This window comes from Zingiber officinale, chromosome 3B (genome assembly GCF_018446385.1).
Source record: "Zingiber officinale cultivar Zhangliang chromosome 3B, Zo_v1.1, whole genome shotgun sequence".
Classification (NCBI taxonomy): Eukaryota; Viridiplantae; Streptophyta; class Magnoliopsida; order Zingiberales; family Zingiberaceae; genus Zingiber; species Zingiber officinale.
In genome coordinates, this window is record NC_055991.1 from 104,549,743 (window position 1) to 104,621,831 (window position 72,089).

At 37.2% G+C, this 72,089-nt stretch overlaps 4 protein-coding genes across 5 annotated transcripts; 2 read left to right on the forward strand and 2 right to left on the reverse strand.

Annotated features, from left to right (window-relative positions):
* Positions 1-2,830: 2,830 nt before the first annotated feature.
* On the forward strand, positions 2,831-11,089 carry LOC122055084 (succinate-semialdehyde dehydrogenase, mitochondrial-like; the record flags this gene model as incomplete). The annotated part of the gene is made up of 9 exons (XM_042616476.1): positions 2,831-3,019; positions 3,299-3,331; positions 3,433-3,465; positions 7,284-7,384; positions 7,607-7,692; positions 10,242-10,348; positions 10,423-10,500; positions 10,586-10,686; positions 10,774-11,089. Coding segments are annotated over 8 exons (666 nt in total), but the record flags the coding sequence as incomplete, so codon positions are not given.
* Positions 11,090-14,041: 2,952 nt separating this feature from the next.
* Positions 14,042-15,720, reverse strand: LOC121967204 (phosphoglycerate mutase-like protein AT74). Its single transcript, XM_042517282.1, has 2 exons — positions 14,740-15,720; positions 14,042-14,664 (listed from the first exon to the last, which is right to left on the reverse strand). The coding sequence occupies exons 1-2, from the start codon at positions 15,200-15,202 to the stop codon at positions 14,264-14,266; spliced, it is 864 nt and encodes a 287-aa protein (XP_042373216.1). The 5' UTR covers positions 15,203-15,720; the 3' UTR covers positions 14,042-14,263.
* A 3,307-nt stretch (positions 15,721-19,027) lies between these two features.
* LOC121967206 (succinate-semialdehyde dehydrogenase, mitochondrial-like) lies at positions 19,028-22,884 on the forward strand. Its single transcript, XM_042517286.1, has 6 exons — positions 19,028-19,178; positions 19,401-19,486; positions 22,037-22,143; positions 22,218-22,295; positions 22,381-22,481; positions 22,569-22,884. Exons 1-5 carry the CDS (start codon positions 19,165-19,167, stop codon positions 22,417-22,419), a joined length of 324 nt encoding a protein of 107 aa, XP_042373220.1. The 5' UTR covers positions 19,028-19,164; the 3' UTR covers positions 22,420-22,481; positions 22,569-22,884.
* Positions 22,885-25,871: 2,987 nt separating this feature from the next.
* LOC121967205 (phosphoglycerate mutase-like protein AT74) lies at positions 25,872-37,287 on the reverse strand. Of its 2 annotated transcripts, XM_042517284.1 has the most exons (4): positions 37,190-37,281; positions 33,174-33,301; positions 26,570-27,194; positions 25,872-26,494 (listed from the first exon to the last, which is right to left on the reverse strand). In XM_042517284.1, the coding sequence occupies exons 3-4, from the start codon at positions 27,030-27,032 to the stop codon at positions 26,094-26,096; spliced, it is 864 nt and encodes a 287-aa protein (XP_042373218.1). In that variant the 5' UTR covers positions 27,033-27,194; positions 33,174-33,301; positions 37,190-37,281; the 3' UTR covers positions 25,872-26,093. The 2 variants fall into 2 exon arrangements, with proteins under 2 accessions (XP_042373218.1, XP_042373217.1); XM_042517283.1 differs by lacking the exon at positions 33,174-33,301 and having other exon boundaries at positions 37,190-37,287.
* Between the last annotated feature and the right edge of the window lie 34,802 nt (positions 37,288-72,089).

Consider the following 72,089-nt stretch of genomic DNA (forward strand, 5'->3'; position numbering starts at 1 on the left):
TTAGATGGGCCGAACACGTTTATTCTCCTTCAGTTGGAGATCGTAGACGCTGTTGGGTGCCTAGAGGTGATTTCCCTAATGGAGAGGAGGGTTGTAGCACACCAAGTGTTCGATAAAAGGTTAGTTTAGCTAATTACCACTTCAGTTATGTTTATTAGCTCAGTTAAATGCATTAGTAGCATTTAAAATAGCAAATCAGTTTATTACAGCTTATATGGGACTATGGTCCAATGGGTGGGCTCCCACAGTCGCCTCTAGGTTCAGATAACCTAGCTCTAGGTTTAGATAACCTAGCTCTAGGTTTAGATAACCTAGAAATTTCAGTATAAGCAAGTATTAGCTATTCAGTATTTTATTTTTCAGTTGGCACTGTACTGGATCAGATATCCATTGGGTTGGACTCCCACAGTCGTCCCTAGGTTTAGATAACCTAGTTAACCCTACTAAATTCGGAACTTGCAAACCCGGGTCTAGTTAGGGATGCGCGCACAGCAAAGTACAGTTGCCGGGCCCAAACAGTATGATTATGTATTTTCACCTATTATGTATTAGTTTTCAAAACTCAAAAATAGTTATGCTAGTTGAGTTTGATTGCAGCTTCAGTTTAGTTTATCTTAGTTCAGCATTATGCTTCAGTATTAGCCCTATGTTCAGTTTATGTTATCATGCTTAGATCACAGTATGCCATGATTAGTTTTTGATTGCTATGTAGTATGCCATGTTTAGCTTAACCTGTTCATATCTTTAAAGGGGAATGATTTATGCCGCGACTTCTCTCCGCGACACACCCTCCGCGACCCAGTTGGCAGCTCACGTGTCCAACTCCACGTCCTCCGCGACCCACCTCGGCCTCGACCTTTCTCTCCGCTTCATACGCGGTTAAACTCTTCTCCTCGGCGTGCCCTAACTCCCTTCCCCTTGGAATCTCTCGCTGCCTCCTTCTCTCCGCGACGGCTATACTTGTGTTGTGTGATATATATACCTTCTTTTAGACAAGCAATTTCTCCGCCGAGAAAGTATACCCAAGTGTTTAATTTAGAAATGATGGTAAGATTGTCCACACAAACAAAGAAAGCAATATGTTTTCCTGACTATGAAATGAAGTAGAACACTGAGTGATTTATAATAATCTTGTCATGTCCTACTATAGAAGAGCTGAGTTGAATTTTCTAAACCAAGCTCTCAGAGATCACTTTAATCCATGTACACACTTCCTCAATTTACACATCAGACCCATCTTCCCTTGAGCAACAAACCTTGGAGGGTGCTCCACATAGACGTCCTCTAAAAGATCACTGTGAAGAAAATATTCTTTTATGTCAAATTGATGAATGGCCAATGAAAGAAAGCAACTAAGGAGAGGAAGAGGCGAATTAAAGTGAGTTTGTCCATTGGAAAGAATGTATCACGGTAGTCAACAACATAAAGCTAGGTGGAAACTTTAACCACCAAGTAAGCTTTAATAAGTCTATCAAGTTGGTGAACAATTAACTTTGAAAAACTTTTAACATTCTATAATGGACTTCCTAGGAGGAAGAGAAAATAGCTCCTAAGATGAGTTGGTGATGATTGTTAAACAAGGCGCCTACTGTGATGGAAAAGATAGTCTTAATTGCATGGGAGTTCATGACAACAAGAGCAAAGGGTTAGCATGGATGAAATCTAGTTTGGTCATATATTGATTGGTTGATCTAGAATTTATCACTCTTGTGTAGAAGATAAGCAATGGAAGGGAGGCGGCGAGCAGTGGGAAGCTTGGACACTACTAAGTTGATGAGCCCTCCACAATGAAGATAACTACTTGACACAATGATAACAAAAATTTGTAAAAGTGCAAACTGAGGTTCAAAATCTCTAACTGCGTTAGAGTTTTAGTCTTTGACTAAAATGATAGCTTTTTGATATTGTGTTAACGTTTTGATGTATGGTGCTAGTGGCAAATTGGAGGTGGAAGGAGGAAGGAGACGAAAAAAAATAATAATAATAACACAACTATATATTTAAATTCAAATTTTGTTCTCCACTTGGAATAATACAATTTTAACATTACCTTGTATGGATACATGCTAAAAAAACATTATCTCAATTCATCTTCACCAGTATGGTAGCATGCCAAGAGGTGCCAAGTGTTGGTATGAAATAATACACACCGACATAATTGACACAACAATACATGAGACATTGTCGGTGCCTAATAGCATCGAGTTTTGTTAATCTATTAGAACAATACGTTCGACCAATTCACTTGGTAGGTACGAGATTTTAAACCATGAGGTGGAGTTTCTGTGTTGTTTGAAGAGAGGGCAAATAGGAGGGCATTTCACTCTGAAATTTCACAATTTGATAAATATGAAACCCCTTTGTGTGGTTTTATAAAATGCTGAAAATAATTTAAAAAATCATATAGATGTTGGTTTACTGATATAGGAAGTTTGGAAAAATAAATGTAGTTTTACCTTACAAAGAAGTAACAATTTAATATGCAAATCCAATTTTTCATGAATCAATAAATCACACAATGATTTTCTATTGAATTTTCATTGATCCTTTCTTAAAGATATTACACTTTCACTCTATTTTTCTACAATTTTAATGTGACACAATAATATCATATTAATTTAAACTCAGTGGTTGTTAAAAGACATCTAATGTTGAGCTAATGCTATAGGAATATTCTTATATCTTTTTATATCTTCATTTGATTTTGTTTATTTCTTGTCTTAATTTAATGAATTAGGTTTTATACTAACTTTTTTGCCCATACAAGTGAAATATGCCTAATGAAATTGAAATGGAGAGATTAGGGCTAGTTTATATTGGCCCCAGTTAATTTTGTGTCAATCTGTACTGGTTTGTACCAGTATGTACCTACCTCTCTGACTCCTTTTTGTTTCATTTCTATCATCTCTGTGTTATACTCCACTTTTGTCTAGGTATATATGATAAATTCGCTAGTGCTTTTGCAAAGGCTGTTCAAGCTCTGGAAGTTGGCAATGGCCTTATTGAAACTACTGTTCAGGTATTAACTTCTATTTTGAAGCAAATTCAATCCTTCAATATTCATGTACCTGGAAATACTTTATCTTCAGCAATTGGTTGATGTAAAAAGGCCAGTAACTTCAAGTTTTTTCACTCCTTGAGAAAATACGTTTCTTCAATTTTAATCATCTCAAAGTTAACTTATTTTGTAGATCAGTTTTGTGTTTTTACTTAGTATTTCTAATTAACATGAGTATTTCTAAACTTTTTGTACTTGTGTGAAACTTTAGATCTTTAAACTTGTATCTTCTTATTGCAGGGTCCATTGATCAATGAAGCCGCTTTAGAAAAGGTGATTAATTTTCTTCACCTAAATATGAATTCTATTTCCTTAAAAAATCTCCCTTGGGAATATTTAGTGACATGGTTCTTTCTGACTTTTTGCTTCTTCAGGTTGAATCATTAGTCAAAGATGCTACTGGAAAGGTAATCTTCATTACTACTATGGATAGTCATTGCTTTCCTGATTGGAGCCATTATTATTATTATTATTATTGATGCGTTCAAACCTAAATTATAGTCTTTTATATTTAAAACTTTCGTCTGTATAAAATTATTGGGATTCAAGTCTCTATAGGACTATTACAGAAGTAGTTTGTCTAGGAGTTCATGAAGTCTCTGTTCGTTGATTCATAGAAACACAGTAAGGGATAAGTGATGTATATCATGCATGGACTGAAAGTTTGAACCACGTGAACCGGCACGATCCCAATGTCTCATTCTGTTCCCCATAACAATGTCGTATGGCCAGATGATACCAATTGCTGCTTAGGCCGACATGGAAGGAGACAACAAGAATCATTCATAATTGCTTACATGATACTTAGAATAATTTTGTTGGTCACAAGGAGGGGAAGAGGAGAGGAAGAAGGGCTATAAATTGGGATGAAATAGAGAATGGAAAACATAAGAGCAATAATGAAGGATCGAGGAGGTGGATGACCGAGGAGGTGGATGCAAAACTTCTAAGAAGCAATGTTGATTATGTAGGAGATATGTAAGGTTTTTGGAAGGGGTTTCACCTCATTACCGACCTTTATTGGGTTGTGATTTGTTGATCGCGAGTTGAGATTATGGTAGAGTCGCAATTGACACTACAACTGAGAAGATGAGTTTGTGTTTTTTCCTATTGTGCTCCACTAATTAAAATTTTAATCAACCTAATTAATTTTAGGGCATATTATAATTTGACACTGCAGTTATAGATAAATGCCATTTAACTCTGAATTTTAGGTTTAAAATGGCATTTAAGATAAATTTCATTTGAAACCTTATTTTTTAGGTTAATTTCATTAATTAATTTTAGGATAAAATTAATTTACTCTATGATTTTAGGATAAATTTCATTTACTCATACATTTTATGGTAAAATTTATTTAAACCTTTGATTTTAGATAAATTTCATTTTAACTCTTATTTTTTAGGTAAATTTGAGTTTAACTATGGACTTTAGGGATTTATCAAAATTAAAACTCTATTAGTTGAGTGTATTAAATCAATTAATTGATTAACTTATTGTAATCAATTAACAAAGTGAATTAATTCCAATCAGCTAATTACCGATAAGATTATATCTATTTACGAGCAGAATGTGTTCAGTTGACTTCCGAGTGGACTCAACTACTCAGTTGATTGCAGCCTACAAATACCTTATTTTTTAGTCAAGTACGCACCTATGTAAAAATTCTCAAAAAACTAAGAATACAAGTTCTCTTGTAACCTCTCACAACTCACATACTAGGAATCCTTGCCTTAAGTTTTCTTCTGCCTGTCAGGAGTCCCTTCTATAAGACTTCTTCAATCTGCTAGGTATGTCATCAACCTTGAGGACTTCTTGTCTGCCAACTAATGTTGAACTTCTCCATCTACTAAGTATCCGATCAACTTGACACTTCTCCATCTGTCTGCTCCTATTGGACTTCTCTATCTGCCAAGTATTTAATCAATTTGACCTACTTAGATTTTTCCAATCACTGCACCTGACAGAACTTATAAGCAAATGCAACATTAACCAAACTTAAATCTTTTTCCCAACCTCTCAAGATCACTTGCACACTTGACAGAACTTATAAGCAAATACAACATTAACCAAACTTAAATCTTTTTCCCAACCTCTCAAGATCACTTGCACACTTGACAGAACTTATAAGCAAATACAACATTAACCAAACTTAAATCTTTTTCCCAACCTCTCAAGATCACTTGCACACTTGACAGAACTTATAAGCAAATACAACATTAACCAAACTTAAATCTTTTTGCCAAATACATCAATACCATTTAGAACTCACCACTTAGGGTAAGATTGCACCAACAAATTTTTGACAACTAATTATAGAATTTATCTTTGAATGTTTACATAGCATCTCAACCCTATTTCTCTCATATTATCATGTATTGAGATTGCACCTAATGTTTTGTAGATGTATACTATGTTATGCAAATATTATTTGTTAACCTCTGTCACATGGACAACCATGATACCTCTAATAATGAGGCTCTTAGCCTCATTATTTTGATCACAAGTCTCTTTGTTAATTCCTTCTGTAGGAATTTCCTCATAGATGGGTTCTTTATCTTAACATAGTATTCTCCAAGTAGATTAAGTCAAGATTTTTTCTTAAGACATTCATGATATCATGGTCATTTTCTCTGCACATGGAACATCTTGTCAGTATGAACGTACCCTTATCTTGATTTTTCTTTCCCATCAGGTGGCTTTGATTGATTCTAGTTGAAATCTCTTAGGATCGTGAAATTGTTGTCTTTTGCCAAGTGAGATCCTCCACCTTTCTTGTAACTCACTGATTTTCTCTAGTCTCCCACTGTAAATGTCATCTGATAACCTTCTTCAACAATTGCATTGAATGTGTGGCAAGTTTCAATTTCTAGGTTATATTTCACTAAGCTGATTATCATTCTTATCCAATGAAACATTGCTCTTTACTGCTTAGTGCTTACTATACTCAGATATATATCAGCTGTTATCTTGCTTTAATCAGTGGAACTATATATTCATAGTCTTAATTCTATTCAAATTTCCTTCTTAATAGAAGGCAAACTACAAAATTTTGGTCAGACTGCTTAAGATCTCATCAAGTCCTCCATTCCCATTGATTACCAACCTTATTTGTTGAAATTTTAGTGAACCTTGAAGAATCAGCTCATCCTCATTGGAATTTCAATATTTCCAGATAATTGCTTATTTGGCTTCTAGGTGCAGATGTTGGTAGCCTATGTTATGAAGATTGCCAAAGTTTAGCCACCTTGGCAATCAGGTTATCATTCCACAAAATTAATGAAACAATGATCTCGGATGTTTGACAACTTGACCTCTAATGTTTCAAGATTCAATTTCTTTACAAAAAATTAAATCACATTCACTCTTTCCTCTTGAGAGTAGAAAGATAATTCATATTGTAGAGTACGTAGACGAAAGTTCCATGCTGGTATAGGTTTAGCAAGAAATGACTGATTCTTGAATTGAACCTCTGTATGCAAAACCTCAATAACTTTTTCTTAGAGTTGCAATCTTTATCCTTCTTCCTTGAAACTAGACACGAAGATTTTTTAAATGGTATATTGATTCTTGGATGCAGGCCTCCATATAGCAGGAAAATTGATTGATTTCATGAAATGAATAGCTGAGTGATAAGCCTTAGCTCTTAATTGAGGCAGTTCAAAAACTTGTAGAACAAAGTTGAAATAAATTCAGAAGAGATAACCAAGATGCCACTTGAGTTAGGGTGATAAAGAGAACTTGATACCATTCCAGCCTCTTAGGTGTGAGAACACCTCAAGAGCTGGCTTTACCTAGATCAGTGAACCACGCCTCATCTATAAAATAGTGAGTGAGTAGGCAATCCACATTTCAAGTTTTGAAACTGATGTTGATCATAAACCTAGAGATATTGTATATATGATAGTTAATTGCACCAAACTGAGACTTGGAAGATTTGTGAGGTATGATACAGCATGGAAAGACTTACAAACACATTCATACTTAATTGAGTAACCTAATTGAATGAAATAAAGGAACTTTCACATTTATTTGACTTATATGATTTTTATATAAATATATTTTGTTTTTTTAATATTATTCCATGAATAAACTTGTAATCAATCTAGGCATACTCCTTATTTTGTACATCGTGAATCTTAATAAAAATATTTTTTCTCACTTGAATCTTAGAAGTAAATTCACCTTACTTATTGACCACCAAATAATTATACTCCTTTTACAGGGAGCAGATGTACTAGTTGGGGGAAGGAGACACAGCCTAGGCAGGACATTCTATGAGCCTACTGTACTTGGAAATGTCAATAATGAGATGCTAATATCTAGGTACAATCTATGGCCTTTAGCTTTTCTGGCTTGTACTCTGATGTGATGCTGTTCAATGACAACTTAATTGTAGTGAATGGCGATAACTATGATCAAGTGCTATTTTACCTTTTAGTGACTATTGAATTCATTAGCTCTTAGACACTATCGCAACTGGATTTTGTTAGACTTAATGTTATTTTAATTCTCTACTACTATAATATTTGACTAAAATCTGTGCAGTCAAGAAGTATTTGGCCCAGTTGCACCACTTTTACGCTTTAAAACTGAAGAAGAGGCTATACAAATAGCTAATGATACAAATGCAGGTTATTTCCTAAATTCACTGCATATATGTTTTTTTTTAGGTTGTTGTTACCAAGTAGTTTTTTTTGTAGTTCAATATAATTGAGAACATTTTGCTTTGATTAAATTTTAGTTTTGATATGCATCAACTGTGTACTTGTGGGTCTGAAAGGTTAGTTCATCATGATAGGAATCAAAATGGAGCTTAGACACTGGTGGACATATATAGATAGTTGTATGCTTGTGAATATATAACCACTTGTCAAAGCAGTCACATTGCTGAAACAATTGAAGTTGGTGACAATCATACTGGATTTATTACTCCTGTGTTCGTTAATTGATCAAATTTGTGCTCTTCATTATTTCTTTTCAGATTTATTTGTGTTAATAATATAAATATTTAAATTTGTCCTTTTCCTAATAACTTGGGTTTTTAGAGTAATGGTTATCAATCCACTTTTACATGTTATCAAAGGAAGTTCAAAGTCATGTGTTGGCTTTGAACCAATCAAGTATAGCCACCTACATATGAAGGAGAAGTGTTAAGAATATAAATAAAAAACCTTTTCTAAGAGCTTGAGATTTTGGGTTAAGCGCTATCAACTATAATATTTTTCAATAGAAGATCATGTTGATGAAGCTTTCTTTATCAATGGTCATTGAAGTTTTTTTCATCATGAAGTATATTTTCAGTGTTAAATAGGGTTCAAGGAACCAATAGAATTAATAGTAAGAAGAAAGCTACAAGCGCTTGGAAATGGATTAACAATGCAGAGTTTCAACATTGCTAGTGGATCATATAATTTTGCAACGTTAACTTGTTTGTAATTCATCGAGGTAGATGTTGTGTTGGTGATGATGACAAGATAATTTGTACTTCACAATCCAACTTGAATGATGCAGGTAGATAGATCTACACATGCTAGAGGGAACGTCGTATGGCGCCAAAGTTATCTGACAAAGCTCCTATGATGCTTAAGTCAGTACAATGCTTGTGGAAGCAAAAGTATGATAGAAATTGCGAGAGAGAGAGATTGTGAACCTATCTACGTTGAATATACCTCACTACTTATAGATGTGTGGGAAGTGTGGAATCTGTAGAGATTATGGCCATGATGTCCAAGAAAGTAGAGGGGTTGTTCTGATTATTTCAGTCATTTTTGGTTGTTAATCTCACCTCAATTACTATTTGATTATACAGGCTTCAATTGTTCGGTCATAGCTACCCTAGAGATGGTGATTGTGGAGTGGCGGTTATTAGAATTGTGGGCCACTTCAATTGTTCGATTGGGGAACTGAGTTGTATCAAGGGCTGTAAACAAGCCAAGCTGAGCCAAACTTTGTGGTGTTCAAGCTTGTTTGATAAGGTAATCAAGCCAAGCCAAGTCTAAAATGAATCAAGCTGTTAAAATGATTGTTCAAGCTTGGTTTGGTTTCTTTTTCATGAGCTTAAACTCGGTTCGTTTAAATGATTTCGAGCTCTCAATTCAAGCTTGTTTGATTGTTTGAAATTTTTACTTTTTAAGCTTGTTAGGTTGGTTATTGAGCTTGATAATACATACTTATTTCTTCATTTTGAAACTTTTTTTGTTTATTTAGCATGTTCAAAAAAGTTTTATTGATGAACATAGTTCACAAATATTATTCACCAATATTATTCACGAACATTGTTCATAAATATTGTTCACGAATGTTATTCACAAACATTAACGAGTTGAACACGTGTTCAAGCTTGTTTATTTGGTTTAACGAGTTGTTCAAACTTGTTCATTAATTGATCTTATGTGTATTGAACAAACATAAATAAGCTCAACACCAAGCTTGTTCACGAATGTTCGGTTCATTTACAACCCTAGTTGTATGTGCTCAATGGGCCGAGTTGCATGGAGAGTTTGGGTGACCAAGCTGTATAAAAAGCTTGAGAGATTGAGCTATATGGAGAGCTCAAGAGATCAAGCTCTATGGAGAGCTTGGAAGACCGAGCTGTAAGTGGGAAGCTTAACTGATCTTGCTCTTAATTATGATTAGGAACTTCCTGTACATCTTTATAAATGCTAACATTGTCAACATGGGACGAGATCACATAAGCACATTATGCTGACTTGGAGTGGGATTAGTATCTTTTTAGCTGCAAGGAACTTTCTTGCAGCTAAATCCACCAGTTAAAAGCTAAGGGTGCGTTTGGTTTGCCCCATTTTCATTTTCATTTTCTGAAAAACGTGCATTTTTCGTTTTTCAGAAAATGACTTTTCCGCGTTTTTCGTTTTCTTAGAAAACGCTCTATCATTTTCTTAAAAATGAACGTGAAAAACGCAAACCAAACACGTTTTCCATTTTCTCAGAAAATGAAAACAAAAAACAGCGTGGAAAACGCAAACCAAACGCCCCCTAATTGTTGCTAGAAATATAGTGTTGTATCAGCTATGATCATTGTTTTATTTTCTTAATTGATGTCATTTTATGATGCACATTTTAGACTCTCCGTCAACTAAGATAGTCAACAAATGACAAGAATTTGTACATCCGCCTTCCATTTTTTTTTATTGATTATGTGGAACTGTCATTTGTGCAGGTTTAGCTGCTTACATATTCACTAGAAGCATGCCTCGTTCTTGGCGTGTGTCAGAAGCTCTTGAGTATGGACTTGTTGGAGTTAATGAAGGATTAATATCCACTGAGGTTGGCTCCATAAGTTTATCTATTTTACTAGATGTGCAAAACAAGTTTGATACATTGGTATTTTGTCTTGTAAGGTTGCACCATTCGGAGGATTTAAGCAGTCAGGTCTTGGAAGGGAAGGTTCCAAGTATGGGATTGATGAATACTTGGAAGTAAGTGAATGTGATTCCAATATTTACATTGAATAATAACTTTTGTCAAAGTGACATATATGTTCCCGTGTGGATATCTTTGCAGATTAAGTATGTATGCTTAGGAAACTTGAAGGAGGTATAGATTGATGCAAGAGCACAGCAGAAACTCTACTGAAGCTAATAATGACCCAGTCGCCTCTGTAGGTGGGTAGGAGTTTTCACATTATTGTTCCCTATCCAATATTTAGTACTTTGGAAAAACTTCACAACAATGTTTAATGCTCTTGGCAGGATGAGAACGCAAACTTCTGCTCAGGCGTTTCCACTTTTCGTAGTTAATGAATCAGGACAAAAGATCACTCTGTTTCAGTGTTAACAATTAGCTTCTTGTTTAATAAAAGATGTTTTTTAAATTATTGAATGGGCCTCGAATTGTTGATGTGGTAGCAGAGAAGTCCATCTATCTTGTCCTCTATACCTTTGTCGGGCCATGGTTTTGTTGAGGGGCTTATGCTCATCCAAAACACAGTTTGATTTGGTCAAAAATATGATCTGCAGATGTGTGGAACTGGTAAGAAGCATTTAGCTTTATGGTTTCTTCTAAATATTAGACATTTTTAATTTTATTTTCTTTTAGTCTTTTATATTTTTGTGAAGAAAGGGATTGTGACTGACAAATATTACAAAGCTACTTTAGGAAAGTTCTCACCAGCCAATTGAGAAAATTCAAATGGGGGTACCCATAATACAACATCCCTACTACAATGTTCTTGTCAACATTGGATTAGCATTTGCCATTCCCTTAAACGCCAAACTCCAATGTTCTCCACAATTGTCACTTGACAATCCAGACTTTGCAACACTATGTTTTGGAGAAGACACCAAGAATGCCCAAAATAGCTCCCATTTGGACTTCTGATGCCTCTGCAAAATGAACAAGATCATCGGTGGGGGGAAAAAAAGAAAAGAAAAATAGACGCCCGAACAACCGGACTGAAGTTCCGGCCACTTAATTTGCTTCTCCTCTTGGATAAGATGATAACAATCTATCCATGCGGCTAAAGGAATTTGTAGTCTGCGTTCCCTGAATCTATAGAGATTGAGGGAAAAAATCCATTGCCATCTGCATCAAAGTCTATTGTGGTTAACATATGAAAACACTTTAAAATTTCCTATTGAAAAAGGATTATATCCAGTTCTTCCCTTAACTTGGAGTTCAGATCCTGCAAAAGGGTTAGTATTCTGCATCATGGCTTCCTGGATTCCTCCAATGCGATTTCTTTAGGAAAATATTTCCGAATACAATGTGATTTCATTCCTCCAGCACCTCCTCTAACTGATCCAGATTTTGTTCTCAAGGAACATCCTCCCTTCAAGATTTCCAAATGTAGACCAGAAATCTGCTTGATACATCCAAGCAGCTAGGGAGACGAAATGGTCTTCGTCCCTTATCGACCACCCTATCTGGAGCCGAAGAAAGAAGAACGGGACTATGATCAGACTTAAATCGAAGAAGAACCCTTGCGGAAGCACAAGATACCACCCAATCCTTGTAGTAGATGACACTTACAAATTGATTACTCCAAATTAGTTCACCTAGCCAAGATCTCATGTGATAACATCTCATATCTTAATCATTGTACCGTTCTGAAAGGACAGACACTAGACCTATCCGAGAACCTTAATTAAGTCAACAAGCTAGGGCTAGGTACCAGGTACCGATAGTTCGACAAGCCAAAATCATAATTGTTAATGACGAACCAGTTAAGATTCCGACTCAAAACAAAATTATGAATCTATTGACGATTTACCGTTGTTTAAAAAGAAAAAAAAATAGATGTTGAACTTAATTGACTAAGGGGAAGAGAAGACTTTGATATATTGTTCCATGATTATTTGTTGGGGTGTGTAATCATGGGATATTCGTGCTTCCTGATTTATTCTAACGGTCGGTAGAAAATTTTTATGAACCAGACCGGTCATCCCAAGTTTAGTATTACTTGGTTCATCAATTTTTTTTCAATGGTTATTTGTTGCCCCACGAGTTAACATAGTTGAATCATATGGGTAGTTGCTCTAATATGTCTTAGGGTCAATTCTTAGTGGATATAAAACATCTCATTGGGTGTTCGGCCTCCCTCATGCAAAGGGTCATTATGCTAGAGTAAATATCCTCCGTGATTTACTTGTATCTAGTCGGGAGGGAGGGAGGGGATGATGATACTAGGTTGCTTGGGGTGAGTGTTATTACCTTTTGCTCCAATGATTATTTGTAAAATTGTCCTCGGGCAATGATGTAATAACATGACATCTTTTCATTTTCTCATGTATTTAAGGATCAAGTCCTAACTTGACGAATTAATAGATAAATTTTTCTTAATATGTGTTGACCTAAGAACGTTAGATTGATGGATTACCTGCTACGAGCACTTCTCGATTTACCCAACTAACCGATGGAAAATTTCTATGAGATCAAACTAATTACTATAAAAATTAATCGGCGTAAGTTATACCTAGTACCAACTAAAAAACAAAAGTTAGATGTAATATTTTATATTACAAAACTTATTAACAACCCTTTGTAGACCTGCCTATAGGCCTATTATATTAGGGGTCAAATCATAATTTTCTTTTATATATGTTTAAAATTTTTTTTGTTGGTGTTAGAACTAGACTCGAGTCTTGCTAATGAGACTATAACTATTAATATTTTCATGTATTAATAATATATTTAATAATTAATTAATACTTTACTTTTGTTATATTATTATTCTTAATAATGGGAAGAAGAGTAAGCGATGCACTTATTCTTTGTTTGCTAATTTATAAATTATTTATCTGTAAATGCTTTCATGAGTTAATTAATTATTTAATAATTAATTAATAATTTTTTTATATAATTTTTCTTAATAACTATATTTGTCTAACAAATAATTTTATGAATATACGATTTTAATTCTTTTAATATAATAATATTGACCGTAATGAACGGAGTTATAAATCAATGATTTCAAACCGTAAATCATAACTTTTTTTTAGATAATTAAGATTAAGAGTCAGACCGATAATTTTAAACCATCAAATCAAATTGTCAATTCTGAATCACGATGGGATCTAATCCTTTATAGCAATAGGTTAAAAAAGGTTTTCTTAAAATTAGTTCGACTTTAAAATTCATATGAATAAACATCTCCCCTTCATTTGATCAGTCCCAAAAGGATTTTATACTAATATTACTTTTTACTCATTCTTCTATTCTACTCTGGTAGATAATTAAAAAATTTATTCTAATTTAATATTCTTTGTTCTATTTTATAATAGTCTTTATCTGATGTCAGCTAACAAACATACAAAGAGATAAATGAATAGGGCCTTAATAATTAATATCACATCATAACACTTATTTTTCAAACCACACAAGGTGCTGAGAGTATTATTATCAATTGTCCATTGCATAGGAATTCATACCGCAACCAAGTCATTTCTTTTATGAACAAGGTTAAATATAATTTCAATTGCGCTTGTTTAAACAAATTTGATATCCTTTTTCATTATAAACGGTTCGATATTGCCAATCTCATAATAAGATACAAACGGCCCTGAGAAAAATCAAACATCCAACTTAAATATTCTACGCCCAGCTGAAACTTTGATCAGAGGACCTAGCAAACAATCGTATGGATACTGTGAGACAACAATCAAGTGGTGACACAAAATGCGAATGCAATATCTGGCACACAAGCGAAAATAATTATGAGTTGAAAAAAAAAAAAAATGGCTGCTACTCGGTCGGCTTCTGCTCGTCGTCGGAGTCCTTTAGGTGTTCGAAGAAATTCCCCAGATGCCAGAGATCGTTCTCGTGCCAACTGCCACGGTTGGCGGTGGCCCTCCACTGCTGGTCGGCGATCATCTCCGGCGACAGCCCCCATTGCCTGAGTTCCTCCTCGGAGTGGTGGAGGGCGAAGGTATAGTCGCGGCCGCTGGGACCGAGCTGCATGACTCTGATGTCGCAGTTTTCGGGGTTGTTCAGCAGCTCGAACTGCTCCACCGTCCACTTGAACCACTTCATCAGGAACACCCGCGAGGTCAAGCCGTGCGACACGATCACGAAGCTCACCTCCGCCTTCTCGTCCTGCTCCACCCTCCCCATGTCGATGTCCCTCCACAGCGACTCCATGAAACCTGTTTCCCGTTGTTTGCGTCATTTAATTCTGTGACCGGAGGATTGAATTCATGGAGGAGAATGTAACATCTTACTGGCAACGCGGTCGAAGACGTCGGCGGCGGACTCGCCTTCGGGGAAGCGGAAGAAGAAGCGGCCGAAGCGCTCCCTCGCCTCCTTGATGGCCTTCATCCGCTCCTCCACCTGGAAGTTTCCGAAGTCCTGCTCCCTGATCCGGCACTCTTCGCGGACGCCGACGATGCGGTTGCGCGGGAAGGCGCGGCCCAGCTCCCGCAGCGTCGCCCGCGTCCGTTCGTACGGCGACACGTAAAAGTACACCTTCCAGTTCTCCCCGTCCTCCGACGACAGCAGCTGCCGGATGCACTCGCCGGCGGCGCGGGCCTGCTCGGCGCCCTGCGGAGTAAGCGGGACCTTGTGGTCGGGCGTGGTCGAGTACGCCGCCGTGTCAAGGTTCCCCTGGCTCTCGCCGTGCCGCACCAGGATGATCCGCTTCGGGAGGCAGCGGCGGTGGACGTGGCTCCTCTCTTCTCTGTTCATGGGCTCCGACGATGACTTTCTCCGATGTCTTTGGCCGACAATTCAACAAGCGCGTTTATAGAGGACGGAGTCGTCCATTTTTCCTTGCCTTGCAAGACTCGGTCATCAAAGTTAAGCCCATGCTTGGTGCGCAATAAGATTCCAGAATCCTGTCAGCAATGACTGTTCAACAAAAGGAGGAGGAGTTAGCTGGAGCTCAATAACTGCAAAAGATTGCCAGAAATTCTCCAAAAGCTATCCATTTTTATTCTCGACGCTCATTCAAGCTCACAACTAATTTTGTTAGAGAGCACAAGTTAGTCACGCAAAGTAGGGGAGGCAGGCATCAAGTTGGCAGGGATGCCAAATTGGAAATCTTTAATACGTCCGTAAGAAAAGAAAAGATTGTCAGATTTCAGTTCAGATAAGGATGGATAGATTTGGTAAAGAAATTCGCGTGATCGTTTCAGAAATCCTTTGATGGCGTGAACACTAAACATGAGTGATTAACATGAGTCTTCATTCCTCCATTGAGCTCTATGCAAGACATAAATATGAAAAGATATCCATGGAGTAAATTAACATGTATAATTGGGTTGCAGTACACATCTTATCCGTGAGTGATTAACCCACATGCGAGTGAGTCTGTAGGAAGGTAGACAAGATTCAATTAACAAGCATGAATGAAGAACATTGTCAGGTAGGGAATGGGTCCTTTGTAAGTTTCTTAAAATCAACATTGTAAGGAACAATTGGTTTATAGATAGTAGAAGAAGGCTCCAAGGAACATTGATTTTATAATTACAAAGGTTCAGCTAAGATCAAGGTCCCCTTTCAACAGAGGCCTAACTTACTAGATGGGGAATAGAGAGACAGACTATGCCCCCTTTCAACAAGGAAATGGAGAGTAACCATTTCCAGATAAATTATAACGCAAGGGATGGATGAAACTAGTGCAAATTCAGAAGCTACAATTGTTTCTGATGATTTCTGGAAACTGGAATACAACTCACTGGACAAGACTCAGAATAACATGTTGCCATGTTTTGGTCCAAAGAGAGATGTAAGTTAGAACACACTTTACCGCATTAACTCAGGATGTTACATATGTAACGCAATTTTGCTTTTGACATAGAGACAGACTAGGACTTAGAAAGGCCTTTGTCTTGATAACCCTAAGCATCAATGAATCAGAATAGCAATATTTTGCTTTTCGAAAAGTAGAATACCTTGACATTCTTTAAGGTAAATGACTAGTTTATGATAGTTATGAAAATTAACTTCAAAAATAAAAACTAAAACACACACAACATATCCTTTATGAAATCACAACTTACGACTCTAGATCTAGTAAAGCAGATTCCTCGTCCAGGCAGGACCAAGAGTAAGATATCAAAAGAATGCCAATTCTACTTCATTAGCAGAGAACCAGATCAAGTTGGTGTTGCAAGAATATAGAGATTGCACTAGTATTCGGATTTTCATTATTCGAAGTGGGTTGTATTTATACGTTCAAGGACTTGAGCAACCCCTGATTATAACATTGACATGCAGACACTTTAAAACAAAATAAACTTAATTACCAAGTCAGGAAGAAATGGATAGGTTATCCTGGAACAAAAATGAAAAGAAGAAATTGATATCGTCCAATATCTGCAACAAAGCTATCATGTCTAAAGGCATCATTTAGTAGATTGTTTTCTAGTGAAGGTACTAAGTTGTGAATGATCAAACAGCTGCAAATTGAGACGGATCTAAATGAACATAATGAAACTATATTGAGCCTTATAATAGCATCCTTGAATGAAATGTATGGATTAGTCTAACAACATGTTGTCCATGTTGAGGTCGGATATTTCGATTGTTTAATCTCTCTATTAAAACAAAAAACACTATACAAAAGTGGTTGTAACTGTATAAACCAGACTATTGTTTAAACACTGCTGCAGTTGACCATCTACCTAAAATAAGTTACCTAGTCTCAGCATTCTGTACCATTTTAAGGGACAGGGAATAAAATTCAAATAAGAATAAAATTCATAGATAGTTTGTAGGATTTTAGTAACTAATGCCAATGATATCATTCATTAATTTTGGATTAAAACAAATTATATAATTTAATTCCATATCTCTATTTAAAGTTCCACATAATGTGTGAGGTTAAAAACCCGTTCACTCGCCCCCAGGACGTAGCATTGGGCGCATAGCATCTCTAACATAATGGCCAAGAGTTGATTTTCAATAATTGACGACCTAGGGTTTACCCCACCATGCGTCTGACGCCTATGTACTTGCATGTATCTCTCTCCATATCCGTGAGGCCGGCACTAGGAGGGTCGTTAATATAACGGATCTACATAATGCCAATGATATCATTCATTAATTTTTGGATTAAAACAAATTATATAATTTAATTCCATATCTCCATTTAAAGTTCCACATAATGTGTGAGGTTAAAAACCCGTTCACTCGCCCCCAGGACGTAGCATTGGGCGCATAGCATCTCTAACATAATGGCCAAGAGTTGATTTTCAATAATTGACGACCTAGGGTTTACCCCACCATGCGTCTGACGCCTATGTACTTGCATATATCTCTCTCCATATCCGTGAGGCCGGCACTAGGAGGGTCGTTAATATAACGGATCTACATAATGCCAATGATATCATTCATTAATTTTTGGATTAAAACAAATTATATAATTTAATACAAACTACAAAATTTTGGTCAGACTGCTTAAGATCTCATCAAGTCCTCCATTCCCATTGATTACCAACCTTATTTGTTGAAATTTTAGTGAACCTTGAAGAATCAGCTCATCCTCATTGGAATTTCAATATTTCCAGATAATTGCTTATTTGGCTTCTAGGTGCAGATGTTGGTAGCCTATGTTATGAAGATTGCCAAAGTTTAGCCACCTTGGCAATCAGGTTATCATTCCACAAAATTAATGAAACAATGATCTCGGATGTTTGACAACTTGACCTCTAATGTTTCAAGATTCAATTTCTTTACAAAAAATTAAATCACATTCACTCTTTCCTCTTGAGAGTAGAAAGATAATTCATATTGTAGAGTACGTAGACGAAAGTTCCATGCTGGTATAGGTTTAGCAAGAAATGACTGATTCTTGAATTGAACCTCTGTATGCAAAACCTCAATAACTTTTTCTTAGAGTTGCAATCTTTATCCTTCTTCCTTGAAACTAGACACGAAGATTTTTTAAATGGTATATTGATTCTTGGATGCAGGCCTCCATATAGCAGGAAAATTGATTGATTTCATGAAATGAATAGCTGAGTGATAAGCCTTAGCTCTTAATTGAGGCAGTTCAAAAACTTGTAGAACAAAGTTGAAATAAATTCAGAAGAGATAACCAAGATGCCACTTGAGTTAGGGTGATAAAGAGAACTTGATACCATTCCAGCCTCTTAGGTGTGAGAACACCTCAAGAGCTGGCTTTACCTAGATCAGTGAACCACGCCTCATCTATAAAATAGTGAGTGAGTAGGCAATCCACATTTCAAGTTTTGAAACTGATGTTGATCATAAACCTAGAGATATTGTATATATGATAGTTAATTGCACCAAACTGAGACTTGGAAGATTTGTGAGGTATGATACAGCATGGAAAGACTTACAAACACATTCATACTTAATTGAGTAACCTAATTGAATGAAATAAAGGAACTTTCACATTTATTTGACTTATATGATTTTTATATAAATATATTTTGTTTTTTTAATATTATTCCATGAATAAACTTGTAATCAATCTAGGCATAGTCCTTATTTTGTACATCGTGAATCTTAATAAAAATATTTTTTCTCACTTGAATCTTAGAAGTAAATTCACCTTACTTATTGACCACCAAATAATTATACTCCTTTTACAGGGAGCAGATGTACTAGTTGGGGGAAGGAGACACAGCCTAGGCAGGACATTCTATGAGCCTACTGTACTTGGAAATGTCAATAATGAGATGCTAATATCTAGGTACAATCTATGGCCTTTAGCTTTTCTGGCTTGTACTCTGATGTGATGCTGTTCAATGACAACTTAATTGTAGTGAATGGCGATAACTATGATCAAGTGCTATTTTACCTTTTAGTGACTATTGAATTCATTAGCTCTTAGACACTATCGCAACTGGATTTTGTTAGACTTAATGTTATTTTAATTCTCTACTACTATAATATTTGACTAAAATCTGTGCAGTCAAGAAGTATTTGGCCCAGTTGCACCACTTTTACGCTTTAAAACTGAAGAAGAGGCTATACAAATAGCTAATGATACAAATGCAGGTTATTTCCTAAATTCACTGCATATATGTTTTTTTTTTAGGTTGTTGTTACCAAGTAGTTTTTTTTGTAGTTCAATATAATTGAGAACATTTTGCTTTGATTAAATTTTAGTTTTGATATGCATCAACTGTGTACTTGTGGGTCTGAAAGGTTAGTTCATCATGATAGGAATCAAAATGGAGCTTAGACACTGGTGGACATATATAGATAGTTGTATGCTTGTGAATATATAACCACTTGTCAAAGCAGTCACATTGCTGAAACAATTGAAGTTGGTGACAATCATACTGGATTTATTACTCCTGTGTTCGTTAATTGATCAAATTTGTGCTCTTCATTATTTCTTTTCAGATTTATTTGTGTTAATAATATAAATATTTAAATTTGTCCTTTTCCTAATAACTTGGGTTTTTAGAGTAATGGTTATCAATCCACTTTTACATGTTATCAAAGGAAGTTCAAAGTCATGTGTTGGCTTTGAACCAATCAAGTATAGCCACCTACATATGAAGGAGAAGTGTTAAGAATATAAATAAAAAACCTTTTCTAAGAGCTTGAGATTTTGGGTTAAGCGCTATCAACTATAATATTTTTCAATAGAAGATCATGTTGATGAAGCTTTCTTTATCAATGGTCATTGAAGTTTTTTTCATCATGAAGTATATTTTCAGTGTTAAATAGGGTTCAAGGAACCAATAGAATTAATAGTAAGAAGAAAGCTACAAGCGCTTGGAAATGGATTAACAATGCAGAGTTTCAACATTGCTAGTGGATCATATAATTTTGCAACGTTAACTTGTTTGTAATTCATCGAGGTAGATGTTGTGTTGGTGATGATGACGAGATAATTTGTACTTCACAATCCAACTTGAATGATGCAGGTAGATAGATCTACACATGCTAGAGGGAACGTCGTATGGCGCCAAAGTTATCTGACAAAGCTCCTATGATGCTTAAGTCAGTACAATGCTTGTGGAAGCAAAAGTATGATAGAAATTGCGAGAGAGAGAGATTGTGAACCTATCTACGTTGAATATACCTCACTACTTATAGATGTGTGGGAAGTGTGGAATCTGTAGAGATTATGGCCATGATGTCCAAGAAAGTAGAGGGGTTGTTCTGATTATTTCAGTCATTTTTGGTTGTTAATCTCACCTCAATTACTATTTGATTATACAGGCTTCAATTGTTCGGTCATAGCTACCCTAGAGATGGTGATTGTGGAGTGGCGGTTATTAGAATTGTGGGCCACTTCAATTGTTCGATTGGGGAACTGAGTTGTATCAAGGGCTGTAAACAAGCCAAGCTGAGCCAAACTTTGTGGTGTTCAAGCTTGTTTGATAAGGTAATCAAGCCAAGCCAAGTCTAAAATGAATCAAGCTGTTAAAATGATTGTTCAAGCTTGGTTTGGTTTCTTTTTCATGAGCTTAAACTCGGTTCGTTTAAATGATTTCGAGCTCTCAATTCAAGCTTGTTTGATTGTTTGAAATTTTTACTTTTTAAGCTTGTTAGGTTGGTTATTGAGCTTGATAATACATACTTATTTCTTCATTTTGAAACTTTTTTTGTTTATTTAGCATGTTCAAAAAAGTTTTATTGATGAACATAGTTCACAAATATTATTCACCAATATTATTCACGAACGTTGTTCATAAATATTGTTCACGAATGTTATTCACAAACATTAACGAGTTGAACACGTGTTCAAGCTTGTTTATTTGGTTTAACGAGTTGTTCAAACTTGTTCATTAATTGATCTTATGTGTATTGAACAAACATAAATAAGCTCAACACCAAGCTTGTTCACGAATGTTCGGTTCATTTACAACCCTAGTTGTATGTGCTCAATGGGCCGAGTTGCATGGAGAGTTTGGGTGACCAAGCTGTATAAAAAGCTTGAGAGATTGAGCTATATGGAGAGCTCAAGAGATCAAGCTCTATGGAGAGCTTGGAAGACCGAGCTGTAAGTGGGAAGCTTAACTGATCTTGCTCTTAATTATGATTAGGAACTTCCTGTACATCTTTATAAATGCTAACATTGTCAACATGGGACGAGATCACATAAGCACATTATGCTGACTTGGAGTGGGATTAGTATCTTTTTAGCTGCAAGGAACTTTCTTGCAGCTAAATCCACCAGTTAAAAGCTAAGGGTGCGTTTGGTTTGCCCCATTTTCATTTTCATTTTCTGAAAAACGTGCGTTTTTCGTTTTTCAGAAAATGACTTTTCCGCGTTTTTCGTTTTCTTAGAAAACGCTCTATCATTTTCTTAAAAATGAACGTGAAAAACGCAAACCAAACACGTTTTCCATTTTCTCAGAAAATGAAAACAAAAAACAGCGTGGAAAACGCAAACCAAACGCCCCCTAATTGTTGCTAGAAATATAGTGTTGTATCAGCTATGATCATTGTTTTATTTTCTTAATTGATGTCATTTTATGATGCACATTTTAGACTCTCCGTCAACTAAGATAGTCAACAAATGACAAGAATTTGTACATCCGCCTTCCATTTTTTTTTATTGATTATGTGGAACTGTCATTTGTGCAGGTTTAGCTGCTTACATATTCACTAGAAGCATGCCTCGTTCTTGGCGTGTGTCAGAAGCTCTTGAGTATGGACTTGTTGGAGTTAATGAAGGATTAATATCCACTGAGGTTGGCTCCATAAGTTTATCTATTTTACTAGATGTGCAAAACAAGTTTGATACATTGGTATTTTGTCTTGTAAGGTTGCACCATTCGGAGGATTTAAGCAGTCAGGTCTTGGAAGGGAAGGTTCCAAGTATGGGATTGATGAATACTTGGAAGTAAGTGAATGTGATTCCAATATTTACATTGAATAATAACTTTTGTCAAAGTGACATATATGTTCCCGTGTGGATATCTTTGCAGATTAAGTATGTATGCTTAGGAAACTTGAAGGAGGTATAGATTGATGCAAGAGCACAGCAGAAACTCTACTGAAGCTAATAATGACCCAGTCGCCTCTGTAGGTGGGTAGGAGTTTTCACATTATTGTTCCCTATCCAATATTTAGTACTTTGGAAAAACTTCACAACAATGTTTAATGCTCTTGGCAGGATGAGAACGCAAACTTCTGCTCAGGCGTTTCCACTTTTCGTAGTTAATGAATCAGGACAAAAGATCACTCTGTTTCAGTGTTAACAATTAGCTTCTTGTTTAATAAAAGATGTTTTCTAAATTATTGAATGGGCCTCGAATTGTTGATGTGGTAGCAGAGAAGTCCATCTATCTTGTCCTCTATACCTTTGTCGGGCCATGGTTTTGTTGAGGGGCTTATGCTCATCCAAAACACAGTTTGATTTGGTCAAAAATATGATCTGCAGATGTGTGGAACTGGTAAGAAGCATTTAGCTTTATGGTTTCTTCTAAATATTAGACATTTTTAATTTTATTTTCTTTTAGTCTTTTATATTTTTGTGAAGAAAGGGATTGTGACTGACAAATATTACAAAGCTACTTTAGGAAAGTTCTCACCAGCCAATTGAGAAAATTCAAATGGGGGTACCCATAATACAACATCCCTACTACAATGTTCTTGTCAACATTGGATTAGCATTTGCCATTCCCTTAAACGCCAAACTCCAATGTTCTCCACAATTGTCACTTGACAATCCAGACTTTGCAACACTATGTTTTGGAGAAGACACCAAGAATGCCCAAAATAGCTCCCATTTGGACTTCTGATGCCTCTGCAAAATGAACAAGATCATCGGTGGGGGGAAAAAAAGAAAAGAAAAATAGACGCCCGAACAACCGGACTGAAGTTCCGGCCACTTAATTTGCTTCTCCTCTTGGATAAGATGATAACAATCTATCCATGCGGCTAAAGGAATTTGTAGTCTGCGTTCCCTGAATCTATAGAGATTGAGGGAAAAAATCCATTGCCATCTGCATCAAAGTCTATTGTGGTTAACATATGAAAACACTTTAAAATTTCCTATTGAAAAAGGATTATATCCAGTTCTTCCCTTAACTTGGAGTTCAGATCCTGCAAAAGGGTTAGTATTCTGCATCATGGCTTCCTGGATTCCTCCAATGCGATTTCTTTAGGAAAATATTTCCGAATACAATGTGATTTCATTCCTCCAGCACCTCCTCTAACTGATCCAGATTTTGTTCTCAAGGAACATCCTCCCTTCAAGATTTCCAAATGTAGACCAGAAATCTGCTTGATACATCCAAGCAGCTAGGGAGACGAAATGGTCTTCGTCCCTTATCGACCACCCTATCTGGAGCCGAAGAAAGAAGAACGGGACTATGATCAGACTTAAATCGAAGAAGAACCCTTGCGGAAGCACAAGATACCACCCAATCCTTGTAGTAGATGACACTTACAAATTGATTACTCCAAATTAGTTCACCTAGCCAAGATCTCATGTGATAACATCTCATATCTTAATCATTGTACCGTTCTGAAAGGACAGACACTAGACCTATCCGAGAACCTTAATTAAGTCAACAAGCTAGGGCTAGGTACCAGGTACCGATAGTTCGACAAGCCAAAATCATAATTGTTAATGACGAACCGGTTAAGATTCCGACTCAAAACAAAATTATGAATCTATTGACGATTTACCGTTGTTTAAAAAGAAAAAAAAATAGATGTTGAACTTAATTGACTAAGGGGAAGAGAAGACTTTGATATATTGTTCCATGATTATTTGTTGGGGTGTGTAATCATGGGATATTCGTGCTTCCTGATTTATTCTAACGGTCGGTAGAAAATTTTTATGAACCAGACCGGTCACCCCAAGTTTAGTATTACTTGGTTCATCAATTTTTTTTCAATGGTTATTTGTTGCCCCACGAGTTAACATAGTTGAATCATATGGGTAGTTGCTCTAATATGTCTTAGGGTCAATTCTTAGTGGATATAAAACATCTCATTGGGTGTTCGGCCTCCCTCATGCAAAGGGTCATTATGCTAGAGTAAATATCCTCCGTGATTTACTTGTATCTAGTCGGGAGGGAGGGAGGGGATGATGATACTAGGTTGCTTGGGGTGAGTGTTATTACCTTTTGCTCCAATGATTATTTGTAAAATTGTCCTCGGGCAATGATGTAATAACATGACATCTTTTCATTTTCTCATGTATTTAAGGATCAAGTCCTAACTTGACGAATTAATAGATAAATTTTTCTTAATATGTGTTGACCTAAGAACGTTAGATTGATGGATTACCTGCTACGAGCACTTCTCGATTTACCCAACTAACCGATGGAAAATTTCTATGAGATCAAACTAATTACTATAAAAATTAATCGACGTAAGTTATACCTAGTACCAACTAAAAAACAAAAGTTAGATGTAACATTATTTTATGGTATATTACAAAACTTATTAACAACCCTTTGTAGACCTGCCTATAGGCCTATTATATTAGGGGTCAAATCATAATTTTCTTTTATATATGTTTAAAATTTTTTTTGTTGGTGTTAGAACTAGACTCGAGTCTTGCTAATGAGAACGGAATATCCTATCCAATTAAACTATAACTATTAATATTTTTCATGTATTAATAATATATTTAATAATTAATTAATACTTTACTTTTGTTATATTATTATTCTTAATAATGGGAAGAAGAGTAAGCGATGCACTTATTCTTTGTTTGCTAATTTATAAATTATTTATCTGTAAATGCTTTCATGAGTTAATTAATTATTTAATAATTAATTAATAATTTTTTTATTATATAATTTTTCTTAATAACTATATTTGTCTAACAAATAATTTTATGAATATACGATTTTAATTCTTTTAATATAATAATATTGACCGTAATGAACGGAGTTATAAATCAATGATTTCAAACCGTAAATCATAACTTTTTTTTAGATAATTAAGATTAAGAGTCAGACCGATAATTTTAAACCATCAAATCAAATTGTCAATTCTGAATCACGATGGGATCTAATCCTTTATAGCAATAGGTTAAAAAAGGTTTTCTTAAAATTAGTTCGACTTTAAAATTCATATGAATAAACATCTCCCCTTCATTTGATCAGTCCCAAAAGGATTTTATACTAATATTACTTTTTACTCATTCTTCTATTCTACTCTGGTAGATAATTAAAAAATTTATTCTAATTTAATATTCTTTGTTCTATTTTATAATAGTCTTTATCTGATGTCAGCTAACAAACATACAAAGAGATAAATGAATAGGGCCTTAATAATTAATATCACATCATAACACTTATTTTTCAAACCACACAAGGTGCTGAGAGTATTATTATCAATTGTCCATTGCATAGGAATTCATACCGCAACCAAGTCATTTCTTTTATGAACAAGGTTAAATATAATTTCAATTGCGCTTGTTTAAACAAATTTGATATCCTTTTTCATTATAAACGGTTCGATATTGCCAATCTCATAATAAGATACAAACGGCCCTGAGAAAAATCAAACATCCAACTTAAATATTCTACGCCCAGCTGAAACTTTGATCAGAGGACCTAGCAAACAATCGTATGGATACTGTGAGACAACAATCAAGTGGTGACACAAAATGCGAATGCAATATCTGGCACACAAGCGAAAATAATTATGAGTTGAAAAAAAAAAAAAATGGCTGCTACTCGGTCGGCTTCTGCTCGTCGTCGGAGTCCTTTAGGTGTTCGAAGAAATTCCCCAGATGCCAGAGATCGTTCTCGTGCCAACTGCCACGGTTGGCGGTGGCCCTCCACTGCTGGTCGGCGATCATCTCCGGCGACAGCCCCCATTGCCTGAGTTCCTCCTCGGAGTGGTGGAGGGCGAAGGTATAGTCGCGGCCGCTGGGACCGAGCTGCATGACTCTGATGTCGCAGTTTTCGGGGTTGTTCAGCAGCTCGAACTGCTCCACCGTCCACTTGAACCACTTCATCAGGAACACCCGCGAGGTCAAGCCGTGCGACACGATCACGAAGCTCACCTCCGCCTTCTCGTCCTGCTCCACCCTCCCCATGTCGATGTCCCTCCACAGCGACTCCATGAAACCTGTTTCCCGTTGTTTGCGTCATTTAATTCTGTGACCGGAGGATTGAATTCATGGAGGAGAATGTAACATCTTACTGGCAACGCGGTCGAAGACGTCGGCGGCGGACTCGCCTTCGGGGAAGCGGAAGAAGAAGCGGCCGAAGCGCTCCCTCGCCTCCTTGATGGCCTTCATCCGCTCCTCCACCTGGAAGTTTCCGAAGTCCTGCTCCCTGATCCGGCACTCTTCGCGGACGCCGACGATGCGGTTGCGCGGGAAGGCGCGGCCCAGCTCCCGCAGCGTCGCCCGCGTCCGTTCGTACGGCGACACGTAAAAGTACACCTTCCAGTTCTCCCCGTCCTCCGACGACAGCAGCTGCCGGATGCACTCGCCGGCGGCGCGGGCCTGCTCGGCGCCCTGCGGAGTAAGCGGGACCTTGTGGTCGGGCGTGGTCGAGTACGCCGCCGTGTCAAGGTTCCCCTGGCTCTCGCCGTGCCGCACCAGGATGATCCGCTTCGGGAGGCAGCGGCGGTGGACGTGGCTCCTCTCTTCTCTGTTCATGGGCTCCGACGATGACTTTCTCCGATGTCTTTGGCCGACAATTCAACAAGCGCGTTTATAGAGGACGGAGTCGTCCATTTTTCCTTGCCTTGCAAGACTCGGTCATCAAAGTTAAGCCCATGCTTGGTGCGCAATAAGATTCCAGAATCCTGTCAGCAATGACTGTTCAACAAAAGGAGGAGGAGTTAGCTGGAGCTCAATAACTGCAAAAGATTGCCAGAAATTCTCCAAAAGCTATCCATTTTTTATTCTCGACGCTCATTCAAGCTCACAACTAATTTTGTTAGAGAGCACAAGTTAGTCACGCAAAGTAGGGGAGGCAGGCATCAAGTTGGCAGGGATGCCAAATTGGAAATCTTTAATACGTCCGTAAGAAAAGAAAAGATTGTCAGATTTCAGTTCAGATAAGGATGGATAGATTTGGTAAAGAAATTCGCGTGATCGTTTCAGAAATCCTTTGATGGCGTGAACACTAAACATGAGTGATTAACATGAGTCTTCATTCCTCCATTGAGCTCTATGCAAGACATAAATATGAAAAGATATCCATGGAGTAAATTAACATGTATAATTGGGTTGCAGTACACATCTTATCCGTGAGTGATTAACCCACATGCGAGTGAGTCTGTAGGAAGGTAGACAAGATTCAATTAACAAGCATGAATGAAGAACATTGTCAGGTAGGGAATGGGTCCTTTGTAAGTTTCTTAAAATCAACATTGTAAGGAACAATTGGTTTATAGATAGTAGAAGAAGGCTCCAAGGAACATTGATTTTATAATTACAAAGGTTCAGCTAAGATCAAGGTCCCCTTTCAACAGAGGCCTAACTTACTAGATGGGGAATAGAGAGACAGACTATGCCCCCTTTCAACAAGGAAATGGAGAGTAACCATTTCCAGATAAATTATAACGCAAGGGATGGATGAAACTAGTGCAAATTCAGAAGCTACAATTGTTTCTGATGATTTCTGGAAACTGGAATACAACTCACTGGACAAGACTCAGAATAACATGTTGCCATGTTTTGGTCCAAAGAGAGATGTAAGTTAGAACACACTTTACCGCATTAACTCAGGATGTTACATATGTAACGCAATTTTGCTTTTGACATAGAGACAGACTAGGACTTAGAAAGGCCTTTGTCTTGATAACCCTAAGCATCAATGAATCAGAATAGCAATATTTTGCTTTTCGAAAAGTAGAATACCTTGACATTCTTTAAGGTAAATGACTAGTTTATGATAGTTATGAAAATTAACTTCAAAAATAAAAACTAAAACACACACAACATATCCTTTATGAAATCACAACTTACGACTCTAGATCTAGTAAAGCAGATTCCTCGTCCAGGCAGGACCAAGAGTAAGATATCAAAAGAATGCCAATTCTACTTCATTAGCAGAGAACCAGATCAAGTTGGTGTTGCAAGAATATAGAGATTGCACTAGTATTCGGATTTTCATTATTCGAAGTGGGTTGTATTTATACGTTCAAGGACTTGAGCAACCCCTGATTATAACATTGACATGCAGACACTTTAAAACAAAATAAACTTAATTACCAAGTCAGGAAGAAATGGATAGGTTATCCTGGAACAAAAATGAAAAGAAGAAATTGATATCGTCCAATATCTGCAACAAAGCTATCATGTCTAAAGGCATCATTTAGTAGATTGTTTTCTAGTGAAGGTACTAAGTTGTGAATGATCAAACAGCTGCAAATTGAGACGGATCTAAATGAACATAATGAAACTATATTGAGCCTTATAATAGCATCCTTGAATGAAATGTATGGATTAGTCTAACAACATGTTGTCCATGTTGAGGTCGGATATTTCGATTGTTTAATCTCTCTATTAAAACAAAAAACACTATACAAAAGTGGTTGTAACTGTATAAACCAGACTATTGTTTAAACACTGCTGCAGTTGACCATCTACCTAAAATAAGTTACCTAGTCTCAGCATTCTGTACCATTTTAAGGGACAGGGAATAAAATTCAAATAAGAATAAAATTCATAGATAGTTTGTAGGATTTTAGTAACTAATGCCAATGATATCATTCATTAATTTTTGGATTAAAACAAATTATATAATTTAATTCCATATCTCTATTTAAAGTTCCACATAATGTGTGAGGTTAAAAACCCGTTCACTCGCCCCCAGGACGTAGCATTGGGCGCATAGCATCTCTAACATAATGGCCAAGAGTTGATTTTCAATAATTGACGACCTAGGGTTTACCCCACCATGCGTCTGACGCCTATGTACTTGCATGTATCTCTCTCCATATCCGTGAGGCCGGCACTAGGAGGGTCGTTAATATAACGGATCTACATAATGCCAATGATATCATTCATTAATTTTTGGATTAAAACAAATTATATAATTTAATTCCATATCTCCATTTAAAGTTCCACATAATGTGTGAGGTTAAAAACCCGTTCACTCGCCCCCAGGACGTAGCATTGGGCGCATAGCATCTCTAACATAATGGCCAAGAGTTGATTTTCAATAATTGACGACCTAGGGTTTACCCCACCATGCGTCTGACGCCTATGTACTTGCATATATCTCTCTCCATATCCGTGAGGCCGGCACTAGGAGGGTCGTTAATATAACGGATCTACATTTTTTTAAAAACCATTCACTCTACTATGCAAGGACCATTTCCCAATATACTCATAACGTGTTAATGAATATAAGTAATTAACATAGGCCTAAATCTCATATCACATGTTTGGCTTAGAGTTTTCATCATTATCACTTTCACTACTTGGATATAAGTAATTAACATTATTATACTCTGAACGTTCTCAACATTGTTTATATTTACTTTTGGGACTATATATTTTCATTTTCTTTTAAAGGTTTTATATATTAGTTTATTTGTTATGGAATGGTTATCACTGAAAAAAGCTCAAAATGAACAACAATAATATTATCCCCCAAATGTTTCATCTACATGAAACCCCATAATAGTATGATAAGATCATATGAAGCTAAATGATCTACATTTAGCTCTCAAAAGCTTATCTTCTTTCCCAGTTTCAATCGTTTAAGTTCATATGATGCAAAATGATCAATATTTAACCCTTAAAAGCTTATCTGTTTTCCCCATTTCAATCATGTAAGTAGTTTTTTTTTTAATCTCCTTTAAAAATAATACACCTTAAATTCAGGAAAAATAAACAAGAACACCTACCTCAATCGAAGAGCCTTCAATTTGACACTGCAAAACACTCTTGAGATACACAAATCTCTATCTAGACTTTACAATATATAAATTAACTATTTATTATGACTCCACAATATAAAGACAAAAGTCAAGGCAAGAAGCTCCTTACACTTAAAAACCAAAAATAGGGAAGATCAACACTTTATCAACTTCTCCTACCCATAATAAATCAATTAGTGAATCATATGTGGGATATCACATGTTTAATTAATTAGTTGGCTTGCTCTTATGGTAGAATCTTGTGTGGTGGCTAGAGAAGTTTGATCAAGTGTTGATCTTCCCTACTCTTGATGTTTGAGCATACGATAAGCTTCTTAAGTTGATTTTTGTCTTTATAATATGGAACCATAAAAAATATTTATTTTGAGTTATATCTTATAGATGGAGTTGTGGGTATCTTATGGGCGCATCATGTGGTCAAACAAGTTTCAAAAGAGAGGTACTCTGTTAAGGTGGGGGTTCTTGCTTATTTTCTCTAAACTTAAGTTGGGCATGATTGATTACGAACTTCAGATAATTTACAAATTTAATTATATGTGTATTATTTTCATTTACTCTCTTATAGTCTTACCTATAAGATTTATCTTTAAATTGTTTTCTCTTATGTGATAATCTTGCAGTAGTTCATTTAAAGATTATCCTTATGATAATCAATCAATAACAAACTAATATATGAAATCCTTTAAAGAGAATGGAAATATAGGGTAATCACTAAAGTCAGCTAAACCATATTGAGAACACTTAATGTAAAATAATGTGTAATTATCGTATCAAATCAGTGAAAGATAATGTTAAAAACTTTGAGCCAACTATAAGATTTGGCTTAAGCCTCAGACTCTAAGAGACTTTGACCCATTAGTTTGTTACAAGTGCAATGAAACATATGTCCTCATGCAGCTGAGTTCAAGGGAGAAACAGTTGTGTAGGATCGTAATTAGCACTTTTTTATTATTTATTATCAAAATAAATAACGAGATAAACATGTTGAGAATGGAAATAAGATGTTTAATTGGTGAAAGAGATAGATTTGAGAATATTCATGTGTAATGAGAAAAAAGTGATAACTCTAAACTATAAATAATATGAATCTATGAGTGATCAATTTGAAAGAACAAAATGTTGATAAGTTGTAATAGTAATGTAAATCTAAAAGCTAACAAATTCAGAAAATAATATATATGACTAAATTGTGATGATAACTTTATATGATTAATAATGAATCAAAATATATAGATGATATTGACCATGATCGTTAATGGTGTTTTTGCCCTTTAGTTGCAAGTTGATTCTGATGTCCCACTTCATTTATGGCATTTTGGAACTATCCATTAGTGGGATTGGAGCTAAAGGGGCAAGGCCTCCATGCCGCCAGTGTAGCACAAACCCTTCTAAAAATATTTTTTGGAAGTGTCGGACACAGACACGACCACGGCAAAAACCATGTCATTGACTTTTTACAAGTTTGACCAGTCAGATATGGCTAGGACACGGATGCGACACGTTTCCGGACATGTTTAGGCTTAATTGCAAAAAAATTAAAAATTTCGAGGGTAAAATTGAAAAATAATAAAATTATGAGGACTACTTATTCAAATGGAAAACCCTAAATTACTCCCAGCTGCCAATTCTTTTTTCATCACGATGTGACCTTTCTTCATCGCAACCGTTGCTACGCCGTCGTCGCCTCCTGCGCTCTCCGCCACTCGCCAGCGCTCTCCGCCGCTCGCCAGCGCTCTCCGCCGCTCGCCAGCGCTCTCCGCCACTGCTCAGCAGAAGCTCGCCACTGCTCAGTAGAAGCCCGCTGCTGCTCAATAACAGCCCACCGCTGCTCGCAGAAGCCCGTCGCTTCTAGCAGAAGCCTGCCGTTGCTCAGCAGCAGCCCACCGTCGCTTCCTGTCGTTGCCCTCTTTCCGGTAAGTTTATTTTTTTGTTTTTTCTGCTGAGATCATGAATTTATTTTTGCTTTTGGTAAGTTTCTGGTAAGTTTAACAATAGGCCCCCTCCGTTGCTTCTTAATTGTTATTTTCAGCCTATTTGCTAGGAAAAGTTTTCAAAATGAAAGTGCACAAGAGGATGTTGATGATTATTCTCCATTGTGAAAATTTGTAACCAAGGTGGAAAAGGCAGTAGGAGGAGGAAATGTCACTTGGTCATACAATATATGTAGTAAAGTGTGCAAAGGATTATATTCAAGGGTAAAAGCACACCTATTAAAACAAAAAGGTGCTGGAATTACAGGTTGTACGACTGTTACAATGGATCAAATGAAGAGTATGCAACAACTTATTGATGATGCAACATTGAGAAAGAAGAATTCTAAACAGAAAGAAGTTCAGTTGCCTTTGTCATCTGCATCATCAAATATGGCTTAAAAATCCTCATTTTGTTCTAGTGGTTTTTTGAAAAATGATGATCCAACAAAGAAGAGGAAAGGACCACTTGGCCCGCTTGAAAAAACATTTAACTTGAATGCTAGAGATGATCTCCACTCTGAAATTGCAAGGTTGTTTTACACCTGGAGATTATCTTTCAATATTGCTAGGAATCCTCATTATGTTCGTGCTTTCAGTTTGGCTACTCAATGAACAATTCTAGGTAATTTTCCACCTAGATACAATTTATTGAGAACTTCACTTCTTCAAAAAGAAAATGCTCATATTAGAAAGCTTTAGGAACCAACAAAAGCTGCTTGGAAACAAAAGGGAGTTAGTATTTGTAGTGATGGGTGGTCGGATGTGCAAAGAAGACCGCTAATTAATATCATGGTCGTGTGTGAAAGTGATCCTATGTTTTTGAAGGCGAAAAATTGTGAAGGTGAGTACAAGAATAAAGCTTTCATCTCAAAGTTGCTCATTAATGCCATAAATGAAGTGGGACATCAGAATGTTGTCCAAGTGGTCACCGATAATACTCCTGTTTGCAAAGTTGCTGGGTTACTCGTTGAGGCAAAGTACCCACACATATTGGACTCCTTGCGTTGTGCACACATTGAATCTTGCTTTGAAGAATATTTGTGCATTGACTGACTCTCTACAAAAACAAAGAAACCTTTGATGAGTGTAAGTGGATAGCAGAAGTAGCAAATGATGCTGCAATGATCAAGAATTTTATCATGAATCACCATATGAGATTATCGATGTTCCACGATAACTCAAACTTGAAGATGCTATCACTTGCGGATACTCGATTTGCTTCCACGATCATTATGCTTAAAAGGTTTAGACAAATCAAGAAATGCCTTGAAAACATGGTGATTTATGAAAGATGGGATTTTTACAAGGAGGATGATGTAGTGAAGGCCAGAGTAGTGAAGTACAAGATATTGGATGATCAATTTTGGGAAAAAATTGATTATATACTTGCTTCACAAGTCCAATTTATGAGATGCTAAGGAAAGTAGACACTGATCAATCTTGTATTCATTTATTCTATGAGTGGTGGGATGAAATGATAGAAAAAATGAGAGTTGTTATCTCATAGGAGCTTCATAGTGGAGATTCAAAGTTTTATGAGGTTGTTCATAATATTCTAGTGGAGCAATGGAATAAAAGCAATACGCGTCTTCATTGTTTGGCGCATTCTTTGAATCCAAGGTAAAGCTCTAAATTTTTTTTAACTTTCTAAGTTTTAGCAAATTAGAAATATTAGTTCATGAATGATGTTAAACTATCAGTCTTTTTATGTAGGTATTATAGCCATGAGTGACTTCAAGAATCTCCCAATCGTCTTCCTCCTCATAGGGACATCGAAGTTTCAAGGGAAAGGAAAAAGTGCATTGAAAGATATTACTCCAATTCATCCGAACGAAGAAGTGTTAATGAGGAGTTTGCCTCTTTTTTAATTACCATTGATGATTTTTCTGAGAATGATTCAATGCGTGATCGAGGCTTGATGTCTCCAACAAAGTGGTGGGTTATCCATGGTGCTTCTACACCAACTCTTCAAAGTTTAGCTTTAAAGCTACTTGGGCACCCATCTTCTTCTTCTTCTTGTTGTGAGAGAAATTGGAGCACCTACAATTTCATACACTCATTGAAGAGGAACAAGATAACACCACAAATAGCGGAAGTTTTGGTATATGTTTACTATAATCTGTCTTTTATCTAAGAGGAGTCCACATTATAAAGAAGGAGAAAGTAAGATGTGGGATGTTGAAGCAGATGGATTTGATTCCATGGACATGGAGAGTGTTGCTATCCTTGAAATTGCCAATTGTCACTTGATGAACTTGAATTGGAGTTAGTCTTATTTAAGGCGGTGTTGGTGATGAGACCGATATGGATGTTTGATTTTTTTACTTATTTATTTAAGATGTTTTTGGTGTGTTGCATTTTGTTATGTTTACTTTTTGTTTGTAATGGATATTATGGTTGATGTTATATGAACATGGTTTTGTATTCTAGGATTTTTTTTTTATTTTTAATAGATACATATATATAATATTTTTTTATTTTTTAATAATCGTCGTATCCTAGCCGTATCGTGTCTTATATTTTTCAAAATTTTTTGTATCGCCGTATCAGTGTCGTATTCGATACGATACCCGTATCTATATCCATGTAACATAGAATGCCACAGATAGGGTTTCTTACAGCTTGAAGCTTAAAGCATGTAGCTGCTTCAACTCAAGATGTGCTTATATGCATTTTGAGTGAAAAACACAACAAAATAAAAAATGGCATTTTCATTGAGGTTTTTAGCTATGGAGCAATGCTAAAAAACAAGTGCAAATATTTGACTTTCAAAGAGTGATTAACTGCTAAATAAGGGAAATCCTTAGTCATTAACTTGAATGTCATTAAGGTGGAAGAGAGCATCTCATAGGATTTTAACCATACATATACCATTTTGTACATAGATGATACTTGATGTATATTAAGCTGTCTTTGTTCTTCCCTTCCGTTTTACTATAATATTTTTAGGTTAGTAGTAGCATGAATGATTTGACATAAAATCTTATACAGTTCATGTTTTATTGATTAGTCTTGTGGTTACCTTTAGTTTGTAAAAAAATTCTTGAACATAAATTTCATATTTTATTGGTATGTGCTAGGTTACTTGTTGAGTGAACTTAAAAGAGTAATTTTACAAAATGACGGTTAGACCTACTATATTATATAAAGTTGAATGTTGGACTATGAATCGAGTAAACGAGCAAAAGATGAGAGTCACGAAATTAGATGTGCAGATACACGAGGATGTACATGATAAAAAATAAGAACATTAGTGAGAAAAAGAGTTGGGGTTGTATCTAACTATCTATTGAAGGAAAACTTTGAGAGACATATTTAACATGGTATAGACATCTAGTTAGGCGACTAATAATTGCTTCAATTGAGTGGTGTGAAACCATAATAAATACACACATTAATCGAATACTTAATTAGCAAGATAAAATAAAATTCATTTAAATATAAATAAAAATATAGTAGAATATCAAGTCTAATGGCGTATGAGGAATTATGATAAAGGCTTGGTTAGACTGTTGTTGTTATCATTATACAACATTCAAGTTTACTGGCAATGTAATATCTGCTTGGTATTGGGAAAGTTTACAAGGTTTGTTATATTGTTCTACGATTCTATTCTATTCTACTCACTATGTAAAGGTAGCAGCAATCTCAGTCAATCATTACTATAATTTCAAGGATAAGGGAACATAATTCGTATGAGAGAGGGGCTTTGATAGATTAAAATGAAACGAATTTAACCTTCTATACAACAACAACAACCAAGTCTTTTCCCAGTAGGTGGGGTCGGCTGTATGAATCCTTTTACGCCATTGAACTCTATCTCCTGCTATATCATCATATATTTTTAAATAAAATTTATCTTGTTTTATTATTGCTAACCAAGTTTTTTTTTATCTTTCTCTTCCTCGTTTGATATGCATATTTATCATAGTTTTACATCGCCTAACTGGAGTATTTTTTGGTCGTCTAAGTACATGTCCGTACTATCTTAAACGTGTCTCTCGGAGTTTTTCCTCAATAGATGCAACTCCGACTTTCTCTCTAATGTTCTCATTTCTTATTTTGTCCATCCTCATATGTCCACACATCCACCTTAACATCCTCATCTCTACAACTCTCATCTCCTGCTCATGTGCTCGAGTCATAGCCCAACATTCTGCTCCATATAACATACCAGGTCTAACCGTGACTTTATAGAATTTACCTTTAAGTTTAAGAGGTACTTTACGATTACATAAAACACTCGACGCTCCCATCCATTTCAATCATCCTCCTTGTATTCTATATAAGACATCTTTCTCAATCCCTCCATCGTTTTACAAAAATGATCCTAAATATTTAAATCTCACAGTTTTGGGCAACTCGTCCTCTCCTATCTTAACAATTGTCTCATTACTTCTAATATTGTTAAACTTAAATTCCATATATTTTGTCTTTAATCTACTAAACTTAAAACCTTTCGCTTCTAGTATTTCCCGCCAAGATTCTAGTTTAGCATTTACTCCTTCGCGTGTTTCATCTACCAAAATAATATCATTTGCAAACAACATGTACCACGGTTAAATTCGTCCATAATTAGTGTAAAAAGATAGGGGCTTAGAGCTGATTCTTAATGTAACCTTCTATACAAGTTTTTTTTAGTCACCTACATCTTTGAACGTTGTCCAATGGAAGAGTCTCCTACTTGAGATTTAGGCGACGATTAAGAGCACCAGAAGCCAGTGGTTGCATGGATACAAGACTATTCCCTGTTTAAATATAGTTTCGAGAGACGAAGATGCAATCGAGGACGCCATCAATCATAAACAAGAAGAAACAAAACCCGCGTGTCATTAAAAATGGTTCTTTTCCCACTCCAAAAAAACAAAAAACGACAAACATCGACAAATCCAAGCAAACTAAACATGGAGGAGCAGCAGGGCAAAACCCTGGAGAGGTTAGCTACCAGATTCGACGGGGTGGAGGTGCGCCTTTGCATCTGGCGATGGCGGCAGCGGTCTCCTCTCCTGGCTTTTTTCCTTCTCAGAAGTCAGAACCCTTATCAAAAGTATAAATAAATTTATAAATAAACAAAAAAAACATATCAAAATGAATAAATAAATTTAAATAATTTAAACTTTAAGAAATCGTTAATATGAATCAATTCAAGTTTTTGAATTAAATTCAAAATAAAAAATAACAAACATTAAAAGGTGATTTTCCAAATCACATAACTCTTTACGTGTTTTCCCCAAATCGCATAGAGGTGTTTTGAGATTTTTTAGTCTCTCGTGGATTAATTTCCTATTTTACCCTTTCCAAAGCAAGGATTCCGAGAAAAGCCTGGCGTTCGCTCACTCGCACTTCATCAGCAAAATCGAAAATCCTAAGGGGGGGTTTGGTACGCGCGTTTTTCATTTTCATTTTCTGGAAAACGCGCCTGGCGTTCGCTCACTCGCACTTCATCAGCAAAATCGAAAATCCTAAGGGGGGGTTTGGTACGCGCGTTTTTCATTTTCATTTTCTGGAAAACGCGCGTTTTCTGGAAAATGGTGTTTGATTTGCGTTTTCCGCGCGCGTTTTCTAAAAAATTGGTTATCGTTTTCTAAAAAAACAGAGAATGACAAAAAGTCATTTTCTGTTTTCTAGAAAACGCACGTTTTCCAGAAAATGAAAATGAAAACGGTGCAAACCAAACGTACCCTAATTTTCACAGAAGAAAACAATCTAAATATCTACTTTTACTTCACCGACCTATCTCCATTTTGTATTTACTGACACTTTCACTAGCCGAGGTCACGCATCATCGAAGAAACAGAGAACGGTAGTTCTTGGCGCTTCATTGATGATCACATGATCTCCCTTTGGTATAAGATTTTCATCTCTTCAGCTGGTGTTTGTTTCCTGAATGAATCAAGTCCGAGTGTGGGTTGACCCTAAATCTACATAATCATTTAAATTTGAATTGTCAAAGAAGTGAAATTATTTTGATTATATATTTTTAAAAATTTTAAGGAAAATATGTATGCTTACTTTAACTTATTTTTATAAAAATTACATGATTGAATTGACTTTAGCAATATGATATACATAAGTCATCGAACTTAGATAAAAAAAAAAGGCACTATCTCAAGATGATGATCTATTAGGAATAATATTTACTGATGGTTTTATTTGTACAATACTAGAATTACTGGTTATATATTTGTTTTTAAGTTTGTTAATTTTATTCAAATGAATTAGTTAGAAAGTATAATTTAGTTTGACTTTTTTTTTTCATACTTCTAACCATTAAGAATTGTCTAAAGTGGTGCTTCTTCTAAGAGTTTAACTTAGTTGCACAAAAAGCATGTGATTTGATTGATTATTTACAAATCTCTAATATTTTATTTGTATACGGTAGGAAATGTAAAAAATCTATATCAACAGTTATAAAAAAATTGCATATCGAGCCTAAGTTACATTTAGATAAGTAAATTAGATCATTTTATAGATTTTTTTTTTTAAACTTCCCAAAGGATAAGACAAGGGAAAAGGACATCAAGAGTGAATATCCATGAAAACACATTAGCAATATAAACAACTTCGTATCTTTCTTTATCATACTGGAAATTCCAATTAGGAGATCACTAGTTAATATTAGTACAATTTATACTAACGACCTAATTTAAATTTTAATAAATGACATGTGAGTTAAATTAAATATTATCGTAATCTAACCTTATTACCGAATGTACATAATTAACTAACTTGATGGGTCAAGAGGACCTGACACCAGACAGGAAATCTAGTCAGGATGTTAGATTCCTGAGTGACGAAGTCCGGATGTGCTATTCTGGCAAGAGATCGGGATGTGCGATTGCCGAGCAGTGAAGTCTGAATGTGCAATTCTGACAGGAAGACTTGGTGGATTAGATTGACGTCAAGAAGGTAACTTGACACACGATAAGTAGAGGTAAGTCATTAGAGGAGAGTGACTAAGTGAGAATATGACCTGGTTGAAGGGATAGTAGACGTCAGTGCAATTTAGATCTATTTCGGAAACTTAAATTGAGACCCTGATTAGATTCTGATTTGGAGGATAAGTTCTAAGTTATAAATTAATCATATTATTATTGTACTAACCTTGTTTTGTATGTTATTATTTGTTGTGTTGGATTAACACATTTTGCAGGACAAAAGGAGCAAAAGTTACCTCGGGTGAACAATACTCGAGACACCTTCAAGTATTGGAAGGCATCTTCGAACTGTTCATGGAATGCACCTTTAGTACCATGGAAGACGCCTTCCAATGGATAAAATTTAGAACTCATCAATAATAAGGAGTAACAAATTCGGGATCAGATTTCACACATTGGAGATGCCTTCAGTATTGTAGAAGGCGCCTTCCATGCTCAATAAAAGAGCATCTCGACTAAGCATTCTTCACTAACTTCTATATGAGCTTCTAGGCATCTAATTGGGGTTCTGACTACTCCAGCTTCCTTCTGTTGCTCTGCTACGATGCTACTGCGCCCGACTACTGCCGAGGAGTTGACTAACACCGAGCCTAATTCGATAATCTTTGAAGTTGGGTAATGAATTTGCAATTCTATACTTAATTATTGTAAAAGGAAAGTATAACATATTACACTTTTCCTATTCTTTCTCTTATACTCAATCCCCACTTTCAACAATTTCGGAAGAGATTATTTAGTAGATTACACATCGATAGGTCTATCAGACCTGGGTCTTAGAGTAGGAGTCATCGAAGGCTCCAAACCAAGTAAAATCAAACTGTGTGTTTTTTATTTTCTGTCTCTATGTTTAAGTTTTCCGTTGCGTATACTTTGATTTCAAAACAAAAAAGAAAAGTTTTTGAAAATCACGTGATTTACCCCCCCCCCCCTCTCATGTGCGTCTCAATCCAACAAGTGGTATCAGAGTAAGTTTTGCTCTGAATTAGTGTTACCACCAATCAAGCCGGGGAAACCGTTCTTTTTCGGATTTCATTTTTTTGTATCTTATTTGATTTGACAAAATCTACCTCTTCAGATAATTATTTCACGTTCGGTTTTTACTTGAAGTTAGTGCAACACCACTCGAGTTGTCGACATATTTTTTTCGAACACTACTAATCCAAGACCAAGTCTTGGTACCACTATTTAGTTTTCTATTTCAATAATCAATAGTCAAATTTTAGGGATTCAACACTGCTTATCCTCTTCTCTTCAATGGAAATGATTATCCATATTGGAAGAAAATGATGGAAGTTTACTTGAATACGGACATCGAGTAATGGTTCACTATCCGATGAGGGTACCCGCCACCTGTAGACGAAGCAACAAAAGTACCACTTGATCATGAAAGATGGAGTCTAGAAGATAAGAAGAAAGCCTAGATCGGCTTAAAAAAGTTGAAAACAATCCATTGCAAACTCACAAAAGAAGAACTCAACCGAATTGGGCCGCATGAGAATGCAAAGGAGATATGGGATAAGCTCATCGAACTACATGAGAGAACTACCGACTTAAGGGTAACAAAGCGTGATTTATTATTGAATTCTTTACTTAATATTAAAATGAAAAACGGAGAAATTGCAAGACAACTACACACGAGGATCAAAGATATCCTCAACAGCCTGCACATGATTGGACATCAACTCAAGAATCGTGATGTTATCAGGTAGACTCTGAATTCATTCCCTCGAAACTCACTATGGGTATCGATTGTAGATGCCTATAAGGTTTTGAGGAACTCTCAAAATTAAAGTTAGATAAACTATTTTGTGAATTGAAGCTGCACGAATAAACTAACAACCAAAAGGTCAAGAAAGAAATTACATTTCTTGCAGGCACTTCGAAGGGAGCTAAACCTGAAGCAGAAACTAAACCTGAATCAGACGAAGAAGAGCAACTAGTTAATATGGTAAGGAAGATGTTTACTAGCCACAAGAAAAGCTTCACAAAATGCAACATGAAGAAGATGTCCAAGTCTGCATCCAACAACTCAAAGGCAAACATCACATGCTACAACTATAACAAGAAGGGGCACTTCAAACATGAATGCCCGAACGAAGACAAGATCAAGAAGCAAAAGAAGGCACTAAATTCGACTTGGGACGAGTCTTCCTCGGACGGATCGGGAGTAGACAAACTGAAGCAAGCGAGTTAGCTCGCACTGATGGCAACCGAAGGTGAATTGGATCAAAAATAAGAATCAGAATACGAGTCGAGCAACGGATCCATATCTAGTTCAAACGAACCAATTCGAGTAACATTTAATTACACTATATTTTTTTTTAAAATTATTGTTGGATCGAGAAAGCGCTAGAGGGGGGGGGGGGTGAATAGCGCTCGCGGCTATTTCATTTTTCGAATCGCAAAACTATCGGAGTTAAAATGCAGCGGAATAAAAACAAACACACAAACACCGGGGAATTTACTTCGTTCAGAGCCTAAGGCGACTCCTACTCGAAGACCCGCGATCCTTGATCGCTTTCCGTGGGCAACAACTATAAGTTCGAATAGAGTACAAGTATTGCAAATAAGTACAGTAAAAAGAAACACGGTTATACCGACAACAGTATAGAAACCACAAGTTACGGAGCTCCAGGTCGTCGGAATGTTGCAGCAGCACTTCAGAATGATCTTGTTAGCGACACGTTGAAGAAAGGAAGTCTGGAAGTTGATGATTCAAGGTGCTGCTCGAAACCCCCTTATAAAGGGTGTTCAAGGCGCCTTGAAAGCCTCCGAAGGCGCCTCCATACTGCCGAGTCACCCGCATGGATCAAGCTTGAACTGGTCAAAGTTCATCTGCTTAAGGCGCCTTATGCCCTATGCAAGGCGCCTTCCAAGGCGCCTTATGAGTCCTTCAAGGCGCCTCCTAAGGTGTTTCGTAGCCAGCTCCAGCTTTGCACCCGAGGCGCCTCCAAGCTCCATGGAGGCGTCTCGGACACTGTTCATCCGAGGGAAAACTTCATTATTTCGTACCTGCAAGACATGTTAGTCCCAAACAATATCCTGCAACACAAAGTTAGCATAAAACAACAGTATGAATATGATAGAGAATATTATGACAGTCTCCGGGTCTGACTTCGGATTTTCGTCCGGAAATCCTAGGTCAACCCGACGCCTACTGTTCCCTCTACGGGGAACGCGTCCTCACCTACTCCACTCAGGAGATTTACCTGTTGCCAGTGCGATCCTCCAGATTGACTGGACTTTTGCTCAGCATTCGACGCTTCCGGATTTTCTGCTGGACATCCGTTCCCGGCTAGTCCAGTTTTTCACCTGGTTCGCGACACCAGGACTTTTCACCTAGGGTTACCACCCCTAGGACTTTTGCCTGAAGCCATCGACCTGCCAAGACTTTCCGCATAGGGTTACCACCCCCTATGACCTAGGGTTACCACCCCCTAGGGTTTTCCCTTTGCCTAACCGCAGCTAGGACTTTCCTGAAATACTCAAGCAGACTTGTTAGATCATAAAACACCTTAACTTTGGATCCTTTGCCATTATCAAAACACGAGTTCGATCGTCGGATGCTTCCCGCATCAACAATCTCCTCCTTTTTGATTATGGCAACTCAAATTCAAAGTTAAGTAAACAGATATCAAATAACGAATAGATGAAAACATTTAAAGCAAGCTTAGTAAATTTGCTAAAGTAAACTCTATGAATTTAAAGTGTAGCACCAAGTATGGGTTCCCCCTTAACTGTTACTCCCCCTTTAATATTCATTATTTTAATTTTGAATTTTTATAATTATTTGAGTATTTGAATTTTGAATTTGCTACTCTCCCCCTTTGCCATATATCAAAAAATAAGCAAAAAATAGTCATTTGATTTTTAAAGAGGGATAACAAGATTTTGAAAACATTTAACAGTTTATAATTTTCATTTCTTACTTTTAACTAGGTGAAAGGATGATGTTAGCTCTTTGTAAACTTAGTTAAAATTATAAAACTACTAGAAGGTGGAACCTTTTGACAGTTTTTGAAAAGCTAGAAAACTATACATAGAGAAGTACTTGTTTAGATTTTTGAAAATTTGTTGGAGAAAATATTTTTGACGTCGCTTTTTAATTTTGAAAGCAATGAGTTAAATTTTGCAAATCTATGCTTTACGAATTTACAAAGTTAGATTTCAAAGTGAGCTAAGTTTTAAAATTTTGAAAATAAAGATTGGAACTTAGCTAAGCTCTTTGCAAGTATTGAATTTTGAAAGCTATAGCTTAGGTTAAAAAAAAAAGCTTAATTTTAAACAATACTTATTAAATTTTAGGACAAGGAGGGAGTAGAGTAGCTAAAACTTTGGTTTAGGTTATTTATTCAAAGTCAGTTGGTCCTTAAGTCCAAACATGAGTCAAGTTCAATAGATTGACTTTAAGAGGTATCAGAGCCCTAAACATCAAACATGCTTAACCAGAAAACTGAGAATCCTTTACCAACTGTCTAACCTTTAGCTACTTGCTGATTGCCTACAGGGCAACAACTTTCACATGGTTAGTCAAGTTAAGTCAATTTGGTCCAGTTAGATTTGACTAGAGCTGGAAAACTTGACTTGATTGATGTATATTACGTGTTTAACGCCCAGACTCATATTGATGCACAGATATAAGCATACTTGAGTCCAGGCTGTACCCTATGCATCTCACATTGTTCTATGTCTTTCAAACACACACAAGGTATACCTAGGTGTTTGTGAGATGCTCTGGCTTAAGTCTAGGGGTACATGATTTCTAGGGGGAAAACTTAGGCTAAGTCCGAATTTTGAAAATTCTAAGAAATTGGTATTTTGAAGACTATTTTTCCTAGAATTTGAAAACACGTAAAAGCAAGATGATTAAGTAGACAGAAATACCTATTCTACCCAACACATTCCTATTTGCCTTATAAGTGCACTGAACTCAAGTTCAGGTAAGGGTTTTGTGAAAATGTCAGCTAGGTTTGATTTGGACTCAACATGATTGAGTGCAATTTCACCCTTAGCTACGTGATCCCTTACAAAATAGTGTTTCACTTCTATGTGTTTGGTCCTAGAATGGTGAATAGGATTTTTGGTTAGATTAATTGAGCTGATATTATCAATAAAGATTTTTGTATGTTTATATTCTAGTTGATAGTCTTTTAATGTATGCATCATCCACAACAATTGAGATGCACATTCTCCTAGAGCTATGTATTCAGCTTTTGTAGTGGATAGAGCAACACAATGTTACTTTCTGCTTGACCAACTTACTAGGCACTGACTTAGAATCTGGTAGCTACCACTTATACTTTTTCTGTCTAATTTGCACCCGGCATAGTCCGAATCAGAATAGCCATAAAGGTCAAAGGTGCAAGTTCTTGGGTACCAAAGTCCTACATTTAGAGTTCCTTTAATATACCTAAGTATTCTTTTAACATATATTAGGTGTGACTCTTTTGCACAGGATTGGTATCTTGCGCACATTCCTACTGCAAACAATATGTCGGGTCGGCTTGCAGTTAGGTAAAGTAAGCTACCTATGACACTCCTATAATACTTTGGATCTACTGGTTTTCCTTCATGATCAGAGTCAATGTTAATGTTGGTTGTCATTGGAGTATTTATAATTTTTAAATTTTCCATGCAGAATTTTTTAACTAATTCCTTAGCATATTTAGTTTGATAAATGTAGATTCCATCTTTGGTTTGTTTTATTTGTAAGCCTAAGAAAAAGTTGAGTTCCCCAACCATACTCATTTCAAATTCATTTTTCATTAATTTAACGAATTCTTTTAAAAACTTAGAGTTAGTTGAGCCAAAAATTATATCGTCAACATAGATTTAGGCTATAAAGATATCTTTCTCTATAGTTTTTACAAATAGGGTTGGATCTATTTGTCCTTGGTTAAAGCCTTTGGATATTAAGTAGTTAGATAATCTTTCATATCATGCCCTAGGGGCTTGTTTTAGTCCATATAACGCCTTTTTTAGTTTAAATACATGGTTTGGGTAGTCTAGGTCTTCAAATCCTGGGGGTTGGCTTACATAGTGTTGGTGCGGGAAGCATCCGACAATCGAACCTAAGTTTTGATAATGACAAAAGATTCAAAGTTAAGGTGTGTTATTATCTAACATGTTGAATGAGTGTTTCAGGAAAGTCCTAACTGCGGTTAGGCAGGTGAAAACCCTAGGGGGTGGTAACCCTAGGTCCTAGGGGGTGGTAACCCTAGGTGGAGAAAAGTCCTAGCTGCGGTTAGGCAAAAGGAAAAACCCTAGGGGGTGGTAACCCTATGCGGAAAGTCTTGGCAGGTCGATGACTTCAGGCAAAAAGTCCTAGGGGGTGGTAACCCTAGGTGGAAAGTCCTGGTGTCGCGAACCAGGTGAAAGACTGGACTAGCCGGGAAGCGGATGTCCAGCAAAAAGTCCGGAAGCGTCGAGTGCTGAGCAAAAGTCCAGTCGATCTGGAGGATCATACTGGCAACAGGTAAATCTCCTGAGTGGAGTAGGTGAGGATGCGTTCCCCGTAGAGGGAACAGTAGGCGTTGGGTCGACCTAGGGTTTCCAGTTGGAAACCCGAAGTCAGACTCGGACAGTCCGGAGACTGTCAATACTTCATTTGTCATATTTATTGTATTATGCGCTAACTTTGTGCTGCAGGATAGTGTTTGGGACTAATGTATCTTGCAGGTGCAAAGAAGCAACCTAAAGCCTTGGATGAACAGTGTCCGAGGCGCCTTCATGGAGCTTGGAGGCGCCTCGGGTGCAAGGCTGGAGCTGGTTGCGAGAAGCTGTTCAAGGCGCCTTGATGAACAGTGGAAGGCGCCTTGAACAGATGAAGGCGCCCTGTGAACAGTGGAAGGCGCCTTGAATCTGTGATAAGATTCGACCAGTTCGCTCCTCATCTCCGCGGCTGACTCGACCTATTCAAGGCGCCTTGGGTAGCATTCAAGGCACCTTGAACAGTATTTATAAGGGGATTCGACCAGCAGCTTTGTAACAAGGAATTCCAAGTCTTCTTTCTTCAACGTGCTGCTCCGAAAGACTCCCGGAAGTGCTGCTACAAGTCTCTGACGACCCAGAGCTCCAAGATTTCTCTTTTCGTCGTCGGTATAAATTTATTTTATCGCATTTCTTGTAATACTTAGTTTATAATAATCGAGCTTATAGTTGTTGCCCACTGGAAGCGATCAAGGATCGCAGGCCTTCGAGTAGGAGTCGCCTTATGCTCCGAACGAAGTAAAAATCTCTTGCGTCTTTGTGTGTTTGTTATTATTCCATTGCATTAACTCTTACGCTTTTTACGATTCTGATACGAACAAAATAGCCGCGAGCGCTATTCACCCCCCCTCTAGCGCGTCTTGATCCAACACATAGACCTCTTCCTTGATGAACTCATTTAAAAAGTCTGACTTAACATCCATTTGGTATAACTTAAACCCTTTATTTGCTGCATAGGCTAATAACATTCTAATGGATTCGAGTCTAGCTACCGGTGCATAGGTTTCATCATAGTCTAAGCCTTCAACTTGACTAAACCCTTTGACTACTAGTCTAGCTTTGTTTCTTATTATATTACCCTGATCATCCAACTTGTTTCTAAAAACCCATTTGATGTCTATTATTGATTTATCTATGGGTTTAGGTACAAGGTCCCATACTTGGTTTCTTTCAAATTGTGCTAATTCTTCCTGCATTGCAATGATCCAGTCTGGGTCAGGTAGGGCTTCTTCTATAGTCTTGGGTTCAATTTTAGAAATAAGGACAATCTGACTAAGATTTCTATAGGAGGATCTAGTTCTGACTCCTAGGTTTGGGTCACCCAAAATTTGGTCAGTTGGGTGAGAGGTACTTACTCTAGTTGGTCTTACCTGTGGGTCAGAAACTGGTTTTTCTGATTCATTAAGGTTAGGTTGGATTTCATCATCTTCTATAGCTCTTGGATTGATGTCAATATTTTCATTTATATTAGGTGGTTTGTTTTCTTCATCAAAAATTACATTAGTTGTTTCTTCAACTTTCAAGGTATTTTGATTATATACTCTAAAGGCCCTACTGGTTGAGGAGTATCCTAAAAATATTCCTTGATTAGACTTGGGTGTAAATTTTCCTAAGTAATCTTTAGTATTTAAAATGTGAACTTTACAACCAAATACTTTTAAATAGTTTAGGTTGGGAATTTTATGATAGTAAAGTTCATAAGGTGTTTTATTGTGAGGTTTGTTAATTAAAATTCTGTTTTGAATATAATTTGCAGTATTTATTGCTTCAGCCCAAAATTGATGATTTAAATTATATTCGTTTAGCATAGTCCTAGCGGCTTCTTGTAGTGTTCTATTTTTACGTTCCACTAGACCATTTTGTTGGGGGGTTCTAGGACATGAAAATTCATGTTGGTATCCATTTATTTTACAAAATTGGGTAAACCTATGATTTTCAAATTCCCCCCGTGATCACTTCTTATTCTTTTAATTTTAGTATCTTTTTTATTTTCCGTTAATTTGCAAAAATTACTTAATGTTTCATAGGTTTCATCTTTTGTTTTTAGGAATTTTACCCATGTGTACATAGAGAAGTCATCAATTATCACTAAGCAATATTGGTTCTTGCTTAGTGATTTGGCTCCATGTGAATCAAATAGGTCAAGGTGAAGGAGCTCAAGTAAGGAGTTAGTTCTTTCTAGGTTGGTTGACTTATGGGTTGACTTGGTTTGTTTTCCTTTTTGACATGCATCACAGATTGAGTTTTCAATAAATTTTAATTTGGGCAAACCTCTAACTAGACCATTTTGACTCATTTTTGAAATGAGTCTAGTGTGAGTGTGACCCAGTCTTCTGTGCCACAGTTGGGTTTCCTCTTGTTGTGTCAAGAGACACTTTATTGAGGATATTGATAGGTCAATTGTGTAGATGTTATTCTTCCTAAGCCCCTTAAGTCTAATCTCAGGGTTTTCGATGTTTTTAACTAAACACCCAGATTTATCAAAATTGACTAGATATCCACTGTCACACAATTGACTTATACTTAGTAAATTAAAGTTAAAATTTTCAACCAATAAAACATTTCGAATAATGAAATCAGAACTAAGTTCAATATTATCTTTTTCGATTACTTTAAGTTTACCGTCGTTGCCGAATGCAACCGATCCTAAATTCTTGTACTTGAGTTTAGTAAACTTCAATTTATCTCCAGTCATGTGTCTGGAGCATCCACTATCCAACATCCATTGATCCAATTCCTACATATGAAGTAGTTGAATTGGTTTCTCTTTAATGGATTTAAAGATAGCTTAATTGAAGTAGACTCTTTAGTTTTTCTATCTCACCCAATCTAAGTCAGCAAGCAATTAATCCTATGATTGTTTTTAATTAACATTTTGAAAATTTTTGAAAAGGTTTTAAATAAGTTTTAAAATAATTTTGAAATTAAGTTTTAAATTCATTTTGAAAATAAGTTTTAAATTAGTTTTAGAATAGTTTGAAATTAAGTTTTAAAATAATTTTGAAATTAAGTTTTAAAATTATTTTGAAATTAAGTTTTAAAATTATTTTGAAATTAAGTTTTAAAATCATTTTTAAAATAATTTTGAAATTAAGTAATTTTGAAAATAATTTTAAGTTAATTAATTTTGAAAAGAATTTTAAGTTAATTAATTTTGATTGGTTTAATTTAGTTGAATTAACTTGATTTAAGTTTAAGTCAATTTTAGTTTTAATTTTTAGTCATCTCACCCGATCTAAATTTTCAATCAAGGAACCCTATAATTATTGTGAGATGAATTATGGTTGAATTTAAGGGTCTGGTTTAACTTTGTGTTAGATTCAGGTTTAGCTTTGGGTTTAACAAGTAAGCATTCTTTGGATAAACTTCTGGGCTATGGTGAGTCACAAGGAACTCATTAAAGTAACCATGTCTTCGAGGTTTCCCAAATAGTCCTACCCATTGAACTTAATACTAAAGCTTGGTCTAACTAGTTAGGATCCATTTAAGGGTAGCTTCGGTCAGTTCCACTTGGCCAAATGCACCAGGTCGAAGCCATATCTTCCTAGACATGCGATGCCCAAGCTTCCCTAACGTACTATCATCCAAAAACTTCACCAGTACTGTGGGTCAAGTTAAATCTAGCCCGTTTTAATCTAACCTTAATTATCCTGCCGGGTAATCTACTCTTGTTTTACCCATTTCGGGTAGATTAAGTTCAATTACCTTGTCGGGTAGTTCAGTTGGGGGTGCCAGCTATTCTGGATCCTCCATCTATATTTTATTTGATTTGAATTCGAATTATTTTGAATTTATAATTTAATTTTGAATTTTGAATTTGCTTTTGATTTTTGAATTTTGAATTTATATTTCAATTTCGAATTTTTAATTTGATTTTGAATTTTTTGAATTTTGAATTTATAATTTAATTTCGAATTTTTGAATTTTTAATTTTGTTTTATTAAGATTATTTTTCTTTTTGCTCCCCCTAGATCATAGCCTCGATATGGTCTATCGAGGTAGTGTATTTGATCCTTCGAGAACCAGTATTGACCAAGTCAACTTGATTGACCAATTTGGACTTGGGAACCCATGCTTGGACTGATTTACTATTTGTTTTGTTTATTAAAGATAAATAAGATTTATATTTCTTTTTCGTTTTATATCCTAGCCCAGTTCTATTGTAAACGACTCTTTGTGTCCCAAGAATTAGGTTAAGATTCTTGGAACCTAAAGAAAACCGTTCTAAGGTATTTTTTAAATCCTTGACCTGATTTTTCAAACTTGAATTTTCTTCCTAAAGTTTTTGAACATGAGTAGAATTTTCAGTCTGAACTTGATTAGGTAAGGATTTAGTGTTAGTCACTTCTTTAAGGACAACTACTTCCTTTAGAAGTGACTTAATCTTAAGGTTTGATTTAGCTAACTTGCGTAATAAATAATTGACTAAATTATTAAGCCTCGGAATACTTACAGTGGAGTCTGGCCCTTCGGATGCGGATCCGTGGCTTCGCTCGGACTCGGCCTCTGACTCACTCTCGCTCTCGAACTCGACGATCTGGTCCCGGACCATCAATGCGAGTAAACTCGTCTGATCGAGTTCGTCGTCATCGTCCTCCGAAGAAGATTAGTCCCACGTTGCGTTAAGGGCCTTCTTTCTTCTTTGCTTTTTGGCTTCCTTTTGGTTGGGGCAGTTGGCTTTGATGTGCCCTTTCTGGTTGCACCCGTAGCAAGTAACTTCAAACTTTACCTTAGAACTCGGTTGGGCCTCCTTGGATTGTACCGCCTTCTTCAGGTCTTTCTTGTTGAATCCCTTCTTCTTCTTGTAGAGCTTCTTCACGAGGTTCACGAGTTCGCTGGTCAGTTCGTCTTCTTTATCTTCTGAGTCGGGTTCGTCTTCTGATTCTGGTTCAATTTTTCGCCGTACTCTTGGTTCCCGTGTTCGACTAGTACCTGCAACCAAAGCAATACCCTTCTCGGTTGGCTGTGCATTAGTTTGTTCATGAAATTCAAATTCACTAAATAATTCATCTAACTTTAAAGAAGACAAATCCTTGGAGATTTTGTAGGCATCTACCATTGATGCCCACAATGTACTCCTTGGAAACGAATTAAGAGCATACCTTATTATATCCCTATTTTCTACCTTCTGCCAGATTCCGTGAAGGGAGTTAAGGATATCTTGAATTTGCGCGTGTAACTGGCTTGCCGTCTCGCCTTCCTGCATTTTCAGATTATATAATTTATTAAGTAAAAGATCCCTTTTACTCACCTTAGTGTCGGAAGTGCCCTCGTTGAGTTCGATCAGTTTCTCCTACAGCTCCTTTGCGGAAGAGAACGGACCGACTCTGTTGAGCTCCTCCTTGGTAAGACTGCACTGGAGGGTGCAGGTGGCTTTGGCATCGGCTTCCACCTTTTTGATAAGGGTTGGATCCCAGTTTTCGCAGGATGTAGGCTTGTCGCCTGCATCAGTTGGTAGTCGCAGTCCCATCTTGACTATCATCCAGGTGTCGAACTGGATCTTCAGATATGTCTCCATTCACCCCTTCCAATACCCGAAGTCTTCTCCGGAGAATAGTGGGGGACGAACAGTGCTAAATCCTTCTTGTTGGGCCATTTAAATCTTGCAAAAATTAAAAACAAGAAGATCTATTCCAAGACTGAGTCTTGTATTAGTAGTGCGGGAAGAATAGTAAAAAAAACGAGCTCAAGTGGTATTGACCAACTTTGAGCAACACCGATTTTGAAAAGAATTAGAATTTTAGCTACTAAGCTAATTTCTAATTGACTCCGAAAAATCCAAAAATACCACGAAAAAAATGTTTTGAATGTGGTTGCACCAATTCAAAACGACCCCGCTCTGATACCAATTGTTGGATCGAGAAAGCGCTAGAGGGGGGGGGGGGGGGGGAATAGCGCTTGCGACTATTTTGTTTTTCGAATCGCAAAACTATCGGAGTTAAAACGCAGCGGAATAAAAGAAAACACACAAACACCGGGGAATTTACTTCGTTCGGAGCCTAAGGCGACTCCTACTCGAAGGCCCGCGATCCTTGATCGCTTTCCGTGGGCAACAACTATAAGTTCGAATAGAGTACAAGTATTGCAAATAAGTATAGAAAAAAGAAACACGGTTATACCGACAACAGTATAGAAACCACAAGTTACGGAGCTCCGGGTCGTCGGAATGTTGCAGCAGCACTTCGGAATGATCTTGTTAGCGGCATGTTGAAGAAAGGAAGTCTGGAAGTTGATGATTCAAGGTGCTGCTCGAAACCCCCTTATAAAGGGTGTTCAAGGCGCCTTGAAAGCCTCCAAAGGTGCCTCCATACTGCCGAGTCACCCGCGTGGATCAAGCTTGAACTGGTCGAAGTTCATCTGCTTAAGGCGCCTTATGCCCTATTCAAGGCGCCTTATGAGTCCTTCAAGGCGTCTCCCAAGGTGCTTCGTAGCCAGCTCCAGCTTTGCACCCGAGGCGCCTCCAAGCTCCATGGAGGCGTCTCGGACACTGTTCATCCGAGGGAAAACTTCATTATTTCGTACCTGCAAGACATGTTAGTCCCAAACAATATCCTGCAACACAAAGTTAGCATAAAACAATAGTATGAATATGATAAAGAATATTATGACAGTCTCCGGACTGTCCGGGTCTGACTTCAGATTTTCGTCCGGAAATCCTAGGTCGACCCGACGCCTACTGTTCCCTCTACGAGGAACGCGTCCTCACCTACTCCACTCAGGAGATTTACCTGTTGCCAGTACGATCCTCCAGATCGACTGGACTTTTGCTCAGCACTCGACGCTTCCGGACTTTCTGCTGGACATCCGCTTCCCGGCTAGTCCAGTCTTTCACCTGGTTCACAACACCAGGACTTTCCACCTAGGGTTACTACCCCCTAGGACTTTTGCCTGAAGCCATCGACCTGCCAAGACTTTCCGCATAGGGTTACCACCCCCTATGACCTAGGGTTACCACCCCCTAGGGTTTTCCCTTTGCCTAACCGCAGCTAGGACTTTCCTGAAATACTCAAGCAGACTTGTTAGATCACAAAACACCTTAACTTTGAATCCTTTACCATTATCAAAACACGAGTTCGATCGTCGGATGTTTCCCGCATCAACAATTATTTCTTGCCTAAACAAAAAAGTTAATAAAAACTGAGGAACACGTTCAACTCCTCCTTAAGAAAAATAACATCTTTAAGGGACAACTAAGCTTGATCTCCTTAACTGACCAAGTTCAAAATAGAAATTTGACTCAAGCTACAAATCTTGAGGAAGAAAATTCTATCTTGAAAAATCAAGTTAAAGAGTTAAAGGATCAGTTGGAAAAGTTTACCTCAGGATTCTAGTATCTAAATATGATACTTGGATCCCAAAGAGCTGTGTACAATAAAATCGGACTTAGATACAAGTCTAACTCTATATTTAAATCATTTTTAACCCTAACTCAAAATTCAAAATTAACTAAATCTTGGGTTCTGAAAGCGTGCTTAACCACGCAAGTAGGTCTCAATCAATACTATGCACCAAAAAATAAAATTCACTATATAAATAAATCAAATAAATTACTTTCAACCTAAAAAATTAAACCTTCGAAAATAAATTCAAAACAAAAGAATAAAATAAAACCAAATAACTCTAAATTAAAAAAATTAATTTAAACTCAAACTATAACCAAGTCTATTATAACTATAAAGTAAATTGACACAAACCTAAAACCTAAAAACTCAGTAATTTAAGGGGAGGCTCTAAATTAGTTGGAACCTCCAAAAATAATAAGTTACTCTACTGGGTAATTAGGACTAGCATAAATAAGGACAAAAGTTTAACTTGATAAATGATACTGGAGAAGTTTTGGATGATAGTAGGTTAGAGAAATCCTGTTTATGCATGTCTAGGAAGATATGACTTTGACCTGGTACATTTGGCTTAGTTGAACTAACTGAAGCTACCCCTTACTAATCTTAACTGGTTAGACCAAAGTTTTGTATTAAACTCAATGGATAAGACTATTTAGAAAATTTTGAAGGCGTGATTACTTTAATGATATCTAGGTGACTCACTACATCTTAGAAGTTTATCTAAAGAATATCTATTTATTGAAACCAAAGTTAAACTTGAATCTGACATAAGTTAAACCAAATCCTGAAATTCAACTTAACTCATCTCACAAAATTATAGGATTTCCTGATTGAAAATATAGATTGGGTGAGATGAATAAGATTCAAATTAAAATAAAATTAAAATTAAAATTAAAATTAAAATTAACTTCAAATTGAGTTAAATTAATTCACACTTAAGCTAAATTTTTTTCCCTACTCTTTGTAGGAATCTAGATGGATATTGGATAATGGTTGCTCCCTACACATTACTAGGGATTAAGCAATGTTCACAAAATTAACCTTCAAAAGACTAGGAATAGTTGCCTTTGAAAATAATGACAAACTAAAGGTAATTAGGATAGGTAATATTAAACTAGAATCTAATTTCATTATTCATAAAGTACTACTTATTGAAAATTTTGAATTTAACCTACTCAGTGTTAGTTAATTGTGTGATTCAGAATATAAGGTTAGGTTTATATCCACTAAATGTGTAATTAAACATATGAAAGACTCTATACTAAAATTAAAAGGACTTAGGAATAATAATATTTATACAATTAACCTAGCCAACTCCTCACTTAAGTGTCATCTGACACAAAAAGAGAAAACCTGGTTATGGCATAGGAGAATGTCCCACACTAACTTTAGAAACCTCACCAAACTAAAAGGCTTAGTTAGAGGACTACCAAAACTATCTAACTTAAATTCAATAAATTGTAATGATTACCAACAAGGAAAATAGACCAAATCAACCCACAAACCAATTAATCAAACTCAAATCAATATAATACTTGAATTATTACACTTAAATTTATTTGACTCACATGAGGCAAAGCCCTAGTGAGCTTAAAGGTACTCAACCTTATAAGAATCTCAATATACTGTTAGTATTAGCCCTAGTACTAATTGAGATGATTGTAAGAGGCTCCTTTTGTATCATATTTCACTTATTAATAAAAGATAAAGTTAGTTATTATACTTACTTTAGTTCAGTGCTGAATGAATAAGTATAATAATGTCTTAGGGTAGTGGATTATAGTCTACAATGTATCAATTGATTGAATTGATAGTGAGATGTTATGCATATATAGAACATTACTCTTAACTATTCCTAGTCAAGTATTAATATGCAAGGACAATATTAATGCGTTGAGACTAGCATGTAGGTCAACGGATGACTTAATCTCACAAGTCATGGATATAAGATATCAGGTTGACACATGAGTATATATTAGAGAATATATACTGAATGACCCGCCATGAGAATGTTTCATGGATCGTTATATGAGTGTCAAAACATTCTCATGTGACTATTGGTATGAATAGTCCTTAGACCTGAAGTCACTATGATTCCCTACATAATGTATACTTTGTTATCGACAAATGTCACCTGTAATAGGGTAGACCATAAAGTCGATCACTGGGTATGCAATAAGTTATGCAGAGAGATATGAGTGATGTGGATGAGATCTATCCCTTCCATATGACGGAAGTGATATTTATGGGCCCCTTGATTAGTAGGACACAAGAATGCATGACCATGCTCAAATGAGTCAATATGCGATATTGAGCTTATTTGATTGATTGTGTCTACTTAGAAATCAAGAAACACAAAGATTGATAAGAGGATGACATGGTCTATGCCTCATTGATCAATCTAGATATCAAGGATAGAAGAACTGAGTTATACAAGATAATTGACATGGAAAGGTTAAGTCGGATCTTGACATTCTCGTCACTTGGGTAGCAATGATGCATTGCTAGATGTCACTCATTGTTTATGTATATAAAATAGTTTTAGATACATTGCCAACGTTATGAGAGTCTATTAGGTCACACACAAAGAACACGTTGATTTGGAGATGAATTATAGGGTTAAATCTAATTCGAATTGAGTTAGACTCGAATGAATTTAGATTAGACTCATTAAGTAATGGGTTAGACTCATTAGTTTATTGGGTTAATGGTTAATCCAATATACTAAATCCAACCCATTAAGATTAATGAATATTAATAGAGATTAATACATCATTAATCAAAAGGAAGATCAAGAGACAAAAATATTTGTGTATTCATTGGATGAGTACAAAAGTCATTTGTAAAAGTAACTTTTAGGTGAAGTAACCTTTTTGGTAAAGTAACCTTTTAGTAAATTAGCTTTTTTGTTGCAATAACATATTTGGTAAAGTAACCCTTTTGTGAAGTCACCTTATATAGATGAAGTGACGTTTTGGGTGATGGTGATCTTCTTGGTTTTTGCTCTTCTTCCTCTTCTTCTTTTGGTAAAAAACAACCTTGTATAGTTGCTAGCACAACAAAGGTTGTTTCTTCTCCAAGTTGTGAGTTTATGAGATGGACAGAGAACATGTTCGTGTGGATACTGTAGAGGTGCGAACGTGTTGATCGTGCTGAGATCTGCATCCTAAAGAAATGTTACTGCCGGGATTGCGAAGGGTACGCACCAAAGGTATAAACTCCCTTCATTAAACTTAGTATGTGATTTTCCTTCGCATGAATCTTCTGGAAGGAACTTGTTTTTCCGCTGTGCTTTTTGCTTGTTTAGCGCTATAGTTCCTTGTGATATCAGAGCCACTTGCAAAGGCATATAGTAAGTTGTAGTAGATTTTATATGTGATATAGAAATTGCATGAGATTTTACTATGATTTACATGATTATGAGTAAGATTTCGGCCAACGGTCTTGGTTAAAGTTTTGTGGGTAGCAGGGTTTCGGGCATGACAGCAACTCATACAATGAGTATGCAAAAGAATTTTGCTTCGGGGGCACTATCCCCTCAACCCCGCAAGGGGCGTTGCCCCCTTGACCCCCGCCCGCTAACTGGCTAGCGGGAGCTCCATGGCATTGCGACTCATAGGTCTTTGTCAAAATTATAGTAGATTTTATGTCATAAAATATTATGAATGTTATGTGAAATGGTGCATGGTTATGAACCTTAACCCCAATGTGATTGGATGTGTGTATTGTAATTCATAATACGGCCTGCATGTCGTGTCTCTCCCTTTTCCTTCTTGTTGTCAATTAGACTACCCTCGAATGTAACTCGAGGTTTTTTAGATTTTGTAATGTACAAATTAGAGAAGAACATGTCTACTGGACGACAGTGAAAAAAGGAGAAGGACAATAACACATGACGACCGAGGAAGCACTTGGAGAAGATGCTTTGACCTAGGTTGACCTTAGGATTTTCTCATTGGCTTGAGAGGATCATAGAAAATGGGGTCATAACCATGTCACGTTTTATTTTATGCATATATGTGATGTATGCCATGATATGCTATGATTGTATGTGATGCATGTGCAGTTTAATCATAATTAGGTCTCTTTTAAATATGTCTCCCAAAGTTTGGTACTCACTTTTACCTAGATCAATTGTAATCAGGTTTTGCCAAAGTAAAGTGACTTGATTTATCTTAGTAGAGTGTGACAGGACAATTGTGATGCCCGACTAATAAGCTTTGGGTGTGACTTAACTAAGTCATCGCAATTAGATTGAGAACTTAGAGGCATATCCCATACGATGAATTTCAAATTATACTAGTCTTGGGTGATTAGCCAAAGCTAACTTAAGATAAACTATAATGTGGATTTCATAAAGATGGGCAAATAAACAAATAGTCTTGTTCACCCAATGATATAAGAGTTACATATGATATAATTAGTAAATGTTGCCTACCTATGTTATAATAAGTCTTGGGTGATTAGCCAAAGCTAACTCAAGATGATGTATAATATGGATCTTATCCCACATGAATGTCAATGCAATTGGACTTGGAGCTAGTAGTGTGGGTAACACCACATCCATGACTTGCTCCTACCAAAGATTTATAATTTAGTGGGAGAATCATTTAATTAAAGACCTAATTAAATGACCTAAATATGATACAAATTTTTACATTTTATTGTTGTAGATCACCATGTTGTCAAATACGTTGAATACTCTCTCACTGTGATCTGTCCTTGATAAGGACAAGCTCAATAGAGTTAATTTCCTAGACTGGTACAGAAACTTAAGAATAATTCTCAAGCAAGAAAGAAAACTATACGTCCTAGAGCAACCCATTCCTGAAACACCATCCACCACTGCCACTAGAGCTGATAAAGATGCTTATAAGAAGCACCTATATGATGCATTAGATGTATCATGACTTATGCTTGCCATAATGAACTCTGAGCTTCAGAAGCAACATGAGAACATGGACACTAATAATATGGTTGAACACCTTATACAACTATTGTTGGATCGTGAAACGTCGATAGAGGGGGGGTGAATATCGATTCGAAAAACAACGAGTATAAAAGAGTTAAGCGCAGCGGAAATAAAACAGCTTAGACAGATGAACATGATGTTTTTTACTTCGTTCGGAGCCTGTGATGACTCCTACTCGAAGGCCCGTACTCCTAGAGTACTTTCGTTGGGCAATCACTAGTAATTCGAATATTCTTACAATTTAAAGTACATAAATGCTAATGAAAAATAAAACAAATACCGACAAGAATTAAAGACGTGGAAAAGAGCGTATTGTCGGATCTTCGTTAGTGTCGCAGGAGCGCAAAGCAGTAGAGCACGCAGTCTAAGAGTTCTGAGTTGATTCTGATCTCTGCCTCCGCCCCATCTTTTATATGAAGCTTGAGGCGCCCTGGATCCCTTCCAGGCGCCCTGGTGAGACGTGGCAAGTCCAACCAGCGAGCTCCAAGTGGCGACGCGCGGTCAGGATAATTTTTGCCTCCAGGGCGCCCGAGTGCCTCCCGGGCGCCCGGACAACCTTTTTCCAGCGAACAACTTTCTTGCAAAACAAGGTTAGTCCGAGACAAATAGATCCTGCAAAATAAAGTGTTAGCACAGTTTATGAGTTTAGTATAAGAAGTATGACTTAGAAAAACAGAGTATGACTTAGATTCCGTCTTTCCGAGACCGGAATCTAGTCACGATCTCGACTTAGATATCCGAAATGGATCTAAGCCGGATCGACGCCTAATGTTCCCTTCCCAGGAACGCGTCCTCGCAGTCACTCCCCTCCAGTGACTTACCTTACTTACCTGCCAGACGTCCGGTCAGCCCTTCGACCCGTCTGGACTTCTCGCCAATCGTCCGGTCGACCTAGCTGGACTTCTCGCCAAGCGTCCGGCCAGCCCGTCGACCCGCTTGGACTCTCGCCAGCTATCCGGCCCGTCGACCTAGCCGGGCTTCGTGCATCCGTCACCGTCACGACTGTCGGACTTTTCCTGCACACTCGATCAGAGTGTTAGACAACAACAAGCTAACTTAACCTGATTTTTCATTCATCAAAACCTGGGTTAAATCGTTAGTGCAAACCGCACCAACAATCTCCCCCTTTTTGATGGAATGACAACCTGGTTAAGTTAGTGTAAACATATGCATAAAACAACATGCATTTAATATGGTTTTTAAGTTAGTTTGTATTTTCAAATGGGTTTAGCTAACTTAACCACCTAACCCTCCCCCTTTGGCAATCATCAAAAATGAGCATTGATTAAGTAAACATAGATTTTTGAAATGTCAAGATAAGCAGATAAAAAGAATGTCACGATAATCTGGGGGAGTTAAATTTTTGAAAAACTTGTTTAAAGCATTAACTTTTAGATTTTAGAAAAATAGCTAAGTCTAAAAAAGATCTCAAACACAAGTGTATAAGTTCTAAATTTCAAGACCAAATTTTAAATATTCAAAACTAGTTTCAATTTTGAAATGCTTTTCAAATAAGTTTTCAAAAATTCCAAAACTGAGTTTGAAAAAGATTATATTTCAAAACTGATTGAAATTTATTTTTCAACACTAAGTTTGTAAAAGATTTAATTTGTAAACTTAAGTTTTTGAAAAATCTCATTTCCACAATTTTCAATAACAAAGCAATTTTTAAAACTAATTTTTGCAAAATTTAACTTTCAAATTAAGTACAATCAAATTTTGAGAACTAGATTTTTAATTTTCAAAACTAAGTTAAATCTAATATTCAAAATCAATTTTCAATAAAAAGTGAAACTTAAAACAACTTGATTGTATAAGAGTTAGTTTGCAAACATAGTTTTAAAATATTCAAAGTAGACAAAGGAGTTTTCAAAATAATTTTGTAAAATTTTTTTTCAGAAATAATTTTAAAGTTTAATTTGAAAAATTGAAGTAGTTTTATTTCTCCCCCTAAACCTGACATTAAATCAAATGTCTAACCAGTTTGTTACTGGCTGACTTATCAAAAGATAGCAGCTTTCACTTGGTTAGTCAAGTTAAGGTCAACCTTAACTTGATTATTATATATTTTGTATTTAACGCCCAGACTTATGTCGATGCACTGAAATAAACATCTTAAGTCTTAGGCAAGTGACCTATGCATCTCACCCCTTTCTATGTTCGTCAAACACAAGCAAGGTAAGCCTAGGGTTTTGGTGAGATGCTCAAAACTAGTCCTATGGGTACATGTTCTCTAAGGATTTTGAACTAGTCTAAGGCTAAAAATTCATTTAAAAATATAAAAATAGGAAAGTTTTGAAAATGAAATATGTTTTAACCTATAATTTGAGAATAGCCATTTTTGAAAATATTTTTGAAATTTGAAATTCCTAGTCTATTAAGATCGAACATAATCAATCCATATCAGAAAGAACACTAGATAGATCAATAAGTATTCTACAAGTGATGTAGATAATTGAAGTGTCACAACTAGAGCTACTGAGATGAGGAAGGGGGTGGTCCAGATCCCAAGGAGCGGAGTAGTGTCATCAGCTCAGTGTGTCGGGTCTGCCCGTCAGCTCGTAACTCGGAGACCTCTCGCCGCATGTCACGCTGAAAGTCAGAGTTCTCCTGCTGGAGACTCGCCATGGCTCTCTCTAGTCCAGTCATGCGGTCGGCTAGAGTGCGTGGTGCGTGACGTGGTGCTCGAGCTGGTGGTGGAGGTGGAACGGCCTCCTCCGGAAACAGTGCAAGCATGAACTCATCCTGCTCGGCCTCCCCCTGCGCGTCTGGGTCGTGCTGGTGCCGTGCCCCCCTCCGCCAAGACATAGTACCGTCGCCCTCATCTATGTGGATACTAGCTAGAGAGAAGTTCCTAGCTGCTATGACGTCAAACTTAGTCATATAGCGAATGTCTCCTCTAGTGACATCAATGTCCAATGAGGACATATATGCTGTCAGAATATGACAGAACGGCATGTAGACTCGTCTATTAGTCACGTATCCAGCCGAATAGATAATAGTGGAGAAGATATGTAGGCTGATGTCAATATCTAACCTATGACTCAGGGCATAGAGTAAAAATGAATGGAATGGGCGCATCACAGTGATGTCCTGAGTAGTTAGTGGTAAAATGCAAAAGACTAAGACCCTATAAAGAGCGTAGTCCTGGACTCGAAGTTCTACCGACCTAAACTGGGTCACAATGGGATCTCGCTCTCCCCCCAAAAAATACGAATAAATCGTATCAAGAGTGATATGTGAGTAGGGATCTCCGAATGGTAGATCCCCGGGAGGATAGCACAAAAAGGAACAAGTGGATGAACGTAACCCTAAAAACTCCCGGATCGTCGTAGGTGATAGCGTGATATCAGTACCTGCTGCTCTAGTAGTATAGGTAAGGTCGTCTACTTTCACTAGGTTGTTACAAAATTCAGCACACAGACTTATGTTTACCGGACTAGTACATTCAACAAGGTTTCGTAAGTTATAGTGGTTTATTACCTCCATAACAGGAGCACACGAAACTAGAAAGAATGATCTATCTATACATTTAGTTCTAATGGCCATATAGATGGTTGACTCAAACTTGACTCTAAGTTCATTTGTGGGAAACCTAGGGTCAGTACTAGCGTTAGAGGGCCCAGCACCAGTATTTGTTCGTTTCCTACTGTTATATCAAAGAGATATTCTAAATGAAATATCAAGACAAATTTAAAGAATTTTTAGACAAAAAAAGGATTTATCGAGGAGCCATCGTGAAATATAGAACTGATGACCTCGGTTGAGTCGTGGCAGCGTCTTCACCGCAAGAAAATTTAATTTTAGAACACTCTCACACTGAGGTTCGGATAGAACCTTTGTAAGAGTGAAAAGATTTGGGGCAAGTGTTGGGGGCGCCTGTTGCCCCCTATTTATAGGGAACTCCGTGTGCCCGGAGCCTTTCCGGGCGCCCGGGGTTGATTTGGGGCAGGGCGCCTGGATCCCCTCCCGGGCGCCCCCGAAGGGAATACTAGGGGCGCCCGCCCCTGGTTTTTGACCCTTTAAATGATTTTTTTTTGAGTTTAATTTTTAAAATAAATTTTAAAGTTAATTTAATAATTTAAAAAGGGTTTTTAAGGTTAATAGTTTTTAAAGTTAATTTAATAATTTTTAAAATAGTTTTTAAAGTTAATTTAATAGTTTTTAAAGTTAATTTAATAATTTTTAAAATGGTTTTTAAAGTTAATTTAATAGTTTTTAAAGTTAATTTAATAATTTTTAAAATAGTTTTTAAAGTTAATAATTTTTAAAATAGTTTTTAAAGTTAATTTAAAAAATTTTTAAATAGTTTTTAAAGTTAATTTAATAATTTTTAAAATAGTTTTTAAAGTTAATTTAATAGTTTTTAAAGTTAATTTAATAATTTTAAAAATAGTTTTTAAAGTTAATTTTTAAAATAGTTTTTAAAGTTAATTTAATAATTTTTAAAATAGTTTTTAAAGTTAATTTAATAGTTTTTAAAATAGTTTTTGAGGTTAATTTGGTTTTAAAATGATTTTTAAAATGGTTTTTAAAGTTAATTTAATAATTTTTAAAATAGTTTTTGAGGTTAATTTGGTTTTAAAATTAAAAATAAATTAATCATAATTCATTTTAGTTATTTAATTCGAAATTTGATTAGTTCAAAATTTAACTTAACTAATTCAATTCGAAATTTAATTTGATTAATTTAATTTGAAATTTAATTTAATTTATTTAATTTGAAATTTAATTTAATTTATTTAATTTGAAATTTAATTTAAATTTGAAATTTGAAATTTAATTTTAATTTGAATTTTACTTTGATTTGAATTTGATTTTGATCCTTAGTCATCTCACCCGATCTAAGTTTTCAATCAGGGAATCCTATAATTTTGTGAGATGAATTGGATTTTTAATTATGGAGTTTTGGTTTAACTTGTGTTAGATTCAGGTTTAACTTTGGTCTCTACAAACAGGCATTCTTCGGATAAACTTCTAAGCTTGGTGAGTCACATGGACGTCATTAGAAGTAACCAACCTTTCGAGGTTTTCCGAATAGTCCTATCCACGGAGCTTAGTACTAAACCTTGGTCTAACTGGTTAGTATTCATTTAAGGGTAGCTTCGGTCAGTTCCACTTGGCCAAATGCACCAGATCGAAACCATATCTTTCTAGACATGCGATGCCCAAGCTTCCCTAACGTACTATCATCCAAAAACTTCATCAGTACCATGATTCAAGTTAAACTTGGTCTCTTTTTAACTAATCCTAATTACCCTGCCGGGTTAGTTTGTTTAGGTTACCCTGTCGGGTAAGTTAGTTTTGAAGGTACCAGCTATTCTGGAGCCTCCTCCTGAATTATTGGCCTTTAATTTAAATTTTCGTTTTAGGTTTATGTCGATTCCTTTTATAGTTATAATTAACTTGGTGATAATTTATATTTTGTTGAGTTTTAATATTTTTTAACTTTGATTTGTGTTTTGGTTTTTGATTTAGTTTATTCGAGTTTATATAATATATTTTTTCTTTAGGTATGTAATATTGATTAATTCCTACTTGCGTGGTCAAACACACTTTCGGAACCCAAGCTTGATTAGTTGATTTGTATTGGGTTATTAATGACTTAAAGGTTTTATTTGAGTTCGACTTGAATCCAAGTCTGGTTTTATTATAACAAGCTTTTTGATTGTTCAGGATTAAGTCTAGATTTTTTGATCTTGTAGTGAATTTCTCTAGTATTTCTTTTAAGTTATTAATTTCTGATTTTAATGATGAATTCTCTTCAAGTATTAGATCTTGAGTTGGATTTAAATTTTTTATTTGTTCCTTGAGGCCTTGATTTTCCTCAAGGAGTGATTTGTTTTCATTTTCTATTTTAATTAACTTACTATTTAAGCAGGAAATAATTTTAAAAAACTTTTTGTTTAAATTAAAATGTACCTCATCCGGGCTTTCGGAAACGAGTACGGACTCGTGGCTTGATTCGGGTTCAGACCCATCTTCATCTTTCGACTCGTCTTCCGTTTCAGCTTCGCGGGCTATCAACGCGAGATGGCTCTGGTGTTTCTGCTCTTCTGCCTCCGATTCATCTGAGGAGTCGTCCCACGTTGCTTTGAGGGCCTTCTTTTTGGTTGGCTTCGGTTTGTCGAACTTCAGTCTTGGGCATTCGTTCTTGTAGTGCCCCTTTTTGTTGCATCCGAAGCATGTCACATTCTTTTGTTCCGAGGGAGAACTGATCTTTTGAAGGTCCTTCTTGCTAAAGCTTCTTTTTCTCCTGGTGAACATTTTTCTTACCAGGTTCACCAGGTGTTCTTCATCTTCGGTATCTTGATCAGAATCTTCTTCAGATTCAGGCTTGTTCTTCTTTTCTTTGGATGAGCCTGCAAATAAAGCAATACCTTTCTCGGCTCTAGCATTAGTTTGTTCATGTAATTCTAACTCACAAAAAAGCTCGTCTAATTTTAACTTAGATAAATTTTTCAAAATTTTGTAGGCATCTACAATTGATGCCCACAAGCTATTACGAGGAAAAGCATTTAGTGCATACCTTATTAAATCTCTGTTTTCCATCTGGTGGCCTATCGCGTGGAGTCCGTTGAGGACGTCCTTGATTCTTGCATGCAGTTGACTTGCCGTTTCCCCTTCCTGCATTTTTATATTAAATATTTTATTTAAAAGTAGGTCTCTTTTTGTTACCTTCGTGTCGCTTGTTCCTTCGTGCAACTCGATCAGTTTGTCCCACAATTCTTTAACATTCTGATGTGGTCCGACGCGATCCAGCTCTTCTCGTGTTAGTCCGCAATACAGCATGTTGATTGCCTTGTTTTCTGTTGATGCCTTTTTCCTCATGTCCGGAGTCCACTGTTCCGGGTCTAGTGGATTTCCGGAGTTGTCGACTGGAGTTCGGTACGCCTTTATAACGTTGAACCATTGATCGTAGTCTGTCTTTAGGTACACCTCCATTCTTTTCTTCCAGTACGAGAAGTCATCCCCGTTGAATAGGGGAGGACGTACTGTGCTAAAGCCTTCTAGTTGAGACATCCTGCACATAAGTAAACAAGGAAAAAAAAATATTCCAAGACTTGGTCTTGGATTAGTAGTGCGAGAAAAAATAATAGTTGTGTCTAAGTTGGTGTTGCACCAATTTCGATTAAGTTGCAACGAAAAAAAATTTCCAAATTAATAATAATATCAACTTAGAATTAAGCGTAAAGAAAAAAGGAAAAAAATCTTTTCACCCCCTGTCTGATTGGTGGTTGCACCAAATCAGAGCGGTACCGGCTCTGATACCACTTGTTGGATCGTGAAACGTCGATAGAGGGGGGGGTGAATATCGATTCGAAAAATAACGAGTATAAAAGAGTTAAGCGCAGCGGAAATAAAACAGCTTAGACAGATGAACACGATGTTTTTTACTTCGTTCGGAGCCTGTGACGACTCCTACTCGAAGGCCCGTACTCCTAGAGTACTTTCGTTGGGCAATCACTAGCAATTCGAATATTCTTACAATTTAAAGTACAGAAATGCTAATGAAAAATAAAACAAATACCGACAAGAATTAAAGACGTGGAAAAGAGCGTATTATCGGATCTTCGTTAGCGTCGCAGGAGCGCAGAGCAGTAGAGCACGTAGTCTAAGAGTTCTGAGTTGATTCTGATCTCTGCCTCCGCCCCATCTTTTATATGAAGCTCGGGGCGCCCTGGATCCCTTCCAGGCGCCCTGGTGAGACGTGGCAAGTCCAACCAGCGAGCTCCAAGTGGCGACGCGCGGTCAGGATAATTTTTGCCTTCAGGGCGCCCGGGTGCCTCCTGGGCGCCCAAACCTCCGGGCGCCCGGATCCCCTCAGGGCGCCCGGACCACCTTTTTCCAGCGAACAACTTTCCTGCAAAACAAGGTTAGTCCGAGACAAATAGATCCTGCAAAATAAAGTGTTAGCACAATTTATGAGTTTAGTATAAGAAGTATGACTTAGCAAAATAGAGATGACTTAGATTCCGTCTTTCCGAGACCGGAATCTAGTCACGATCTCGACTTAGATATCCGAAATGGATCTAAGCCGGATCGACGCCCAATGTTCCCTTCCCGGGAACGCGTCCTCGCAGTCACTCCCCTCCAGTGACTTACCTTACTTACCTGCCAGACGTCCGGTCAGCCCTTCGACCCGTCTGGACTTCTCGCCAGCTATCCGGTCAGCCCGTCGACCTAGCTGGACTTCTCGCCAAGCGTCCAGTCAGCCCGTCGACCCGCTTGGACTTCTCGCCAGCTATCCGGTTAGCCTGTCGACCTAGCTGGGCTTCGTGCCAGACATCTGGTCAGCCCGTCGACCTGTCTGGACTTTTCCTGCACACTCGATCAGAGTGTTAGACAACAACAAGCTAACTTAACCTTATTTGTCATTCATCAAAACCTGGGTTAAATCGTTAGTGCAAACCGCACCAACAACTATACCAAGGACAAGCAAGACATGAGAGATTTGAGATCTCTAAGGCTCTATTTCAATGCAAATGTAATAAGGAAGTCCCGTAGGGTCTTATGTACTCAAAATGATCGGATATGTGGAGAACCTACAAAGTTTGGATTTCCACTAGGCCAAGAATTGGCCACTGACCTAATTCTGCAGTCATTGCCCGAGAGCTATAGTCAATTTGTCATTAACTACAACATGAGTAAAATTAGCAAGTCATTGCCTGAGATGTTGAGCATGTTGAGAACTGCTGAACTTAACCTTAAGGCAAAGCCTAGTACCATTTTAATAGTGTCAAAGGGCAAAGGCAAATGGAAGCCTAAAGGTAAGGATAAGACTTAAGCCAAAGGCAAGGGCAATACTCATGCATTGAAATCTAAAGGTGGGGTGGCTAAGGAAGGAACCTGCTTCCATTGTGGTGAAAATGGACACTGGAAGCGAAATTGCAAGTTGTACCTAGAGGAAGTGAAATGGAAGAGAAGTAAGACTTCTATCTCAGGTAAAAATGTTATAGAAGTCAATTTATCTATTTCTTCTTCATGGGTATTAGATACCAGGTGTGCATATCACATTTGTACTAATGTGCAGGGGCTGAGAAATAGTAGAACATTGACAAAGGGTGAAGTGGACCTACGAATAGGCAATGACGCAAAAGTTGCTGCTATAGTTATAGGAACATATTCCTTATCTTTGCCCACTGGGTTTGTTTTAGAACTTGAAGAGTGTTGTTATGTGTCTATCTTAACTAAGAACATCATCTTTGTTTCTTGTTTGGACAAGAAAGGATTCTCATTTGTAATAAAGGACAAATGTTGTTCAATGAAATGATCTATTGTAGTGCACATCTTGTGAATAGACTCTATGTTCTAGACTTTGGCAACTCAATGTATAACATAAATACCAAACAGTTCAAGTCTAATGATTTGAACCAAACATATCTCTGACATTGTTGCTTAGGCCATATAAATGAGAGTCGGATATCCTAACTCCATAAGGATGAACTTTTGGACTCATTTGATTTTGAATCATATGAGGTAAATGAATCTTGTCTTCAAGGTAAGATGACAAAGACTCCATTTAGTGGATATAGCAAAAGAGATAATGACTTGTTAGGACTCATACATACTGATGTATGTGGCCCTTTCAGAATAGCGTCTAGAGGAGACTACTATTATTTCATTACTTTTACTGATAATTTCAGTAGAGATGACTATGCGTATCTGATGTGATATAAGTCAGAATCCTTTGAAAAGTTTAAAGAATTCAAGAATAAAGTACAAAATCAACTTGGTAAGAGTATTAAGATACTTCGATCAGAACGAGGTGGGGAATACCTTAGCCAAGATAAACCCCTCTCTTCATCAACAGTCGAGCGGCGATTATAAACCCGGGTCTACGCCTTCAACAATCGAGCGGCGACTATAAATCCTAGTCTTCATCAACAGTTGAGTGGTGGTTATAAACTCGAGTCTACGATGAATACCGACTGAGCTGTAGCTCTAAAACCGAGTCTATAAAAAATAAAGTCGATCGACGAATATATAAGCCGAGAATAAGGCTGACAAGGAAACACGCTGCTCCTAGAGCACTAGTGTTTCACTGAAATAAGGCGTTCGGCTACACTAAAGTGATCGCTCGGACACCCCAGCAGCCAGGTACATCGACGATCGAGAGGACAAGGAACTATACTTATAAATTTTTCCCAAAACGATAAGTGGTCCATACTCCCACTTGATCCGAGTGGTGATGCATTCACAAATAGTTACAAAATTTGACAAGAATAGAAAATGTCGAACAACGATGCATGAGGGGACACTGTAAAATTTAATTAAAAAATGCGCCGAATGGGTGATCATGTATTGATACTTGGAAAATTTTTACAATGCATCTAGGAGTACAAAAGGAGGCAGCTTCACAGAGAGCGGGGGTCACTTAAGATAATCCAGCATGTCATCGGGCAACAACTGGGTCAACTTGTCCCGATTGATTACTTTGTTGGTTAGTGCGGCGTGGATATAGTCGCCGCCCTTCAGCTGGTGGAGCGTCCCATCAATGGCGAGGTTGAAGAGGCAGAGCGCTCGATCGGTGAGTCAGTCGTTAAAGGGGTTCGAGCGGAGGTAATCTCGCTTTAAAACCTCGAACTGACCAGGTTCTGCATCTTGATAAATGCGGAGAGCCGATCGGGATGCCTCTAGCTTAGCCTTCAGTGACTCTAAGTCAACATCCTTAGTGGTGAGCTGGATCTTCACCTCAACTTGCTTTGCTGATCGACTCTCCCGCTTGGCACTCATCGCGATCTCCGCCTCCTTCAAGTTCTGAGCCATTACCCGAGCCTCTTTGTTCTTGATCTCCAAGTCCACAATGGCTAGGAGCTTCCTGGCATTGGCTGAATTGACCTTCGACTCGAAGGTGTTGGCTTGCTTATTGAGCCTCACCAATCACGAAACTTGCTCAGTGCTCTTGCTTCTCTCTACCTCCAGCAACTCGGAACTCTTCTATAGATCGACCTTCAATTGGACCACCTCGGTAGTCAGCTGCTCCAAACGCGCTTGAGAAGCCTTTGACTGACCGCTTGGAGCGTTCATCTGTTGGACTTCATGCTCCAGAAATGCTAGCCTCTAGCACATGGCTAGGCTCTCGACCCATTTCTATAGCAATAAGGAGATGGTAAGGGCTAAATGGGGAAAACAAGTAAATGTAAAGGCAATACGCATACCCCAGTGGTCATCTGGGTATGGTTGCTCGCGAGCTCCTCCAGAGAGATGATCGTCGCACAGGCCTTGGCATCGACCCATATTTGTACTAGCGGCCCTTGAATCCGAATCTTGTGCTCAGGGTGTAGGATGCAACATCGTTTGAATTGCGCCATTCATCGGTAGACAGATGGATGATAACCGTTATTTGCCTCTAGCCGCTTAGACCAGAGGGCTCCGAAGTCACTTTGCTCGTAGACTTGGGTGTTGGGGTTAGTTGGATGATGGCCACTTGTGTGGCCAGTAAGGATTGAGGTGACATGTAGGCAATCGACAGCGTACAGATTATCCCCGCCGGTAGCCAGAACAGTGAAGGCGTTCGGTCAGATGATAGTAAGGGCTACGACTCCTTACTCAGGGAGAGCAGGTGCTGACGTCTCACCCCACTCGGAGGAAGGGAGTGAAATGGCTTGGGCTGGGGTTTGCAAGGCGGATGTGGCTGAGGGGGAGGAAGCTTCCCCGCGGTGCCTCTTGCATCGTATCAGAGGCTCATCGGAGGTAGCTGACTTCGAAGCCACCACAATCGGCAGCATTGAAGGCCATTCAGGAGGAAGGTCAATTGTAGTGGCCGTAGCTCCACTAGCTACTGTCTGACTGGTTCCGCCTTCGCTGGCCGGCGTGTGTGCTCCTTTAGCCTCGCCAAGCGAGTCTTCATGTTGGCCAACCAGCTGTAGACCACGACTCTCTAGTTTGGCCACACCTGCAGTGTTGATCTCTACATCCTCAAGCCTGCTCTTGCCAGCCAGGCGTGCCCTCAACATGATTCAGGTTGCAAAAAAGGAAGAAAAATCAATTAGATTCAAAGATACAGAGAAGAAAGAGTATACCTAGGCTTGATGACAACTGTGTGCGGATCGGGCTCAGACCGAACACGTATAGGGCGCCCTCTAATAGCAGCCGATGGATGTGATACTTTTGACCGACCAAACTGAAGGCCACTTAGAGATAGTTTGATCGGCTCCGGTACCTCCCAAGCGACGAAGGATTCATCACTTCCATCTGCAACCTAGTCGGGAAGTCGGGCCACTCGAAAAAATGAATGAAGAAATAGTTTTCCCTCCAATGCTTATTAGAGGATGACATTTTATCAAAGAAGACTGAGGCCACTCGGGCTTGGAATAAGAAGGTCCTTGACGCAGATAATTTAGGGTATTAAAAGTAATGAAAGATCTGAGACATCAAGAGAATGTCGTACATGCAAAAGAGGACTACTACCCCATACAACAACTTAAAAGAGTTCTGCACTAATTGATGAAGGGAGATGCGGAAATATTTACAGACGACAAAAATAAAGGGATGAACGGGAAACCGAAGGCCTGCACTAAACTGGTCCTTAAAGAAAGACAGAAAACCGACTGGTGGTTTGTGTGTCCGGTCGTAAGCAAAGGGAATAACAACTTGATAAGCAGAGGGAAAATGATATGTGGATTTTATCTTTTCTATGTCGTCTCCATCAAACCTAGACTCGGTGGAAGTATACCAGAGCCCAAGGACGGGCACAGAGGGTAGTGAAGATCCATCCATTGAAAACTAGAAAGGCGAGAAGAAGCAAAGCAAAGATTCAATGAGGAAAAAGAAAGAGGAAACTTACTGAGAGATGACGTCGGCGAAGAAGAGGAGAAGAGGCATCATAGAGATTGCTTGGGGACGAAAGCACAAGGCACAGTGAAGATGACGGCGAGTGAAAGGGAAGTTTATAAACCTTGCGACCAATCATCCATAGTCGTCTGATCAAGGGTTGCGCAAAAGTCGGATGAACTTTGGCCGTAGAATTTGAAAGGGCGTCTGTCACATCGTTAGCGGATATTCACCTATCAGGTCAAACGTGTAGTGGCAGAAAGTGGGACACGTGGAAGTTGGCTATGAGAAAGCATTAATGGGATTTAATTAAAATGCATGTCCACATGCTCAGCCATAATGATTGAGGATTTGCACGGTTTCCCAAAAATTGGATGACGTCAACTACTATGAAAGGGCGCTCATTCGAGAAAACGCAGGGGAATGGAAAAAATTCACTAAGTGTAGTCGTCAACCATCCTGAGCGGCATAGATATTTGATTATAACACAGCCGAACGACCGATTCACCATCAGCCTCATGGGATATTGTAACACCCCACCCTCCTCACTACTGGACTGCGAGGGCGGAGCGTTACTGGACTACTAACTTTACTTAACTATCCTTGTTCACATGTTGATAGAAATTCCTAAAACTCTCGGAGAACTCAAAACATACAATTAACTAGCAGCGGAAGACTAAATGACTCATCTAATACATTCTTAATAAATGGCAAATTTAATAAATTCTTATGCTAGGTCCTAAGGCTTCTATAGTCCAGGCATCACATATCTATCCGCACCTCCTTGTCGCCTTCCTTTGCTATAACTTTTCCTTTCCTTTATCTGCAGTAAGAGGAAAATGCATCTATAAGCAAAATTGCTTAGTAAGCGCTATCTAACTCACAAACCTCGAATATGCATGTGAATATACTGAAATCTAAAAGTTGAATACTCAAAAGGAAAACTACTCATGCTCATCTACAAGCAAAAGAAACATACTGAAATGCTAAACATGTAAAACAAATCTATACAATTATGCTAGTATAATCTTGTTGAATTTTAAACACTTTCTGAATCTTATTTCACTTGTTTAAAAACTTATACTTTAATACTTCAAAATAATAATCAACTTTCTTCTTGGGCCCGACAACTGTACTTGCTATGCGCGCATCCCTAACTAGACCCAAGGTAGCTAGTCCCGAATCTAGTAGGGTTTACTATTGTAACGACCCGACCCATTTGGTGGCCTATTTGGCGACCCTCGGGTCGTCGACCGTCGACCGTCGGCCGTGCCGTTACTACTAGGTTATCTAAACCTAAGGACGACTATGGGAGCCCAACCCAAG

Bases quoted from the DNA above. Each gene is read 5' to 3' on its own strand.
- LOC121967204 (XM_042517282.1), bottom strand. From the start codon at position 15,202: ATGAACAGAGAAGAGAGGAGCCACGTCCACCGCCGCTGCCTCCCGAAG. The intron at 14,665-14,739 runs GTAAGATGTTAC...AACGGGAAACAG, and splicing joins CGTCTTCGACCGCGTTGCCA to GTTTCATGGAGTCGCTGTGG.
- LOC121967206 (XM_042517286.1), top strand. The intron at 22,144-22,217 runs GTTGGCTCCATA...TTGTCTTGTAAG, and splicing joins AAGGATTAATATCCACTGAG to GTTGCACCATTCGGAGGATT. The intron at 22,296-22,380 runs GTAAGTGAATGT...ATATCTTTGCAG, and splicing joins GGATTGATGAATACTTGGAA to ATTAAGTATGTATGCTTAGG.
- LOC121967205 (XM_042517283.1), bottom strand. From the start codon at position 27,032: ATGAACAGAGAAGAGAGGAGCCACGTCCACCGCCGCTGCCTCCCGAAG. The intron at 26,495-26,569 runs GTAAGATGTTAC...AACGGGAAACAG, and splicing joins CGTCTTCGACCGCGTTGCCA to GTTTCATGGAGTCGCTGTGG.